General features: G+C 37.3%; 2 protein-coding genes and 1 pseudogene across 3 annotated transcripts; 2 read left to right on the top strand and 1 right to left on the bottom strand.

The window, feature by feature from the left end:
• The first annotated feature begins 20178 nt into the window (after nt 1-20178).
• Nucleotides 20179-20739, top strand: LOC149193998 (polyadenylate-binding protein RBP45 pseudogene; annotated as a pseudogene).
• Nucleotides 20740-21807: 1068 nt separating this feature from the next.
• Nucleotides 21808-57322, top strand: LOC149193996 (NADH dehydrogenase ubiquinone 1 alpha subcomplex subunit). 2 transcript variants are annotated; one of them, XM_089404988.1, is made up of 3 exons: nt 21808-21992; nt 22081-22182; nt 54898-57063. In XM_089404988.1, exons 1-2 carry the CDS (start codon nt 21885-21887, stop codon nt 22180-22182), a joined length of 210 nt encoding a protein of 69 aa, XP_089261114.1. In that variant the 5' UTR covers nt 21808-21884; the 3' UTR covers nt 54898-57063. The 2 variants fall into 2 exon arrangements, with proteins under 2 accessions (XP_089261114.1, XP_089261113.1); XM_089404987.1 differs by having other exon boundaries at nt 21809-21992; nt 56992-57322.
• Nucleotides 37449-37865, bottom strand: LOC149193997 (uncharacterized). The gene has a single exon (XM_089407501.1). The coding sequence runs from the start codon at nt 37863-37865 to the stop codon at nt 37449-37451; it is 417 nt and encodes a 138-aa protein (XP_089263627.1).
• Nucleotides 57323-72089: the final 14767 nt, after the last annotated feature.

The raw sequence follows: 72089 nt of genomic DNA, 5'->3' as shown, positions 1-72089 counted from the left end.
CTGGCCTCATCCCCTTGAAACTAATGCGTAATGGAAATGGGCGTCTATCCCTCTATCTCAGTCTCCTCCTTTGGGATCAAAGTTTTGGGAGGCTTGCTAACGTCTTTAGATATTCATCAGTTCCAAGAACTTGTTAAGTTTGTTTTGAAACCAATGGATACTTGTATTTGAAGGTAGATGACGAACGACAGAAGAATGACTCAACTCTATATCTCCACAATCTATCTTTCAAAAAAATTGTATATAGGAAAAGATATCCTCACCCCTTGGATAAGCTATGTAATATCATAGTTGCTTGGTGGGATTACTGTAGAAGCACATCTTGAAGCACTTATGTCCACAAATGTTGGGTTGTCAACAGAAAGGTAAACTTTGATAGAACTTGTCTCTGACATGCTCATCAATGATCAGAATTTATTCTCATTCTTAGATAGAGTGGGATTGTGATTGTTTCAGGGAAATCATGTGTGGAGGTTCTCATTTCAATTTTTAAATCTGTGAAGCAAAGAATATGCCTTTGGATTCTATCAGTGTTTTCCTCATTTCAATTTTTAAATCCGTGAAGCAAAAAATATGCCTTTGGATTCTAGCAGTGTTTTCAACCAATCTAGCTTCGCTTTGTAAAATCCAGTTATCCAAATGAGCAAAGGTCGAGTATGTGTGTGTCTTTACCTTGCAAAATTGTTTTTCCCCACATGTTTTATGCTCTACATTAAGTTCTTGCTATTCTCAATCACTTTTATAATGAAACCTTGTCTACACAATCTTTTGGGGCACAATTTAGAACCTAGGTAGTTGGGTGCATGAGTTCAAACCTGTATGTGCTCTTCAAAGAGTGTTGGAACTAGGAATTTATGTTCCCAATTTGCTTTGGGTTAGCTTTATTCTCACCCCTTGGATAAGCTATGTAATATCGTAGTTGCTTGGTGGGTTTATTGTAGAAGCACATCTTGAAGCACTTATGTCCACAAATGTTCGGTTGTTGGACATTTTGGAAATGATGACAAAGGTTTGCATATTCCGTGGTAGCATCAGAATAAAGCCAATTTTGTTTGACCTTTCAGTTTCTCACCTACAAACCAGAAAAATACTTCCAGGCTCTGTCTATATTGTTTTGTTGCATGCAACTTTTTATTGTGGACTATTGATGAAGGAGAATTGCCATTTAATAGAAATAGAATTCAATACTCCAATCACCTAGTAAGTTCCAAAAACGAACCACTAAGATTGAGCGAGTGCAAGTTCTAAACACAAATCACTTGTCATTTTTCTTATGACGATAAATCTGCGCAAGCTACTCATTGAGTATTGCATAATAAATTTGCATAAGATATTCAATATGTTTTGAGAAATTTTAAACCAAATGAGTAAATTTTGTTACTGGAAAGAAGCTTAAATATATCAAATAAGTAGGATAAAAAAAATTAAGTGCAGTGTGTTTTCTTGGTTGGCTTTCCTCTGTTTTATGTTAGGCTTATTGGTAAGTTGTAACTTGGGTTTTCTTAAAGCTCAACTTATTAGTGACTTGGAGAGTATTTTTTCTTTCTTTGCCTACCTTTGTTTTTTCTTTAAGTTAATTTGTGTGAGTATTTCTGTGTTAAATAATAGTAGGATACCCAGTTCCTATGACATATTTTACTTTTTACAATTTTAAACCAGGTACAGAAAGATTTGTTTTCCAGTGAAAGCAGTACAAAGAAATAAGAATTGGTCTTCCCTATTATCATAATGTTTGGTGTAATGATTATTCTTGCTTACTGAAAGTTGCACGGACAGATGCAGGTGCACATATAAACACAATAAATCTGATTAAGATTGCAAATCCATTCTATTTCTACTAAATGGCAATTCTCCTTCATCAATAATCCACAATAAAAAGTTGCATGCAACAAAACAATATAGACAAAGCCTGGAAGTATTTTTCTAGTTTGTAGGTGAGAAACTGAAAGGTCAAACTCTAGCAGTGTTTTTAACCAATGTAGCTTCACTTTGCAAAATCCAATTATCCAAATGAGCAAAGGCCGGAGTATGTGTGTGTCTTTACCTTACAAAATTGTTTTCCCCACATGTTTTATTCTCTACATTAAGTGCTAGCTATTCTCAATCACTTTTATAATGAAACCTTGTCTACACAATTTTTGGGGGCACAATTTAGAACCTAGATAGTTGGGCGTGTGAGTTCAAACCTGTATGTGCTCTTTAAAGAGTGTTGGAACTGGAAATTTATGTTCCCAATTTGCTTTGGGTTAGCTTATTCTCACCCCTTGCATAAGCTATGTAATATCGTAGTTGCTTGGTGGGTTTATCGTAGAAGCACATCATGAAGCACTTATGTCCACAAATGTTCGGTTGTTGGACATTTTGGAAATGATGACAAAGGTTTGCATGTTCCATGGTATCATCAGAATAAAGCCAATTTTGTTTGATCTTTCAGTTTCTCACCTAAAAACCAGAACAATTCTTCCAAGCTCTATCTATATTGTTTTGTTGCATGCAACTTTTTATTACAGACTATTGATGAAGGAAAATTTCCATTTAGTAGAAATAGAATGGCTTTGCAATCTTAATCGGATTTATTGTGTTTATATGTGCACCTGCATCTGTCCGTGAAACTTTCAGTAAGCAAGAATAATCATTACACCAAACATTATGATAATAGGGAAGGCCAATTCTTATTTCTTTGTACTGCTTTCACTGGAAAACAAATCTTTTTGTACCTGGTTTAAAATTGTAAAAAGTAAAATATGTCATAGGAACTGGGTATCCTGCTATTATTTTACACAGAAATACTCACACAAATTAACTTAAAGAAAAAACAGAGGTAGGCAAAGAAAGAAAAAATACTCTCCAAGTCACTAATAAGTTGAGCTTTAAGAAAACCCAAGTTACAACTTACCAGTAAGCCTAACATAAAACAGAGGAAAGCCAACCAAGAAAACACACTACACTTAATTTTTTTTATCCTACTTATTTGATATATTTAAGCTTCTTTCCAGTAATAGAATTTACTCATTTGTTTAAACTTTCTCAAAACGTATTGAATATCTTATGCAAATTTATTATGCAATACTCAATGAGTAGCTTGTGCAGATTTATCGTCATAAGAAAAATGACAATTCATTTTTGTTTAGAACTTGCACTTGCTCAATCTTAGTGGTTTGTTTTTAGAACTTACTAGGTGATTAGAACATTGAATTCACGATGTAGCGAAGCTCGCAGTGAGGGAAGTCACCAGAAAAATAGAGGTAGCAGGAAGTGATTGTGAAAGAACATTCATAGCATCTGTGCAACTGATCGAAGGTATGGCTTCCTGCAATATTTGTACTTCTGTCTTCTCTCTGGTTTCCTTCTGTGCAGTTTCCTCATTGTAACTTTTTTCTTTGTGTGTTGTTGTGTGCGTTTTACATTTTAGGATGGCTATGTCTCATGCTATCAATGTTTATACATTTATTTAGGTTAATTCACTAGATTTTAATTTGCTTTTGGTTAGCAATGGATATTATCGTTCAATGGCAAGAAGAGATGGTAGGAAGATTGTAGTTCCAGTTTCCGTCTCCCTACTTTCAATCTAGATGATTATGGTGGCAAAGACTGCTTCTCTATTGTAAATGGTCTATGTTTCACTGTTGTCTAACCAGTATCGCCTTAATTTATCTTCCCACTCTTCGAGATGGTCCAAAATTGGTACATAGGCCTCCCTGTAAAAGATTTCTCTTCTATCGCCTATGGTGCGCAACAACAAAAGGGATTGTTGATCCAAGTCTTACAATCGGATATAATATGATGATGATCTGTTCTAGTCAAGCTGAAAATAAATATAACCAATAGAACAAAACGTGAACTCACCAAGAACAGATCTATATTCATGGCCTACACATTATGTGTAATGACGTTGTTACAAAGTCTTGCTTTAGGCGAATTAGAACCATCTCACTTAACTTGTATTTCTTGTCAACAACATTGTTTCTCTTCTTCATAGTTTGCTAAAGTACATGGCTTTTGTGATTTCCTCATCATCTTCCTTTCTTTAGGTTCCTTCATGCTTTCATTGTATGTCATAAGCTATTGGTTCGACATATATAAACTTATATGGCAACTTCATTGTTTTCTTTTGCAGAGTCTACTTGCAAATACGTGGGAGTAAGAATGTCAAGTTAGTTGCACGTTCTATTCCACTTTTCTCCTGCTTTTGTTTCATTGCAAATACAACTTCCCTGTCTTGTTCCAAATTCCCCAATCTAGCAACAACAAGACACTTGCATCTAGCTAGCCAATTTCAACAAAAAATTCACGAAATAACAATATAAACATGTCTGAAATAATTGATGTTGATAATTACAAACCAAAAAAACAATGTGACAATGATGCAACTATTGATGATGTCTTGAACACCAACAACCTTTTTAGACTCGAAGCATTTTCATTCAGTCCAGGCGAATGTCTTTTCAATGCAATTGAAGTCCTTTTGCGTTTTTGATATACGTCCATTGAATTGCGAAATGGCACAATAGACCACTTCCTGATGTGCCTTGAACAAGGTGACATAGAAGCACTAGAATCATTCAACTATGATCTTGCACATGATATCCTGTATCAGCTTCATGGATTTTGTGACGTCGAAACATATTTGCGAAGAATGCATCTTCCTGCTTCAAATGTTCCTATTAAGAATGCATAAGGACTATGGGAAGACACATTTTGCATACGCTGGCTAGCAAAATGGTTGAACTTATCAATAGGAATTTGGTCATTAACAAAAAAAAAAAGGTATTTTCTATTCAATTCAAACAAAACGACAAATCCATTGCATATATTGTTCCATGATGAGAACCCCTATAATGGGCACTATGAACCATTGTTGTACAAAAAAATAGCTCAATCAATTGTAATATGCAATCAATACCTTTCTCCTCCCTGCAAAGATCTACAAACCTATTGGGAAATAATGAATGATAAAATGCAAGACCATAGATTGTATGAAGCAACAAACACTAAATCCATTTGTGGAGATAGCATGTTCTTTGCACTTTGTCATTTGATTGCACCTGACTTTGATGTAGAATCCTTAAGACTTTATATTGTGCAGTCATTCTGCAATTCGATCATGTGTAATGCAAACACTGCATTGCATTGTCTACAAAAATATCTATCAAAAGATGTCATAAAATCTATAAAAAAAAGTTGCAAATTGGCAAACATACCTTATCAATATGGCAATGCCATTTGAAAAAGGTGGAATAGAAGGTGGGGCATTTTGTTTGCAATGGGCAACAATACTATTCAAAGTAAACATACATGAATGGTCGTCTGTAACTAGGAGCATTGTCAATTACTACCAATGCAACAACTTCCCAAGTCAAACATACAATATAGTGTCATTTGAAATAGATGCATTTCACAACCATTACGCACCTTTGTCAATAGACGGACATAACAACAGAAGCAATGTACATTGTCAAATTCTTCCAATAGAAACAACGTCATTGCACACGCAATATGGACCTATGTCAAAAAATGCAAATGTGCATGAAGAGACATTGCAATATGATATTACGCCAATGACAAAAGATAGAAATAATAGGGTCAATGTACGTATACTAAAACAACTATCACGGTTACAGACAAAAATAATAAAAATTTGTGCAAACAAAAATCACAGAATAAAAATAATTGCTTATCCAAGAAAAACCCTATAACAATTTACCTAGCCAACATAGAGGACACACCTAAGCAAAAATGTCCAATATGTAAACAATTGCAGTTTCACAAGAATATGGAGAGGATTGGAAAAGACTTCGAACAAATATATCTAAATTTATCTAAAAAACATAGAAATATGGCCAACAAAGTAATTTGCAAGGTTTGCAAAACAGCACTTCGAAATGGAAAATTGCCACAATTCGTTGTACTCGTAGATCTAATTCTTTTACCCCCTGCTCTAGTCATAGCAATTGAATATAGGAAAAGATATAGAAATGGGTTTGGTTACAGGAAAAGAAGGTATAGTGGAAATGTTGTAAGAAATTAAAATTCCTATGTCCCATTTTTAAGTGAGGTTGAATGTTATAATTGTAGCAAATTTGGGCACAAGGTAGTAGATTGCAGTTATAGCAAGACAAAGCCCACTTTGCAGAATATCCATACAAAAAAGGCAAGTTGATCGTCGTTTATGAGAAGACACAAAATGACAGAGGAAAGCGAGTTTAGCTAACATTATGTTCCACCCACTCTCGGTGGCTGTTGCAGTTTAACTAACATGACTATGAACCTTAACAGAGAGGAAACATTCCCTCCGAATTTTGTGCCCTCCCCAACATCAAGTAATAATTCAATTTATAGAATATCAAATAATTTTTAGTTTAGTATTCATTTAAAAAAAATAAAAAGAAAATAATTATAAAATTATTTTAACAAAATTGTAAAATAATAGAATATATATAAAATTTAAATAAAAAAATTTGAGAAAGTTTTAAGTGATAAGTTTATATATTTTTCATAAAAGTTTACATTGGTGGATTTTAAACAAAAAACCCGACCAATCACCAAACAATGTTTCTACACATAATCCGCCAACGAACTTTGGTCCCACCTGGATGCACAAAACCGAACTCCAAATAAAATAAACTCGCGTCCATACACTTCTCGGGTCTGCTCCTTTCTAATCCGTCAATTGAACAACAACTGACAACAACTGAACAACAATTGAACGTCAACCGAACAGCAATTGAACAACAATTGAACAGCAACTGAACAACAATCAAATAACAATTGAACAGCAACTAAACAACAACTGAACAACAATTGAACAAAAACCGATCCACGATTTCCTCTCACAAATTGCCTAAATCTCTCAACACACATACATGGCAGATAATTACATTAAATTAAGTCTTCTCGAGACTTATCAATTCCATCAAATTAGCTCGTTTTTAACAGAAATTTGCTCTCGGTTTACATGATTATCCACGTCTCCTCCTCCATAGCTTTGACTTTGACTTTTGATTAAGGGTGGTCGGATGCTCCTGCATCAGACTCCCGAGACACAAAATTTTATGACCTCCTGGTCATATGCTTCTCCTTCATCCCATAGCAATTCTACCCACTTCGTCAGTGGAACTGCTTTCATGATATTTCTGTGAGCTGCAACAAAACCTCTGCAGTAACAGTCTTCTCTACTACATGATACCTCACCAAGCTTCCCTCCTAGCTTAGTCTTTCAACATCTCTCTGGTTCTCTCTTCTGTGGAACCATATGAGCACTCCATGCTCTAGGCTGCTGCAAGTTTTCTCACCTTCTTATGTTGCTACCTGCATAACAACATAAAGATCACAAACTCACCAATCTTCACATAATTGTACCTCCTTTCGCACACAAAATCTTCTTTCTACTCGCAAGAAACCTTTCCCTGCTCTGGTACCACTTTGACGTAGGAAAAACCGCCTAAAGGCAATTTCCCTGGTTTTCATAATCACCTTACCGTGAATGTGTGGGTTATGGCCCACCTATACAAATCAGAAGCGTTTACATTGGTGAATTTTAAACAAAAAAACCTGACCAATCACCAAACAACGTTTCTACACATAATCTGCCAACGAACACCGGTCCCACCTAGATGCACAAAATCAGACTCCAAATAAAATAAATTCACGTCCATACACTTCTGGGGTCTGCTCCTTTCGAATCCGTCAATTGAACAGCAATTGAACAACAACTGAATAAAAATTGAACAACAACTGAAGAACAATTGAACAACAACCGAACAACAACTGAACAACAACTGAACAATAATTGAACAGTAACCGAACAACAATTGAATAGCAATTGAACAACAATTGAACAACAACTGAACAACAATCCTCCACTATTTGATCAGGGCACACTTGATTCGATGGTCAACAGCGATATCGCACGGACTACTTGCGCGATGTTTAACTTCCCTCACGAAGTCGATAAGGTTCATAAACCTTAGTCTATAAAATTTCGGGTCCGCCTTTGAAGTTAAAGTCTGACCTCTTTATGGCCCAATATCTGTTGGATAATGGAGGCCATCAAATCCTAGGATCTGCGGCCCTTCAACTAGCACGCGGGATACTAAACAGCTCAACCCCCGTAGTTGACTGTAACCCAAAAGTTTGAATTTGCGATCGATGGCTAAGATCGATTGCGGGCCTTCAACCATGATCAAGACATCCGTACACTCCTATCCCCTGTGGTCTATTCCTCCGCCATTCTTCTTCCGCCACTTATATCCGTCGATCTAAACGATCCGACGACTCCCTCTGCACTTGTTTGCTTATGATGGACTTCGCATTTCCACCCAGATTAACTCTGCCACACTCTGTTTAAACACTCACGACACTCATACAACAGTTAACGAGTTTTATCGTTGGATCGCCATCGATCCTTACAGTGATCGATGGTCAATGAATGAACCAATAACACGGGAATTAACTCAATAGCACATAAACACACAGACATACGAATTCCACATAACACACAATTTATATTATACACAATACAATTACAGTCTAAGGCATTTCAGCCTTAGTCACAAATTCTCCTCTCGACTACATTGAATCCACACTCTATTTACACAAAGGTTTCCTACCCCTCTCTCTCTCTCTCTTCTCACACACATAGACTCTTTATAGAGAAACCACAAAGTCGTGGATCATCTCAGATCCACGATTTCCTCTCACAAATCACCTAAATCTCTCAACACACATAGATGGCAGATAATTACATTAAATTAAGTCTTCTCGAGACTTATCAATTCCATCAAATTAGCTCATTTTTAACAGAAATTTGCTCCCGGTTTACATGATTGTTCACGTCTCCTCCTCCATAGCTTTGACTTTGACTTTTGATTAAGGGTAGTAGGATGCTCCTGCATCAGACTCTCGAGACACAAAATTTTATGACCTCCTCGTCATATGCTTCTCCTTCATCCCATAACAGTTCTACCCACATCGTCAGTGGAACTGCTTTCATGATATTTCTGTGAGCTGCAACAAAACCTCTGTAGTAACAGTCTTCTCTGCTACACGATACCTCACCAAGCTTCCCTCCTGGCTTAGTCTTTCAGCATCTCTCTGGTTCTCTCTTCTGTGGAACCATATGAGCACTCCATGCTCTAGGCTGCTGCAAGTTTTCTCACCTTCTTATGCTGCTACCTGCATAACAACATAAAGATCACAAACTCACCAATCTTCACATAACTATACCTCCTTCTTTTGCACACAAAATCTTCTTTCTACTCGCAGGAAACCTTTCCCTACTCTGATACCACTTTGACGCAGGAAAAACCGCCTAAAGGCAATTTCCCTGGTTTTCATAATCACCTTACCGTGAACCTGTGGGTTATGGCCCACCTATACAAATCAGAAGCATTTACATTGGTGGATTTAAAACAAAAAACCCCGACCAATCACCAAACATCGTTTCTACACATAATCCGCCAATGAACGCCGGTCCCACCTGGATGCACAAAACTGGACTCCAAATAAAATAACTCGCATCCATACACTTCTTGGGTCCGCTCCTTTCCAATCCATCAATTGAACAGCAACTGAACAACAATTGAACAACAACTGAACAACAATTGAACATCACCTGGACAATAATTGAACAACAACTAAACATCAATTGAACAACAACCAAACAACAACTGAACAACAATTGAATAGCAACTGAACAACAATTGAACAACAACCGAACAACAATCCTCCACCGTTTGATTAGGGCACACTTGATCCAACGGTCAACGACGATATCGCACAGACCACTTGCGCAATGTTTAACCGCCCTCACAAAGCCGATAAGGTTCATAAACCTTAGTCTATAAAAGTTCGGGTCCACCTTTGAAGTTAAAGTCTGACCTCTTTATGGCCTCATATCTGTTGGATAATGGAGGCCATCAAATCCTACGATATGCAGCCCTTCAACTAGCACGCAGCATACTAAACAACTCAACCCCCGTAGTTGACTGTAACCCAAAAGTTTGAATTTGTGATTGACGGCTAAGATCGATTGTGGGCCTTCGACCATGATCAAGACATTTGTACACTCCTATCCCCCGTGGTCTATTCCTCCGCCACTTATATCCGTTGATCTAAACGATCCGACGACTCCCTCTGCACTTTTTCGCTTATGATGGACTTCGCATTTCTACCCAGATTAACTTTGCCACACTCTGTTTAAACACTCACGACACTCATACAACAGTTAACGAGTTTTATCGTTGGATCACCATTGATTCTTACAGTGGACGATGGCTTAGTTTAATGCATTCCAAATATTCATAACCCTTGGTTCAAAATCTATCTGTCGTTGTGCTGCCGTAACTTCCTTATCAAACATAGTTCTCTGATTGGTAATATGCTTGAATAATTATTTCATTACATACTCTGCTTTGATTGCAGGAACAAGCATCAGGATTGCGAGTGTAGACTTAGAGACTGCCTTTGTTATTTCAGGGTCATATGAATTTTTAAGGTTAGTCTTATTGTTCTCTGCCATTGTTAGCGTAAAATAAAATTTCGTGGAGATCTAAAGTACATGTATTGCTATTTCAATTTTTTAGAATTGAAATTTTTTACTGTTTTAGCAAAATCTCTAATGTTTTCTTCAAAACATTATTTAATCTCTGCCTTTCTTGGATCCCACTTCATATGTTCTACATGTTAAAGTTTTCATGCTCTGCAAGGGAACACCTATTGGTTATACTTTTTTACATGGGTTTCATACAATGCCAATAATAGTTAGCCTAGATAATAGTTATCCAATAATAGTTAGTCTACATAAATTATCTCCTTGCTAAGTAAGAAGGGATGTTCAATTTGTTTGATAAAATTACCATACGGCCCACGTTTCTGTTTAATCAAATATCTTGATTAATTCCATGCATGAGTTACTTTTCTTGCTTCATCAGATAAATGAAATTTAGTTTCTCCCCACAATCTGTTTCATTATTTGTTTTTTTTATTATTATGTTTTTTTATTAAAAAAAATATCACAAAATATAATAACCTGTGTAACTGAAACAATATTAATAATCTACAATTAAAATAAATTATATTAATTAAAAATTAATATAAATTAACAATACATCGTTTAACTAACAAAAGAATTATGTTTAACTAAAAAAAATAGTTTTATATTTTACTTTCATGTGGTGTGTATGTCTAATAAAAATTAAGTGTTTCGCATTTTGTTTCTAAATCAAAAAATCTATATATTTTTAACTTTTATAAGTGTTTAAGAAATATGAAATTGTAATGTATTTAAGTTTTCTATAAATAATAATATTTCAATTTTTATAATTTCATTTTCCATGTTTTTTATAATTTTAAATAAAATATTAAATTAAAGATAAGAAAATCAACATTAATATTGGAATGAAACATTATTTTTCATTTTCTTTAATATTTTACATATATAAGGTTCAACAACAATTCTAATGATTTAAAGTTAGCTTAAAATTTAAGAACTTTAGCAAATTATATTAGTCTTTAATATGCAAATTGTAAAATGCTTAGTCATATTTTTTGTAAAAATTTTAAATTTAAGTTAAATACATTTTATGCTCTAATCATAAGAGTCATTGGCTCACTTCTTTAAGTGTTTTTGACTCCAATTTAACCATGCTTAAACAAATCAATGAATTTAACTCTTGTTGAAATCTGTTGATTAGTACAATAATTAAACTAAGCGGCAGGGAACGCTAGCTATTTAACTTTGTTTAAAGGCAGATTAGTGATTAGTATTAAATTTTTAATAAATTAGATAATTGCTTTGCGTTTATAATTTTCTAATAAATTAAATAATTGCTTGGAATTAGATATTCCATCTCGGATTCAATATATGACAATGTGCCCATCTGGCCACTTAAAAATTCTAAGCGCTTTAATAGTAGGGGAGAGATTCCTAATGTTGTGTAGGGACCAGTAATTGATATAGTACTGGTCCCACCAAACTACCATAAATTGAGACTTTTGAAACCAATATTTAAACAAAAATAAATAACATTAAGTATAAATAAGTATTAATTTATGTCCAAAATTTCCCCATACATTGATTGGGCCCACAACTGTCCATAAATAGTATTTTACTACTTAAGACTGCAAACCATATTGACCCAACTAGAAAACAGCTAAAACCATAAAGGCTTCCAAAATGGTCTATTCCAGAAGTACAAAGCAGCAGTCACTTCAACCCCCACTCATCAGAACTGTAGCTTTGCATCCCAAATAAATATCCCTACTTGCACATAACAAAAGGGAATGTATGTCAGCCATAACTGTTGTGTTGTTCAACAACTAAACACCCTATGTTCAATAAATGACACCCAACCCAATAACATTTAAACCCACTTTGTTCAATAAATGACACCTAGACCCAATAACTGCAATAAATGACACCCAACTCACTCTATTTCTCATTAAAACAGATCAAAGCACATGGATCAACAAATAACCAATTCCCAACCATTAGATCACATCAAATTAAATCCAGACCACACATTCAAAATGAAGCCATTGCAATCCATGTGCATCCATGTCCACCAATTAAATTCAAGTGCCCAAAACTATAAAAGAAGTCCACCCACTATTGAAGTTGCATCTTATGCTTTCAAACTATTTAGCAAACTTGAAGACAACATCACAAAACAGTTGCCAATATATCCAGGTTAGTTATATGAATTACAACTCATTCTTCTTATAGTTTTGTTTTCATTGTTTTCATTTATCAGATTTCTTACATGATCTGTCTGGCCATAACTGCTAGAAGGATACCTAGATGGTTTCACAAATAACGATTGAAAGTCATTGTTCTTACAGTTCTGTTTTCATTGTTTTCATTTATTAGAGTTCTTACATGATCTGTCTGGCCATAACTGCTAAAAGGATACCTGGATGGTTTCACAAACAGCAATTGAAAGTCATTGTTCTTACAGTTCTGTTTTCATTGTTTTCATTTATCAGAGTTCTTACATGATCTATCTGGCCATAACTGCTAAAAAGATACCTGGATGGTTTCACAAACAACGATTGAATAAAAAGTAGGTTCTAAATACAGCTATTTAGAAAAGTTAAAACCATTCCTTAAAAAAAAAAAATGAATGCTTTCAACATACTTAATTTTTTCAGTTCAATTTTCTAAAACTTTTTATGACTGATAAGTCCATTCCAAAGCTGATCACAGCTGCAAGTTGTTCTCAACATAGAATTTATGTCTGGAATGGTGGCCATGGACTGCAATGGAGAAGTTGCAGTACTAAGACATTTTTGGCAATGCCAAAAAAAAAAAAAATGGAAAATGATATTTGAAACAACTATCATAGAATCCTACTTGAATCCATATAAAAGTTGCTAAATTGATGAACTATGGATTTACTTGGAATGAAATTTGCAAAATTTTGACACTGCCCTATGAAAGTGAAACATTTACTCTCATTATGAAAACAGATGAATACATGGAAAAATCCAGTGTGAACGAAAAAAATACTAAATATTCAGAGTAACTCGAGAATATTGAAATGCTCGATAAGTTCCCTGCGGAAAGAGGATTTGCATTAAATCGAAGGCTAGAAAATGTGAATTCATATTGATGTGCAATATTAATATGATTTATCACTTCTGGTGCTCCCATATCCAAACTTCAACAGCTTGAGAAAGAGAATCTTTTGAAATTGGATGTACAATTTCATAGTTGTGTCATTGGTCATATAAAAGTTGCTAAATTGATGAACAAGCAGGCAATTGAGAGACCACAAGGCTGATCACAGCTGCAAGTTGTTCCCAACATAGAATTTATGCCTGGAATGGTGGCCATGGACTGCAATGGAGAAGTTGCAGTACTGAGACATTTTTGGCAATGCCAAAAAGCAAAAAAAATGGAAAATGATATTTGAAACAACTATCATAGAATCCTACTTGAATCCATATAAAAGTTGCTAAACTGATGAACAGGCAGGCAATTGAGAGACCACAAGGCTGATCACAGCTGCAAGTTGTTCCCAACATAGAATTTATGCCTGGAATGGTGGCCATGGACTGTAATGGAGAAGTTGCAGTACTGAGACATTTTTGGCAATGCCAAACAGCAAAAAAAATGGAAAATGATATTTGAAACAACTATTATAGAATCCTACTTGAATCCATATAAAAGTTGCTAATTTCCTGTAATAAAGGAAAAGTATTTTTGCAGAAGTAATAAAGCATAATTTACAAATATTCTAATGTCTAAATGCATGCAATAATTTTACAGGTTGTTGCATCTATGGAAAAAGGAAGTTACTCTGCTCGTACAAGGAGAAGTGGCAGGAGAGTGACAAGGGGTGCGCAGCTGTGATGCACATCGTCTGATGATGACAAGCCACCTGATGTTAATGCCAACAATGCACCAGGGAACATTGTTGAGGATGACCATGTGACAGCAGCTGATGTTAACACACCATCAGCCATAGAACCACCATCAACAACAGTCCAAGGGGTAAGCTCAACTAAAAAGATCAGTGCTATAAGAGGATGGACAAAAGAACAAATGTTAGTTGCAATTGACAACATAGAGTTTAATGGATACTCAGTTCGGGCATATGCAAAAACACATGGTATTCCTCCCTCATCAATACATTATTGGATAAATGGACTGACTCATACAAAACGTAGAGGGCCTCTTATAGTTATGACTGAGGAGGAGGAGGCCGAGGTGGTTGAGTGGTGTAAAGAGATGGCCCAACTGGGACATGGGCTAGAGTTGATACAACTCAAATCAACAGTTGCTCAAATCTGTCAAGGGAGGCCAAACCCATTCAAAGATGGGTTTCCTGGTAAATCACAGTGGTTTGGGTTAAAAAAAAGGCATCCACAACTTGTATTGCGTACTACTGAGGGCCTTGACAGAGACAGAGCATTAAATTTGCGCCCTGCAGTTGTGCAAAAGTTCTATGACACATTTTATGTGTTTATGATAAACATTCTTATGGAGCAGACCATATATGGAACTGTGATGAAATAGGTTTACAGGCAGGGAGGAATTCTGGCATGTGGGTAATTGCCAAGAGAGGGAGTCGAAATGTGCCAAAGATTTTGCCCAAGAGCAGGGAGTGGATAACTATTTTATGTTGTGTCAATGCAATTGGTACTTCAGTCCCAGGATTTTATCTATTCAAAGGTAAAAATCAACTGAAAAACTATATACAGAACTGTGAACGAGGTGCATGCATGGCTGCACATCCCCATGCATGGATGACTAAAGAACTGTTTCTAAGTTGGCTTTTTCACTTTGCTACATCAGTACCAGGTGGTGTCTCGCCTAATAATAGACACCTTTTGATATTAGATCGCCATGGGAGCCACATGGTTGTACAAACAATTGAGGAAGCAAACAATTTAGGCATCGACCTATTGACATTGCCAGCTCATACCACTCATAGACTGCAACCCCTTGATGTTAGTGTATTTGGCCCTTTCAAGAACTATTTCAAGTCGGAGCGCGCTGCATGGATGGCAAAGAATGCAGGGGTTGAGGTGAAAAGGTTTGAGTTAGCAGAGCTTGCAAGTAAAGCTTTTAAAAGGGCTTTGACACCATCAAATATCAAGGTTGGCTTTAGGAGGACATGAATCTGGCCACTGAATTATGATGCTATTATGCATGATACTGGTTGTAGCCAAGCGTTTCATGTGGATGGTCAGGAAGAAGGGAATGCCCAAACAGGTGTTGAAGTGCAAGAAGTAGATGACCAAGATGATGTTGTTGCAGCTGGTAATATGATTTCCCTGTCTCAAGGACACTTATATGCTGAAGATGATGAAACTATATGTGAAACACAATATAACAATGAACAAATTCGCAGTAACATGGAGATCGTTCCACCAACTCAAGAACATGAAATTCCTGTTGCTGATATTGTTAATGATATTGTTGAACATGCAGTTGACAATGACCAATTGACATTGCCAAGCCAAGTAACCCCACCTTCATGGCTAGCAGAAGCAATGATCAATATGAATGCACATAGTGTCTCAGCAACCAATGAAGAAAGCATGAACATGCTCTCACAACCAGCAGAATTAAACAGTGAAATTGTTCATTTTTTTTTGGACAATAGATCAATGGAAGAAGATGAAGGACATAATGAGGCATCAAATGAAGATAATGATATAGTTCAATCAGTTCCAACAGATACTAAAAGGGAAGTACCAAGCAATGACATGCAGGTGGGAGGGGTGGAGAAGACACTTGGATGGTTCCTAAAGCTACTAGTAGAGAGAGTATCAATGAAAAAAAGCAAGGTGCACCGGGTAGTCTTCGTCTGGGCCGAAGCTCACAGTTACTCACCTTAGAGGACTATATAAACCTGTTAGTTGAGTCTGAAAAAAAGAAATTTGAAATGCAAGAATTAAAACAGAAAAAGAGGGATCTAGTCAAGGAGAAGAAGGCAACAAGGATTGTTGCAGCACAACGTCGAGTAGATGAAAGGATTGAAAGAGATAAAGCAAGGCAAGTTAAGGACCAACAAAAGCAAATGGCAAGACAGGAAAAGGAAAAACGAAAGGCACAACAAATGCTTGAAAAGGAACAAGGGATGATCAACGATATAAGAATAACTGATGAAACCAGGATTATTTCAAACTCATTGGACTCCATTGTAGATAATACACCATTATTCCAAGATCTCATAAACATTCAAGTGCCCCACTATTAAACTGAGGGTTTACCCACTTGCCTTGTTCCTACTAGAGTTGGTGTCAATTCTCTGTATGCTCATTACACACCTCCACTTAATGCAGGGGTCAGTAGTGCACATGTGAGGTATGGGTATTCAGTACCTCCATGGTTGGAAGCTGTTAATTGGAATCAATCATATGGCAGCAATCAACCATTTCCTAATCAGCCCTTGACTGGTAGGCCAACCTACCTGGCTCAAGAAGGTAACTCAGGGAGTTTTGGCACTCAAGATTCTCAGGGCCATAAAGAATAGGGTTGTCATATGTTTTTGGTTCTAACCACATTATGATGTGGACTTTGGATGGATTGTATCTTTTTCTTGGCACAGAAACATTTTGGCTTACAACATTAGATTGTATCTTTTTCTTGTCACAAAAACATTTTGGCTTACAACACTAGATTGTATCTTTTTCTTGTCACAGAAACATTTTGGCTTACAACCTAGTAGTGATTTCTTGTGGCAACCTAACTGTGTGTTGAAAAGAAATTTTCAATGGAATATGTCTTTATGTAAAATATTAATTATGATAAAACTATTTCTATAAGTTATTATGTGTGTCAAAGCGCATGGATCCGGTACAACACCTGTCCACTGTGGAGGTCCACGTGTTGGGCATTGTGTCATCACATAAAATTTTGTGTCTGTGCCATTTCCTCCGTTTGTTTGTAGGCATTGCTGCGATGTTTGGGAATTCAATAATAACATTCCATTCCAACTCTGGACAAGAGATAATGGCCAAAGGCTTAGGAAAATGGCTAAATACAAAAATCAAATGACCAAACAGTCTCAAATGAGGAGGCAATCTACCTCATAATAAGTTTTATTAAATGTCAAAAAGCCACTGATAATTTTATTCATTGAGGGGACACTTGAGAAATTGAGAGCACTCATTATCAAGTTGCATATGAAAAAGGCTAAATACAGAAATCACATGACCAGACAGTCTTATCTCATAATAAGTTTTTGAGAGCACTCATTATTAAGTAGAGTAGGAAAAAACCTTCAAATTTAAATTCAGATATTCAAAATCCTAGTTCCATGTCCAAACATAGAACACTAAAATAACAACACCCCATCTCAATATAATTGTTGTAAATATGAGAATAACCTAAATCCTTAAGCAAATGAAGTTTAATCATCCTCCTATGCATTTCTGACCAACAACCATACCTAAACCTGAATCTCTTCTCAACCCCACAAAAAACAGGACACAAAAATTTCAATTGAGGTGGCTACAAATTGCAACAGTTGAGTAAAACTGGCATCATTTAATCATCTTCTCATCCCCAAAAATAAACAGGACACAAAAATTTCAATTGTGGTGGCTACCATTGAAAAAATATTTCAAGGAGAGCAACAAAATACATATTACCAATATGGAGGAAAATTAAAGAGGTTCCCATATCTGGAAGTTTCTAAGAGATGGTACACATGTAACTCACTCCAAGGGCATGGATTCCAAGGAACAACAAAGATATCTAGATTTGGAATGATAATGTCATGGGGAACAAACCATTAATTACTAATATTGAATTGATTCGTCTTAAGTTATAAATGGGTGATAACAATATAAATTATTTTTTTGTTATTTACTCATGGTCAAATTAGTTAGGTTGATGGAAAGGATGGTTTTTAAGGGATCCCCCCTAGCCACTGTGGCCTAGAGTTTCTAAATTATTCTTAATCCTAGGTGGATGCACTCCTTAGGATATTCAATCTAAGGCTTAAAGTGTTGAGACAGGGAATTTCCATGTTAATAATCGAGGTTTGAATCAGAGTAGGAATAGAGCACTGGGAAATAAGTTGTTGGTCAATTTTGACAGCGTTGCATATGCAATATTCACTCCAAAAAAGAAAATTGCTTTGATGTTGATCTGAATCAAAGTTGATTCATGATTCACTCACAATTCCTGTTAGATGGAGTCATGGACACAACCTTATGAAATGCAACACATAACAGGCCATAACAATAAAATAACAGATTCAATACACCATTTCCATATACTTCTAAAGATATACAGCACTAGAAAAGAACAAACTTTACTCAAAATAACGAATAATGTACCAATAACATTTATGACCGTTTTCCAAGTAAAATCTTATAAAGGTGGTCAATGAGGCCTTGGCAATGACCAACTATATCTGCAGCATTCCTTCAAAAAAAGAAAATTGCTTTGATGTTGATTTGAGTTAGAGTTGATTCATGACTCAGCAAGCATAACTCGCAACTGCTGTTACATGGACACAACCTTATTAAATGTAACACATAACAAGCCATTAGAAAGATAGTTCCAACATCTCATTCTTACAATAAAATAACAGATTCGACACTCCATTCCCATATACTTCTGAAGATACATAGCACTAGAATAGAGAAAACTTAACTAAAAATAACAAATAATGTACTACTAATAATTGAGTGTTTTCTAAGTAAAATTTTATAAAGTTGGTCAATGAGGCCTTGACAATGAGTAACCACACCTGTGGAAGCTCGTACTCAATTACCAAAGTACTCTAATGCAAGTCAAACGTCTGCAGAAAAGGACTATGGATATCCTTCATTCGCAAGCAAACACAACCGCAACCATCCATGGGTGGGGCAAATGAAATCTCACCCATTTGTGAAAGAACTGAATGGTGCCGAGACAAAATAATTTATCATCGTCCTGAAGATCCCTCTCCACGAACATCTGTGCTTACGGTACAAGAATGAGTATTGAAAACATAAAATAAATATTGGTATTTCTGCTTTAATTTTCCCATCTCGTCCCATTTAAGACAACTATGAGACAATATCCATCATAAGCTTCTTTCTCACAGAACTAAGCAGTAATTTCCAGCTTCTAATGAATCATAAATTTTGAAAAAATAATCATGTCTATCAGCATAACATACATGCAAGGCTTAACTTGTAGTTTCAACAGGCCAGACAAGCATCAACAAATAAGAACAAAAAACTATGCTTTCCAGTCTAAATAATGTCCAAGTCAGTCAACTGCCTCCCCTTTCAAAATTATTCTTAATCCTAGGTGGATGCACTCCTTAGGATATTCAATCTAAGGCTTAAAGGGGATGGGGAAATTCAATCTTCAAAGTCAAATATGGATACATGTAACAATTATTATCCCTTCCTCTTCCATAATGAATTCAAATTTTCAACCAAATTTGGCATTACGATGGACTACCAAATATTAATATCTTATATTGGATGATAATACACATCAAGAGGGTTTCCTCCATTTGTTTGGGGTCATTGCTGCGATGTTCCATTTTCCCTTTGTCTTTCTGCTCGGGGCAGGTTGTGGTTCAAAATTTCCCCAGCCTTAATACAATTTTATCATACCCATCGCGTTGCCATTGATTTACTGGAGCGTGCGTTACTGTATTTGGGTTTTGGCCCCAGCCACCCCAGCCCCAACCCCAACCCCAACCTCAACCTCAGGTTATGGTGCGGCAATCCTCGCAACAAGAGAGCTCCGCCGGGGATATTAGGACCCTCTGGTTCGGCGGTTTGCAGCATTGGATGGATGAGAATTATCTGCACTGATTTTTAGCTTCTGCCTAGGACCTTCATTCCATTAAGATTATTCGCAATAAGCAGACTGGGCAATCAGAGGGTTATGGCTTCTTGGAGTTTGCGAGCCAGGCAGCGGCCCAGATGGCTCTCCAAAATTACAATGGCATACAGATGCCCAGGGCTGAACAATTTTACAGGTTAAATTGGGCAACGAATAGCGGTACAGAAAAGCGTTCGGAAGATTTTACTATATTCGTGGGAGATTTGGCATCTGGTGACACAGACGAGTTGCTACAAGAGACCTTCAGAGCTGTATACCAATCTGTAAAAGGGGCAAAGGTTATTACTGATAACATTACAGGCCGTTCAAAAGGATATGGGTTTGTAACATTTGGGGATGGGAATGAGCAGGTTCGGGCTATAACAGAGATGAATGGAATGCTTTGTTCCTCTAGGCCTATGCGAATAGGTCCTGCCATAACAAAATAGACTACGAAAACAACGAAAATAACAGCGAAAACAACGAAAATTCACAAATTCACAAATACCATCATTGAAAGCCACAAACAACATCAAAATATCCCCAAAAACCCTAAATCCTTATCCACATCTTGAAGGCTGAAGACACCACATTGGTAGAGGGTAAGGAAAGGACACATGACAGAAGAAGGAAAAACCCTAAACCTTGCGATAGAAAGTTTACAAAATATGCAAACAGAGTTGTTTGTGTTGAAAAACACAGAGAAATTGTTGGTATGATTAAAATCCTACCGGTGACAGTCGTCGACCTTCCCCCGGAGCTCGCTAGACCACCTCCACACTTGCAACGACCTTTTCCACACTTGCAACGAGAAGAAAAAGCCATTAGACAAAAGAAAACCAGCGAAAAACCCTGCACAAAACAACAATCTAAACAATTACCTCGAGCTCGGTAAAACTGCAACAGGGTCCTCCCCAAACAACAAAAACTGCGAATAAGACCACCACTAGAGAAACCCTAAACAACCGGCAGTCCAGAACGACCAAGAAATCCAAACAGAAAACCACAAGAAAAGCAAAAGCGATGTTCCAACAACAAACATTAAACCACGAACAAACATTCGCACCAACGCCTGCATACCAGACGAAGCGTGCAGGGCCACAAACCCTAAACCTCGAACAAACGCTTGCAACAACACATTCATAACAGACGACGCACGTAGGTTCTGGGGCTGTCCCGCGCCATCTTCGGCGGGAGGCTTCGCCCAACAACCGACCCCGAGCAAAAAGACAAAGGGAAAATGGAACATCGCAACAATGACCCCAAACAAACGGAGGAAATGGCACAGACATAGTTTTATGTGATGACATGATGCCCAACACGTGGAGCTCCACGGTGGACAGGTGTCGTACCGGCTCCATGCGCTTTGTCACGTGGTTTTTCGACATGGTGTCACGTGGTTTTTCGACGTGGTGGGGAGGGCGCACAGTTAATGGTGACCCTCCCCTAGTCATCCATCTCATCGATAAAGTTGAACCCTCAATCCTCACTGGCACTCAGAAATATATAAGGGACTCCACTCCGTCGTAAGAAACATCGAGGGATCCAGTGAAAAGAAGAGGACCGGGGATTTGTGAACAGGAAAGCAGCGAAAATGAATTTCATATTCTTGGAGGCAATGCTGCCGCTGGGCATCATTGCAGGCGCTCTATGCGTGATGGGGGCGAGCCAGTACTATATACACAAGGCTGCGTATGGCAGGGTATTTATATTCTCACATCGTTTTTCTTCTCGAAACTCTGCAACCACTTGTAAGGCTTTTTCAAATTATTTTCCATTCTGGTTTACAGCCAAAGCACGTGAGAAGCGATAAATGGGATGTGGCCATGGATAGGAGAGATAAGAGTTTGCTGGACGCGGCCGCAGCAATGAACAAATCCATGGCGAATTAGGTCAATATTCCTCAAACCCTTATAAGTAATGTAGGGTTTAAATGTTTTAGTTTAGAAGTTAATGAATACGGGGACAATGGCCATTAAATGATTTATACAAAAATAACGAACTGGTTGAAAATGCCCTTATCTGGGTTTAAATCTGTTTAAAGCATTGGATAAATTTGGCTGGGGTTTTGGGAGTTTTCGAAAGGAGCATTTGGGTGTTGATTTTTATAATTGGTGCAGGCTCGATCTGTACAATTGGTACTCGAAGTGAAAGTATGGCAATTTTAATGAGCAAGGCAGTACCTCTTTGGTTTGTTATTTTGTTAATTTTCCTTTCAGGAGATGATGCCCTAGTTACTTTTGCATTCACTTATTTTGGTTGTTTGTTTGCGTGCATCTGTCTATCTACATATGCATATACATTGTCTGTAAGAATTTGTATGCACCGGTGGTGTAATTCTACATGAATCGAACTTGTTTTACTGGGGCAAGGCTTAATAAGACCTTTCAAGACCAACTCAACCAGGTCTTTCAAGCAACATCGGTTCAAATGTTTTAATTCTAACTACTTGATCAATCCTGATTTATCCATGGCCAGGAGCATGAACAACTAGGCATTGGTTTAAAAGGATAGACTGTCAGCCACTAGATTAACTGTGCAGAATACGACACTGGCCTGTTCTGCATGTGCTCATTATCAATATTTGAACTATTTGACAATGGTTTTACTCTTCTGAGAATGAAAAGGGCCTGGCCGCAAAGTTTCTCAGTTTATGGTTTTAGGTGCTTATGCAATCTTGAATTGCCAAGTGCAGAGTTCTCATATAAGTTGGCCGAGGCAAACCAATCTACAAAGACAGCAATCTGCTTGGGACAGCAGTACAAGCCCTTGCAGGCTGGGAATGTCAGTCTGGCATCGACAAGCCGAGACATACAATGTTTACTGCTTTCAGCCAAAATTATCACAACAAAAATAAAAAAAATAGTAATGTCTGCACATTCGTCATATTGCTGGAAACACCAAGATCAATTTGCTGGAAACACCAAGATCAATCGACATCTTTAGAGTGAGAACTTATGCAACTTCACGTCTATATGAACTTTGAACTTTCTGTTGCCATACATTGGAACATCCTCCTTCTCCAAAATGACATTGGAGGTGACCTTAATCATGTGGGTCATGGTAGGATCCTTCTAATGTTTCTTTATTTACAAGGCTTTGGTAAAGATTTTGTACATTATGCATAGATGCATGTCTTTGATGAAATAAACTAGTGGAATTTTGATATTTAGGTATTCCAATTCTTGTATAAAATTAAATTTGGAATCCTTGTTCACCATGTTTCTCTTTTAGTTGTCCGAATCTTTCAAGAAAACTAACCTCTTAAAGTCTTGTTTTGTTCCAAACACCGAGTTGCTACATATCCATTGACCATTATATCCCACTACATACGAGAATTATCCCATATCCCAACAAGAAAATTCTTTATGGTATTCATAGCATACCCATGATTAGGGCACATTCAAAGTACGCACTCTGAATTTTCCAAGTAATCTTCTATGGTCTTTCCCTCCTTTTATATTAGATGCAATATTTTCTCTTGAGAGCAATTTTTTGATGGTACTTAGAATATTTCTCAAGGAAGGTTAGCTTCATTTGGTTCCATGTTTTAACTGAGTCACCCTATAAACTCATGAATTGTCTCATTGTCAAATCTTTCACGATATAGTAGATTTCAAATTTTGTCTATCCTATATACAATCATAACCCCATAGGAGAACTTTGAATGCATTAGGGTATTTGTGCATATTTTCAATGTATTGTAACAATGAAGTGTATGGAAGTGTCTTCCCCTTTCTCATTATTCATCTGTGGTAGGCAAAGAGATTAGAAAGACAATGGAACACTTCGCTATGAAAAATTGACAGGACCATTTGGTGTTATGCTAACACTCTAATACTAACATTGCCAGGAACATTTGGTGTTATGCTTTGTTGACCCTATGTGGGGTTGCAATTATTATTAATGGGATGTATTGTGATTATTATAATTGCATATACCTACCATGAATTTGAATTTTGTTTGTTAAAGTAAAATATTGTATTTATATATAATGACTCCCATCTTTTGGAGTCTAGTGCATGGAAAAGACTTTACATCACATTTCAAATTAACCAAAAACGGGTCATATGCCATTCATATCAACACCTAACTATTATATATTTGAAACAAAAACTGAGCATGTAAAATTTAAAGAGTCAAGAGCTGTCCCCAAACTAGAACGCAATTTAGATGTATTTGAAGACCAAGAAAAAATAAAAATTGATGCTACTCGGAGTGGAAGTGTGGATAAAAGTCTATACCCTTGACATGGTCTTTTCTTCTCATATGCAAAACATAGTTGTTTTTCTGAAATGATTGGTTCCTCATGCTTTGCCACATAACTATTAAATTTTCTATACACTTGCGAATGCTTTGCTTGAGAGCCTTGTCCTCCTACTTGTCCTTACTTTCACCTATTTGCAATGCACTAATTTTTTCAAACAAATCGATAATCTTCCCTTTGAATTTCACCTGGCTAGCAATGTTCCTCTCAACTTTGTTTCTCATCCCCTTACCAAATTCGCATAAGGCTTTGTATAACATCTCCACCACAGCTCGAGATTTCTTTGGGTTATGAGAATATGTATCACATGAACTTGTGTGGTAACCTCGTTGACTCATAAATTCCCAAAACCATCCCTTTGACTCAATTGAATCTCCATGTTGAGCTTTTGGTTGGAGTTATACTATATACTATGATTATTTGTGGATTTTGGAAGCCACCATTTAGAGCCTCATTTTTTATGTATTTTCATTCAGAACTTCAATTGCATGTATTTGGAGATTTATATCTCTATGGAACTTTGCTATATTCACTCTTGTTGATGTTTGTAGCATTGGTTAGGAACTTCTGCACAGGTTTAGGTTTCAAGACGTGTGGAAGTCATCTAAAGCCTTCAACCTTAGTAATTCACTTTAATTAAAGGAATTATTAAAGAGAATTGTTTTTTATAAAAAGTTAGTTTAATATAATGAAATGTAAAGGCTTTTACATTAGTGAATTAGATGAACCTTAATTGTTGATCTCAAGTGAGGTGAGATCTAATCTCAACCATCAATCACTTTGGAGATTAGGGTTAATGGATTTGATCATAACTCAAGATTATAAAAGCAAGGTTAAGTGAAGGAGAGAGACACACAGGAGAGACATCAAGTGTTTGAGTCACAAAGAATAGTGATTCAAGGAGAACACGACAAGGGTGATAATGGATCTTCATCACGTGTTCGGGCTAAGGGAGGAGAATGCAAGTAGAAATTACAACAAGAGAGATCAACAACTAGCTTGACTAGGGAGTAGGGCTGCAAAGTTCAGGTTGCACAATAGGTACAACAAATCTTGCAGGTCGGACAACATATCTCGCGCAACCATACAATAGGTCGAGGGGGTGATCCATCACGCAACCATACAACAGGTCGAGCGGGTGATCCAACGATTTTCTAAGGGCCGTATAGGTCATACATGTGCCTAGTAATTTAGGGATATGTCGTTGTAGTTTGTATTTTTTCTCAAAGGGCCATTTTCTTAGTAAGGGAGCCCTTCTATGTTGAGATATTATTTTAATGAACAATAGATTTGAAGGGAAAAAATATTTTGTGTGCAGATGCTGGCATTGGCTAATTTGCTTATGATGTAAATTTTATTTTTACCAGTTAAAAATCCTAGTATTGCTTTTTATGAAGTAAGCTAAAATTTTAGTTAATCAACAACAAGGAAATTACTAGAAGTAATTTGCTAGTTTATTGGGGTTAGGAAATTTAACTTGGTATTTGAATTACATGTAAATCTAAAAATTATTATTCATACATGACACATTGAAGCAAAGAGAGATAAACAACAAGATCTCGAAAAGAATACCACCATTCTATTACGAGGGAGAGGTCTCCTTTTATAAGCAAGACTCCTTACTAACTTGATTACAAGTAGTTTTCCATGGAAACAACAAAACATTATTTAGATATTGCCTTCCTTTTTTAAGTTTCCCAACTAGTTTGCATGAGAAAAAACAAATACATATTTTAGAAACATCAAATACATTAATAGATATTGCCTTCCTCATTATGTGAGTTCACCGGAAGGGTTGAACCTTTCTTCGTTGGCTAATTACTCCTTGTCTAGAGTTGAAAGTGTCCTTGCTTTTGCCACCAAATGAAGAAAATTGCGTTGCAATGTTTATGCAATCATCCATTTTGCCGGCATTGGTGTGTGTCCCTTTGAAGCTAACAAGGTATGATATGCATGTCTGTCGGTGATATTTCCTTATCTTGGAATCAAGAATTGTATCTTTTAGCAAAGGAGGTTGAAAATAAGGAATTTTATTCATGGGATGCTGAGGTGGTCCAAAGAGCTTCAGATTGTTAATATTAAGCATGTCATGGATGCCTAGCTGGGAAGGCAAGTCCAAGTGATATGCATGTTGTCCAATGCATTCTAGAACAATATAGGGACCATATCTTAGATGATGCAACTTATGGTTTTGGCCCTTGAAGCGTTGCTTGTCCAACAAGAGCCATACACAATCTCTTGGTTGAAATGACAAGGGTGTGCAAAATTTGTCATGCCTTTGTTTGACATGATCTTGAGTAGCTTGCAAAGCAATAATTACCTAAGTATGGTGTTGAGATATGGAGTGTATAAAATGTTGAGTTGATTTTTGTTCTTTTTGTTGATGTGTAAAACCACAAGGGGTGATAGTTAATGGCATCTTAGAGGGCGAGGTGATAGTCAATGGCATCTCAGAGGGCGGGGTGATAGTCAATGGCATCTTAGAGAGCTCACTTGGCTGAAACCCAAAACAAACTTCGAAAAGGGAGAACCTAGTAGAGGAGTGTGTCGCCCTATTGTAACTATGCTGAATAATGTGCAAATAGGAATCCCAATGTTTGTTCTTGGCAAAATAATTATGAAGGGAGTGAACTAGAGCAATGTTGCACGAAACGCCCCCCTTGGGATCAAAAGTTGGATCTGTGGGTGATCTGGTCCAAGAACCGCGGTTTGGAAATTCAGAATCACAGATCGGGTCGGAAAAAAACGATTCTTGGTTTGTGGGAATCGTTCGGCCTGATTTGCGGTTCCGTACGTCTAAGCTGCGACTACGGGGTTGGATCACTCATGGATTCGCCGCGGATCGAGGCCGACTTTCAGTGGATCTCGAGCGGTTCCGAGGGCCGCCAACCAGTTCCGCGGGGCGGACCTAATAAATTCATTTTTTTAGCTTAATTGTGGTTGGGGATGGGTTTAGCTTGGGTTAGGGAAAAGAATGAGGGGAATAAAACTCCTTTTCTCCTCTCATTTCCTCACTCTTGTATTTTTGGAGAGCTTGGAGAAGAGAGGAGAAAGAGAGGAGAAGAGCGCTTGGAGAAGAGAGGAGAAAGAGAGGAGAAGAGCGCTTGGAGAAGAGAGGAGAAGAGAGCTTGGAGAAGAGAGACTTGAGGAGAGGTTGGAGGAGTGAAGGAGGAGCTAGGAGTAGTGAAGGAGGACGAGCTAGGAGTAGTGAAGGAGGAGGAGCTTGGAGGAATAAAGAAAGGCTTCCATCTATAAGAGCTAAAGAGGTAAGTGCAAGCCCCAAACTCCCTCATTTTTCTGTCATTGTTTTTTATATTCTTTCTCCTCCTCCTCTTCTACCCTTTCCCATTCTTTCTTTTTGTTCATTTAATTGCAGGTTGTCCACCACCTATATTCATATTCCAAGATGGTGTTCTTTTGGCTTCTATGTATCATTCCACTTTTGGTTTTCATGATGGCAAGGGGGAGTCGGAATAGAAGGGAAGAAGAACAAGAGGATAGTGGTCCCCATATGAGTGACCCAATATATGATGAGGAAGAAGGGTTTGAAGAGGAAGGGGATGAACCTAAAGAGAACATTGAAACACTAGAGGGGAAAGTTGAATTGTTACCCTTGTGGAACTATGTGACCAAATCTTGAAGGGGGAAAATGTGGTGGAAGCTACAAGTTTTTGTTCCCCCATGGTTGTCATGGAGAAAAACCATATAGTGGTTCATATACCTGTGTGAGGAGGCATCTTTGTGGGGTGTTGGATAGTGATGACAAAAAGGGTGTTGTGGGGATACAAATTTGCCCAAACGTTTCAACTGAACAAAGAAGAAAATACATCCAAATAGAGGAGGTTGCACAACAAAAAAACAAGAAACAAAAAACTCAGTCTGAATCAAGTGCAACCTCTAGATTTGGTAGCTCATCTCCTCATGGTACTTCTGCAACCTCTAGAAGTAGAAGAACAATAGGGGATTTCCTGAATGTTGCTGGGAGGGATGATGTGGATGGAAAGATAGTCTGATTTTTTTGTGCTTGCGGTGTACTTTTCAATGTGCTTTGCTCCCCTATTGGCATGATATGGTTAAGGCCATCAATGAAGCCCCAAAAGGATACAAGAGCCCCGATAATGAGAAAGCTAGAACAATGTTATTAGAAAGAGAAAATGCAAAGGTTCAAAGAGCTTTGACACGTTTTACAAATGAGTGGGTGGATTGTGGGGTATCCATTGTATCAGATGGGTGGACAAATATTAGAAACCAACATTTGATAAATCTAGATCCAAAGGTTCTATCTAGTTATATGAGAGCATTGGATAAATTCGTCCTTGAGGAGGAGGCTGCCATGGTACGGAAACAGTTGAGCAACTATACGCTTAACACTAGTCCATTTGGGAGCATGCATGCAATTAGAGATCGAGATAATTTTTCTTCTCTTGAGTGGTGGAACATGCATGGAGGTGCTACTCCATTTCTACAAACTTTGGCATTGCAGGTGATATCACAGGTGGTAAGCACTTTTTCTGCAGAGAGGTGTTGGAGCTCTTATTCTTTCATCCACAATGTTAAAAGGAACATGTTAGCTTGGTTCATGTTCACTACAACTTGCGATTGTTGTCCCATTACTTTGATGATGCAAAGACTAATAAAGACCTTAAGGGTTTGGGACATAAATCCAGAGGAGCCCAATGTGGAGGATGGAGTGTTGTGATTAGAGCAATTAGAGGATGTTCTTATCCGTGATGATAATGATCGAATTGAGATGCCATCCCCATCCGGTCCCTTGGTTCCCAAGTTCCATGCTTCAACACCAACAATAGGGGCTTCATCTTCATCAGTTCCACAGTCACTGCCACAACTTCCAGAGCCACCATCTTCTTCATTGCCACCACGTGGAGGTTCACGTCCCATTCGTGGTGGAAGGAGGAGAGATTAATAGATATATTCATAGTTTACTACTTTTGTCATAGATTAGATTTGTAGACTCCTATTGTGAATCTGAACTTTTTTGTCTTACTCTTCCTAGTTCAGTGTGTCCTTGAGTCTTGGTGGTGGCCAAGTGGCCTATTTTGTAAACATTATTATTTGAATTTTGGACATGACTCATGTTGACAATTGCTCACTTGCTAGATAAGTTACTTGAATGTTTGATGATTTTATCTTCTAAATGTTTTGTGTTTTATGATATGCTTAAAAATTTGATGTATGTTTGTAATTGCTAGAATCTTGATGGTTGATGCTTGAATAATTAATCGTTGATGTATAATGGAATCATGGATGCCATATCTAACTTGATTTATGTAAAAATATGCATGTTTCCATGTCTTCTACAACTAATTTGGTATTTGGGATATTTTTTTGAATATAAATGAAAAAATTATTATATATATATATATATATATATATATAGATGCTTTTGAGATGCTTCACTTCCTAGATTTTTGGGAAATGACAGTTTTGCGTCCTCGCTTCCAAAAAACGTCCCCGCTTTGTGCAATGTTGAACTAGAGTACAATTGACAACCTTGGTTTGGCTAACTATTTGTGGGGTGGTGGAGAAATGAAGTTGACAACCCAACATAGACCAGAGAGTGCGCCAAAAGATATTGAGAAAACAAGAATCTCGATCAGAAATCATGCTACTTGGCAATCCAAAGTGTGGCCAAATATGAGGGAAGAAGAGATTCAAAGACTAAGCAGCAAAGGTAGTCTTATGATAGGGAAGAAAGATAGCCATTTTAGAAAAATGACAGACCACTACCTAAAGAACATCATGTTTGCAAAAAGTAGTAGGAAGACCACTCAAAAAGTCCATAGAAATGGATTCCCAAGTGTTTGAAATATTGAGAAGGGGGTGAATCAGTGTTTCAAATAATTTTAATTAATTTTGCACTTTCAGAGCTTTAAATATTGTTAGCACAAATTAGATCAAGATAAATAGTACCACATCACATCACATGAACATGACAAGAAATTTTATGTGGAAACCTAACGCGGGAGAAAACCATGGAATGATTTCTAATATATTTAATAATTTATTAGCTCCAACTGAAGGGAAGCTCCAACTCCCTAGTACTTAGTTGGAAAAGCATTTGGTTTTATCAGGAAGCCTTGCCCCAACTCCTTAAAAGGATGCTCCAACACCTTGTTTTTACTAGCTCTATCTGGAAGGATGCTCCAACACCTTGCCAACATTAGTCTGCTGCCCTATTACCACCTTGCCACCCTTAAGTGTTCTTAGGCTCCAACCTAGAAGGATGCTCCAACACACTGTTGGCATTAGTCTGCTTTCGTAGCACCACCCTGCCACCATGAAGTGTTCTTAGCCTCCAACATGAAGGAGACTTCAATCTCCGCCTTGCACCACCCAACCACCCTTAAGATAAAAGATAGAAGAAGAATTTGTGGGCTTTCGTACTACGGATAATGACTCACTTACAATAGCATCCAAACACTGATAACTTCACTACTGCCTTTGTTGATACATGCTCAGATCAAAGATTATATGCAATGGTGTTTCGTCAACAAACTTTGTCGCATTATCAATGTCTTATCATTGCGAAAACTTGAACCATCAAACTTCATGTCTGCTACTTGCTACTGTAGATCTGTCCCTTTTAAAACATTTACTCTCTAATCATTCTCATCCGGATGTTAGACTAGATCTCAACAAAACTGTTGATCTTACTGTTAGTGAAGTGTAATCATAAACAAATATGTACAAACAAGAGAAAGGCTCTGACACATACTAGAATTTGAAAAGTCATACCTCATATCATATCACCTTGAAGGAGGTTTGGTCATGATGCAAGAAAAGGCACACCTTGATTTCGCTGCCAATGTGAGTGTTTAACCTTGCTCACTATTTTACGCTGAGATTGGTTCATTGATTTTGCTCTTTGAAATGTGGTCAAATTGGGCCCATAAACTGCCTTTTTTTTTGCCCAACTAGGGCTAAGCCTGATCTACCAACTGTGGCCTAAACAAGCCTTACTGCTGCTAACCTCAATCCTTATCTTTTCCTTAAAACTCCTCTTTCCTTTTGGCTTGAGTAGGCTTGGAATGCGGCCTTAAACTCCCTTTCTTTGCGGCCAAATCAGACTTAAGTCAACTCTCATTTGTGGCTACAATAGGCTTGATTCAGCCATCTCTTACTATGGCTACCTCAGGCCTAATTCGACCTTCGCTTTGTGGCTACCTTAGGCCTAATTTGTTGTCTTCTCTGCGGCTAACACAACTCCAAACTCGACCTTATGCTTGCGACCTAAGTGTTGATTTTAATGTGCAATTAAGTCAAGCACAAATTTTCAGCCAAATAATTACTTCCAATGATACAATTACTTCTTTAGCACATTCCAGATCATAAAGCAATTACACTTTCGAAAATTTCAACGATTAATACAGTTGGGCAATAGAGATCACAATAAAACAATGATGCACAATGTTAAATTTCTATGAAATTCTGCAACTACTTAGATGTTGTTGACCACTATGTGTCAACAACGCATAGCAGTACACCCTCTTTTTTTGCAAAAGGGATAGCGCTTGATCGATGTGTCCGTGTCATTCAACTATCATCATTAGTCTGATCATCATGTTATAATATAAACCCATTTTGCATGTATATGATGTAAATAATCTCAGCAGATTCGTGTTATGTATGTAATTGCCTAGGTAAACCTACTTTTCTGGTGACGATCTACATTCTGGGAGGTTTTTTGTCTGACTAACCCATTCTTGGAGGGTCGGCAGAGTTTTCCTTCAGTCTTACCACAAAGTCGGAATGTATTTTGTTACTGGGATCTTAGGCGGGTCTTAGTGTTATAGATCGAGTCTATGTAAAAGTGATTTGGGAATAATCCTAACTATTTGGTTAGGTTATTTTATTACAAATTGCTTAGTCTGCTGGATTATATTTGTGTCACAGAAATGGGTAGTCTGTGAGGGTCTAATACAGATGGGTTTCCCCCTTATGATGTAAAAGATATGAAAATTAGGATGTAAATTGTCTTGAGGATTGGAAAAATAATTTATCCCCTCATAGGTTAATTAATTAAATTTTCTGGTAAAAAATTAATTAAAATTCTAAGCCAGAAATTTAATTAATTCTAGGTCTTAGGTAAATTTAAATTCTCCAAAGGCAAAATTCGTCGGTCTTTAAAATTCAAATTTTAAAAGGTCTTGGGACTAAGGTAAATTAATTATTTTGCTAAATTTTAAGCCTTTGGTCCCTAGGGGTTAAGTCAAAGTCAAATTTATGAGGAAATTAACTCAAAATTTTTATTATTGAGTTAATTAAAATGCATTTAATTGAAAAATTCGAATTTCTTCAAGAATTTAATATTTTGACATATAAGATTAAAAGAAATTTTAATCCTCATCAACGGTCGAGATTGCTTTGACGAGGATCACTCGAACTAGCCGTTGGAAGATTTATCTTTAAATAGGAGGTCATTTGTCAGTTGATCGATTCGATCTTTGAGTCGTGTGCTAAGCGAAAAGCTCTCGTGTAGTTTTTTATGAGTAATAAAGAAGGACTTTGGGGTTAATTTTCGCCTGTGTTACTCTTCATGGAAATACTGTAAGATGTGTCATTTTCATGCGTAATTTTTTTCTTTTAGCCATTGATGATAACTTCTGAAGAGTGATTTGAGTACAGGTATCTTGCTCAGTCACTGGGGTTTAAGTGGTAATTTAAATGTTGAATGTAATAGTAGGTATCTCTATCTATCTGAATTTTATTATCATTTTCTTGCTCTATTTTGATGGCTGGATTGCGTTTTGCAGGAAAATCTTGATTTTTAGATCATCGGGCGCTGGGGAAGTTTTCAGTTGGACCAACCAACTCCCGATCCGTGTTTTCTGAAGTGTCCAACTTAATTTGATCTTGGGCTTATCATAAGATTTTTATTGGTGATGCGTGAGAGGTTTTGAGTTAAGCACCTTTTTTAAAATTTAAAAAACTTAAAATTTTTATGTGCGAAATTGATGAATCTGGCTATTGAGAGCTTTAGATTATTAGATCTGGGAGCGGAGTTGGACCCACACTTCCCAGATCTGATAGATCTGCCTTTTCTGTGCATAGATTTATAATATTTTTTGGGTTTTCTGACTTGGGTTTTTTGGTTTTTTTTTTGTAGATCTGGGTGTTTTTGTTTTCAAGTACAGGTTGCAGATCTGAAGGTGAAGTTTGATTCAAAGCTAGATCTAGGCCCTGGAGGGTAAGATCTGAAGTAGGTGGGAATGGTAACAAAGAAGTAATAATAAAGCGGATGTTCCAAGTCAATACTCAAGGTATTATCCAGCGTTTTGCGGCCCAAGGGTTTTAAATTTTTTAAATATGGAAATAATTTTACAGGGATTTCACTAACAAATATGAAGCATAAAAGTACATTGGTGTGAAATTCGTTTTTTTTTTGAGTTTATCGTAAGTTTTGGGTTTCAGTTTCTTTGCTGCCTGGGGTTTTCTAAACAAATAATTTCGAATTTGTTTTACTGTCTTCATCTTAAGGTTTTCTGGAAATTTCAAGTTTCTTTATCTCCTGCCCAAACCCTCCTCTCTGCTGCCATTTCCGCCATTGCAAAGCCCTTTGAAATTCCTCTGTTTTGCTGCTCCGTCCATGGCCCTTCCATTCCAGCTCTTCTCCAAACCCCGCATCCTCCACGCATTCTACTCTGCTAACCTGCGTTTCCCTCACTTGCACTGCAGTTTCTCCTAGCCGCCATTTGCTAGCCGCAGCCATCCCATACCATTCTGCTTGCTTGCCAACCCTCTGACCTTTCTCGCAGTCTTCTCTCCCTTCATCGTGCTCCATCCTCCCTCGCGTCCTTCATAACTCCGCCTAGATTTCCGCTGCTTCATCGCTCCTCATCGCCCATCTACTGTCGTAGCTCCCTTCCCCATCGCTCCCTCGACTTGCACACATTCTCCATTCCCGCTCGGTCTTGCCACCTCCCCTCTCTGTAGCCTTTCCTCGCGTTCTGTCCATCTCCATTCCTCTGCCGTCGTCGACTCTTTCAACCTGCATACACAGTAAAACAACAAAACAATTTGATTTTCCCTTTTTTTTTTGGTTCCATTTGTTTATATATTTTTTAGTGTATGCGTTAGGGTTTAGGTTGGTCCCCCCCCTTTTTTTTATAATCCGATTTCTTTTTTGTTTTTAAGCTTAGGTTAGATTCATTTCCTTTTAAAAAATTTGATCTTAGTTTTTTGACTTTTATATATATCTTTTTTTTAGTTTTTGATTTTGATTTTTTTATTTTTTATAATCCGATTTCTTTTTTGTTTTTAAGCTTAGGTAGGTTAGATTCATTTCCTTTTAAAAAATTCAATCTTAGTTTTTTGACTTTTATATATATATATATATATATATATATATATATATATATATTTTTTTTTTTTAATTTTTGATTTTTAATTTTTATTTTTTATAATCCGATTTTTTTTTTGTTTTTAAGCTTAGGTTAGATTCATTTCCTTTTAAAAAATTCGATCTTGGTTTTTTGACTTTTATGTATATATATATTTTTAATTTTTGATTTTGATTTTTTTTCTTTTTTTACCTTTTTTTTTTTAACTTGTGATTTTTTAATTTTTTTTTATTTTCATTGAAAAAACTTCAAAAACTCTAAAAAATCTAAAATTTGAAAATGAAATAAATTAAAGGTGTATTTGCGCTTTAAACATTAATTTTTAAATTCGATTCATTAACCCTTTGATTTATTTTATTTCTTCATTTTTCACATTAAAGTTATTGCCCAAGGAATACTTAAAATGCTAACTTAAAATTCATTGGTGTTTCTGGTGTTAAGTGCAAAATCTAAAATTTTCATGATTTTTCTATGGTCAAGGTGCGATAAATGTTTTAAAAATCATATTGACTGTTAGATAAAGATTAATTTTGCTAGATCATCCTGCATGTTAAAGTTTCGAGTATTTTACATTTAATTGTCCATGATCGTCGCTTTGCCACATCTATAAGGTTTCTTTGGATAACCTGTTTTATTTAGTCTATGGTTAATTCAAATATAAAAGGCATTGGTCTGTAGTCATTTATATTTTGTGATTGTGTCTTATTTTAATCTACCTATCTTAATTGATTGAGGCTTGCTTTAAATTCATCAAATTGTTCATCCTTAAAATCTCCTAGAGCCTGTGTTCCATAGGCTATCCTCATCCATTCACCTTAGGGACTACCCCACTTGACTTGCCTAGGAGAGAGTCTAAACGGAGTGAGTAAGGATTAGAGTGACAACCCTTACTCTGAGTGTTGTCACGGTGCCTAGACACTTTGTGCGACAACAGATGTATAACTGAATAACTGAAAACTAGTATACTTTCACCAAGATAAAATGTTTCTTAACAATTCATAAGTAGCGGAATAAAAGCACTAGAGATATAAAAACACATCACACAAATTGACACACTTGTTTCTTAGGAAACCTAACATGGAAAACTTGCTTCCTTGATGTGGAATTTTGTTGATTGTTCTTGAGCAATTGGATCTAAAACAAAGCAATTTGTCTCCGAGAAAGTGTTTTGCTTCTTCTCACTAATCTTAACTGATACAATTGATCGCGACTTGTCTTGATCACTGTTTGATCTCGGCCCTTTAGCTCACAATTGTCCCTCTACTGCCTCCTTGACTTGTTCTGCAAAACTCGCTCTCTTCTGCGCACTAGAAGCCTTCTACATCTTTGCGCACTAGGTCCCTATTTCCTAGCACACAAGAGACATTTAAATGCTAGCGCAATTCCTCCTATTTCCTTGTGCACTTTCTGCTTCCTATTTCTTAGGACCCCAATTCCTCAAAACTTGCACACAACCAATCTCCTAAATTGTAGAGCACTTGTGATCTCTTATTTCTTAGGATACAAGCTCTACACTCTCCATAATCAAAGACTCTCACAAACTCGTCCACTATCTTGTCTCACAAACCTTGTGCACGTTATGGATTTCCTGTGCCTTCGTCCTCCTCTTTATGAAACCCAATTTGAACATGCAAGGAGGCCCAACTCTATTTTAGAACCTGAGTTTTGATTGATGAGTTAACTGAGAGTGACACTCTTTCTCTCTCCAATCAACACTAGAGTTCCTAACTCGTTCTTCCTTCAGTCAAGATTCAAGACTAACTCGCTCTAATTGAACTTGTAACTGCCACCTCGTTCTGTAGTCAAACTAATGAAAACTCCACTTAACTGAAGCTCCAACTTTGCGCATGCTAACTTTGATGATTATTCCAGTAAATTAGAAATAAACACATCTTAACTGAAGTCTAACTCATGAGCTCACACTCCTATTGGGAGAAGGATAATTCGAGGTCTTCACTGACTAAGGCACAAGCCAAAAGGCCTTGCTCGTTACATTTTCAACACTCCCTCTTAGCGAGGAAGGTAATTCTGAAAGAACCTTGTCTACATGGATCTATTTTAGTATTTTCAACGCCACCACGTTATCCGTTGCTGCAACTGCTCCCTCTGATCTAGAAGACTTCCCTGATTCTTACTGTGGAATTTGATCTGAAGACCTGTTCCTTCCAACCATGCTCTTATGATCTGAGTCTATCACCTCAGTCATAAGTGCCATGTAACCTGTGTATCTCCGTGGCTGCTTACTCTACTTGAATGTGGTATTGGGAGGTCCAACTCTCTCCTGATCCCCCTTAAACAACTTGTCTGCCCACTTGGCTCGAACTCTCCCTGTACTGGGAGTCTCTGATTGAGTGGCTGCCTCCACTCCCCTTGGTCTCTTCTCCTCGTTATCCCACTCGTCGACCCACTGGCCAACTAGTTGAGACTCAAACTGTGATATTGCTTGAGGCTCCTCTTTGGGAGCTCTATCTTGCTCTTGCTCTAATGACTCCCTTAGAGCTTTGCTCTCCTCAACCCTCATGTCTTTATTCTATGCACTTCCTACCTTGCCGCGCAAGGCTGTGCTTGTCTCAACTTGTAGCAGGTATAGGTTCTTCTTCCTCACACCTATTTGCTTCTTACATCTAGAAGCTAAGTGCTTGAGGTAAGCCTTACCTTTGTTGAAGGTGACATCATAACCCTCTTCCTCAAGGGTAGCTACTGAAATAAGATTTCGCTTTAGGCCTGGAACATAGAGGACATCTCTGAGATGGATAGAGCTACTTGATTCCCTCTCAAAATTGACAGTACCAACTCCCCTAATTACGTACTTGCCATCATCTCCTAGCTCAATCTGAAACTGCATGTCCTTCTCTTTTAAGTGAATAAAATACTCCTTGTTCCCTGTCATGCAGAAGGATGCTCTTGAATTAGTATACCATACACTGCTGTCTGCTGAGCTTGCCATGCAAGCTATCAATGAGAAATATTTCTCGAATTGAGCAGAAAACACATCTACCTCAGCTGATGCAGCTACATGATCCTTACTGGACTCCTTCTGATTAGGACACTTCGTTGCATATTTTTCGAACTCATGGCAATGGAAGCACTTGATCTTGCTCAAATCCTTCTTCTTTTTCTCGCCTTTTTGACTGGACTCGACCTCTCCTTGGCGCCTCTTGCCCTTGGCTTTGCTACCTTTGCTTGCCAAGGCAGAGTTCTCCTCGTTCTCTTTTGGAGTTGATCTCCCAGCTCTCGTCCCTCTTCGGATCTCTTCTTAAACGCAGTCACTTCATAGTCTTTTTCAATTGTGATCTCTGCCACTTACTACATCCTGGAAATTCTCCCAAGACTTATGAAGTCTCGAAAACGTAGGATTCACAGGTTCACTATCTACTATAGTGATGACCACTCCACCTAGCTCATCCCGAACTTGAGTGAACTTAAAAAGATACGTGATTATGGAATCTCCTTTACTCATCTGGATACTTCTTAACTTCTCCTTGAGAGCAAGCTTCCTAGCATAACTGGAACATCTCATATGCTGTCTTCTACTCATGGAGATGAGGAATACTATGATCACTGATCCCCTCAAGAATGATCCTCTTCGCCTTGGTGTCATTCTTGTTATGCTGGATCAACTGTTGGGCATCTTAAGGTGGAGCTATTCGCTGTTTTACAAATTCAAGCACTCTATTATCTTCCAACATCACTGAGATCTAGCCCTTCCATGAGCAGAAATTTGAGGCTGCCTCTAAACGGTAATCTGACCTTAGTCCTAGGAACGACATACTGCTATCCATAGAATTGCTCAAGCCTTCTGCTTGATCTATGTTGTCCGCTAACAGGTCAATCTGGTGCTAGTCTTTATACTGATCTCTGCTCTGATACCATGTTAAATTTCCATGAAATTATGCAACTACTTAGATGAATAACTGAAAACTCGTTTACTTTCACCAAGATATAAAGTTTTTTAACAATTCATAAGCAACGGAATAAAAACACAAGAGATATAAAACACATGACACAAATTGACACACTTGTTTTCTCAGGAAACCCAACAGGGAAAACCTGCTTCCTTGATGTGGAATTTTATTGATTGTTCTTGAGCAATTGGATCTATTACAAAGCAATTTGTCTCTGAGAAAGCGTTATGCTTCTTCTCACAAATCTCAGCTGATACAATTGATCTCGACTTGCCTTGATCATTGCTTGATCTCGGCCCTCTAGCACACAATTGTTCCTTTGTTGCCTCCTTGACTTGCTCTCTTTTGCGCACTAGAATCCTCCTAAATCCTTGCGCACTAGGTTACCAACTCAACAAGTCGCCACTTGGAGACATGTTAGGAACCTCACCTGACCCAAGGTTAACTTGGGGCCCATTTACAATTCCCACATGATGTCACATTCCATGAATGTTAAATACTTGCCCGATGCAATGAGGCACAAGCTCAACCCACTAGCCAAACCCCATGGCAATATGGTCAAGTATCCATGACTGACCGGGGGAGCAATCTAGGCCTTGATGCTTACTGAGCCAATCTCAACAAGTCACCAACTCAACAAGTCACCACTTGGAGAGATGTTAGGAACTCCACCTGACCCAAGATGAACCTGGGGCCCGTTTACAATTCCCACATGATGTCACATGTCATGAATGTTAAATACTTGCCCGATGCTATGAGGCACAAGCTCAACCCACTAGCCAAATCGCATGGCAATATGGTCAAGTATCCATGACTGACCGGGGGAGCAATCTATGTCTTGATGCTTATTGAGCCAATCTCCCCAGCCAAACTCCATGGCATCTAGGTCAAATGCCATGACCGAGGGAGCAATCCAGCTATGATGCTTATAGAGCCAATCTCCCTAGCTAAACTCCATGGCTTCTAGGTCAAACCCCATGACCAAGGGAGCAATCTAGGCTTTGATGCTTATAGGGCCAATCTCCCCAACCATAAACCATGGTTTCCTAGTCAAACCCCATGACCTAAGGGAGCAATCCAAGCCCATAGATGTTACAACATCAACTCTCCCTTTCACCAAGGGAGAGATTCTCAACCACTCCAAGCCTATCCATAAAGTAAATGAACTTCATTCGAGGCAAAGGCTTTGTAAGAATATCAACAACTTGCTCATCAATAGAGATGTGTTGGAGCCTCACCGCTCCTTTTTGAATAATGCTCCGGATGTAGTGGTACTTGATGTCGATGTGCTTCGACATGTCATGGAAAACTGGGTTCTCAACAAGCTTCTTACAACTTTGATTGTCACAATATATCATATCCTGAGTGTATAGATGTGAGGAGGGAGCAATTGTGGGTGCATGGGTTGCCAACTTGGCCTTTGTTTTTGTTGAGAAATCGGGCAGCTAGATTAGGTGATTTCTCTTACTTTGATAACTGCTTGTGATGTTCTTTTACTTAACTTGATGTACTTGTTATTAACTTTTTCTTTTACTTGATTGTTACTATGTTCTTTTATCATCAAACAACTACCAAACTATGAAGATCAATGAGACAAGAGGACACAAAATATATGCTGCTAGCCAAGGCCAAAACCTCTCCTCTCTAGAGGAAAACTTACAAGAATGCTGCTCTTCTTATAGAATCTTCAAATGGTGAATTCCAAGACCTAAGACCCTTAACCAAGACCCCTCCAAGACCAAGTCAACCTCTTCTTTGATGAGCTTTTCTTCCACAAAGTCAACACCAATCTACCTGCTTCCAAATGTCAGATTTCGGCTTCTCCTTCAGAAATTTGGCTGTTGCTCCATGACTGCAATTTTTGGCCTCTATTGTAGAAACCCTAGTTCACACGTGTGGTTGGAATATGGCTGAGTTTGTCTCCTTTCTCCTTCGCTTGGTTAGCCTTCTCTCCCTTGACAATTTGACTTGCAAACTTGATGTATTTGGCACTTGATTTCGACTCCTTAGATGTTTAAAATTTTCGTTCTTGTTGCAGTAGAAAGATACCCTACTTTACTTCGCACGTGTGGAAGGAATGGCCCAAAACAATCTTCTTAAAATTTGGTCTTATCTTGTCTTTCTTCTCTTCTTCTTCGCTCTTCTTATTAAACTCCTTCTTGTTCTTCAACGAGTTGCTTGGATGCACTTCAAATGAGGTCGATGGATCTTTATATATAGTCTTCTTATGAGGCTCGAACAACCCTAAGGAGGCTGACTTCACTGCTTGAAGGCCAACTTGTTTCTTGTAGGTCGACTTGGTCTTAGAGGGAGTCTTTTGACTCTTTTTGACATACAAAATTTATATTTACATGATACAAAGTGCCCAATGGGGTTTTTCATGTATGACAATGACTCAATTGACTTCTTGACGCTATGACAAACCCTAGAAGCATTCAATGGGTGCTTGACCTACAAATAAATTGACCTAGAGCATGAAACCCATGCTACAAATATATATATAAATATACATATTTTACAATATACAAGAATCAAGAGTACATTTCATATTTATGAAGACCGAACCTAGTTACATACTTCAACACTCCCTCTTAACTAGGGAGGTATTCATAAAACATACAAGGTATTTGTACATTCTCATATTGAAGAATTCTCATAAGAAGAGTCGGATTGGTAAGCCATCTCATAGGCTATCTATTTAGCTTATATTAGTGCATCTCATCATATCAACCAACGCTATCATATAGCAAGGCCTTGACTAACAACTCTATCTCTCCACAAGATTAGAGCACAATGCTGGGGAGACAAATGATTTATAGACACCTTCTTTATTGTCTCTCAATGCACATACCCCATCTGAATGCTCACAAGGTGTATGTCCTTCTAAGATCGTTCCTGTCTTGGATTAACACATTCTCAAGGAATTTTATTTTCGACTACTCTTACCTATTGGATGCCCTACCTCATCCTCAAAGAGTATCGAAATTCAGATGCTTACTCAATCCTCCATTCTTTCTTCATAAAGAAGACAAGAATGATGTCTATCTCTCCTTCTTAGCTAGGGAGGATCTACTCATTCTTATAAAAGGAATATGCCCAAGTTCCCTCTTAATTGGTAACTTGCCCAAGCTCCCTCTTAACTAGGGACTTGATACCAACAATAATTATCTTCTCTTCGGTGGAGATCATGGTACTATGCTGCTTGTAGAGCTCCTTCTTTTGACATCACGTCATGGATGAACCTCAATTTCTTCATCATGGAGCCTTCTTATTCTAGAACTTCTTTGTAGGGCATCGACACTCTTCTCCATCACTTCATTTCAACGAAACATAGTGTTGAACCAATAGTCTTGTCATCCTTCTTTTCATTGGAAAGTGATCTTCAGTCCACATCTAGCTATCCTTCATACAACTACCTCTTCAAAGTCATGTTTCTTTCATGATCTTCAATCCATTTAGTCGTAGATGAACTTCTACAACCCTCTTTTCGGTAGCCCTGTTTCAACCCAACTAGATGTTTCCTCAAAATAAAAAATGAATATTAAATCAAAGTTACCTTTTTATGATGGTCTTTCATCATGACATCAACTTCTTGCAACATCAACATCCTACACATGTATGAATCCATCTCCAAGACATACTTTACCAAGGTTCTTCTTTTTCAACAAACATATCAGGGTCTTCGTACCTTCTTCAGGGAGATGCCATAGCTAATCCTTCTTGATATTAGATGTTGATTACTTATCTTACATGACTATAGATACATCTTTCATGAACTCTTCTTTCACCTTCTTTACATATTGCTTTTTCAGGTACTTCTATACATAGTCTCTTCAACATAAGAACTATACTTGTTAACCACCTCATTTTCTCTATGAGGTCATCTTATGTTGATTTCATCTTTCATGAACTCTTCTTTCACCTTCTTTACATATTGCTTTTTCAGGTACTTCTATGCATAGTCTCTTCAACATAAGAACTATACTTGTTAACCACCTCATTTTCTCTATGAGGTCATCTTATGTTGATTTCATCTTGTCGATATGTAGAAGATTTCAAGGCACATTGTCTACATGCCTTCATGTATCATTCTTATGGAAGAGTTTTCTTCTTCTTTCATCATGCTCATGAGATAGAGCATTTTAACCATTCTATCTGCAACCATATGATGACATGACTTTATCTATCAAATATATACATGCCTCTTCCTTCTTTTGGTCATCTAGACTTTCTTTGGCAACTTCCTTTCCTTGCTTGAAGATGAACAATGCTTCAACCGACTTGACATGCTGCACATCTTTGTCATCATACTGTCATCCTTCTAAACTATGGATCCCACACACGGTGGAATGTAGACTATCACTTGCTTCTTCTTAAGTAGAGGTGAATCTTCTAACCAAGAATCTAATCGAGGATCTTGATGATCCTCATTTTGCAAATGCTTCTCTATAAAGATGATGATGTATAGTGATCTTTTTCTCTATCTTGCTAGAGGTCTTTCTCCAATCATATAAACTGCTTACTTGGTTGTTTTTCTATGCTTCCAATGAAGATGCCATGAGCTACTTCCTTTCAATCATGTACTATGATTGCTTCAACCATATAGACTTCTACTTTGGCTATCCTTCTATGCCTCTATTATGATATCTCTGCTATAATGCATCCTATCATACCTGTGATTTCTCTTACTTCGATAACTACTTGTGATGTTCTTTTACTTAACTTGATGTACTTGTTATTAGCTTTTCCTTTCACTTGATTATTATTGTGTTCTTTTATCATCAAACAACTACCAAACTATGAAAATCAATGAGACAAGAGGATACAAAATATAGGTTGCTAGCCAAGGCTAAAGCCTCTCCTCTTGAGAGGAAAACCCACAAGAATTCTTCTCTTTTTATAGAATCTTCAAACGACGAATTCCAAGACCTAAGACCCTTGACCAAGACCCCTCCAAGACCAAGTCAACCTCTTCTTTGATGAGCTTTTCTTCCACAGAGTCAACACTAGTCTATCTGCATCGAAACTTCAAATTTCGACCTCTCCTTTGCTTTAGGACTGCAATTTTCAACCTCTACTGCAGAAACCCTAGTTCACACGTGTGGTTGGAATATGGCTGAATTTGTCTCCTTTCGCCTTCGCTTGGTTAGCCTTCTCTCCCTTGGCAATTCGACCTGCAAACTTGATCTATTTGGCACTTGATTTTGGCTCCCTTAGATGTCTGAAATTTTCGTCCTTGCTGCAATAGAAAGATACCCTACTTTACTTCGCACGTGTGGAAGGAATGGCCCAAAACAATCTTCTTAAAATTTGGTCTTACCTTGTCTTTCTTCTCTTCTTCTTCGCTTTTCTTGTTAGACTACTTGTTCTTCAACAAGCTGCTTGGATGCACTTCAAATGAGGTCAATGGATCTTTATATATAGTTTTCTTATGAGGCTTGAATAACCCTAAGGAGGCCGACTTGACTGCTTGAAGGCCGACTTGGTCATGGAGGGAGCCTTTTGACTCTTTTTGACTAAAAAAATTCTCTTTACATGATACAAAGTGTCCAATGGGGTCTTTCATATATGACAATTACTCAATTGACTTCTTAACTCTATGACAAACCCTAGAAGCACTTAATGGGTGCTTGACCTACAAATAAATTGACTTAGAGCATGAAACCCATGCTACAAAATAGTAATAATAATAATAATAATAATATTATTATTATTATTATTTTACAATATACAAGAATCAAGAGCACATTTCATATTTATGAACACTGAACCTAGTTACATCAACATATTTTTCCACTCCTCTTATTCGCTGTTTCACTTTTGCTTGATTCTCTCTTTGTATTCTTGCTCATAGTTCAAAGGTTTTGGAGCTTGCTTTGAATGATGTATAATAATTACTACCCCCTTAAGATGGGGTTGTTGATCGTCCATCAAGGGTTGGGACATTCAAGGGTTCCTTGTCTTCTATAAGATAGGGCAACATTGGCCTAGGAACTAGGTGATGGCCATATATATGAGTGAGGTAGAGCACATGCTTTTGCTTTTGCCCACATGCTATATTAAATGTCTCGACCATCTTTTTCATTTTTATAATTTTATTTTCTTTTACTTTTCTTGTGGCCATCGTATGCTTTTTCTTTACTTTTAGCTGCATCAACCTCTCGGGGAAAATTTCTAGCCCTGATTGAGGTATGTGGATGGTGAAGGTGAGTGCCGAATCGCAAAGGACACATGGTCAGTTGAACCCGAAGAATGGAGGTGGAATAAGGGCCTATAATGTGAGATGGAAAGTGGTAAGCTTGGAATAGGGAGATATGGGACTACACTGTATCAATCTAAGTTTTCCAAGTAGTTCCCCCCTAAAGCCATTGGGCCATTAGGGGTAATCCCATTGGTTTATGGTTGAAAATTAACCCCCCATTTAAGATAAGGGAACAAGATTACAGTCAAAACCCTTCCTTCTTCCAAGGTACCCCATAATCCATGCCAAATGCACAAAATACTAACAAGCGTAAGCACTTGAATGCAAAAGGAATAAAGTACCGTTTGACCAAAATCCCACCTTCCAACATGTGCTCTTGACAAATGGGCAAGGAAACATATGACTGATGTAGGTGGAGATATAAATGACACATCAGATCGACTACTTGGTGGCTATTAGGGGCTGTTGGTTGTCAATTGGAAGAGATAAGTAGGAGAAAATTCTCCTTTGGGGTCACCCACTTTTGGTGGGTAATAGGCCCTGTCTATCGCCTCTTGGTCTTGTTGGCTCCCTAGTGGGTAATTGTCTTGGTGGCTTCCTTTGCCTCTATACGCGATTTGTGCTGGGTACCTTATGCCTGAGTTAGCCGACATTCAACTTGTTCTCAACGTGCATGGTTCAAACCCTGGAGATCCTTGTCGATGTCCTTGATCAGCTGGTGTTTGATCACGTCCACATTATTGCGATTTCTCCTTTCGAACCATGTCCACATTGTCATGATTTCTCTCATCGAATCACGTCCACCTTGTCGCGATTTCTCTCGTCGAATCATGTCCACCCTGTCGCGATTTCTCTCGTCGAATCATGTCCACCCTGTCGTGATTTCTCTCGTCGAATCACGTCCACCCTGTCGCGATTTCTCTTGTCGAATCATGTCCACCTTGTCGCGATTTCTCTCGTCGAATCACATCCATGATTGGCGGCCCCTCACTATTTGGCAATTGGGTTGGTAGCTAAGTGGCTTGATTGTCACCGCCTCTGTTTCCTCAACTTGTTGTGTTGACTGCTTCACTTGCAACCCCCGACTGCCTATGGATTTGCATTGCTTGGTGTTGTTTGGTCGACTAGCCGATCTTGGTGGTTGTTGGGTCTTTGTGGCAATTGACTGCTCTAATGGCTGGTGGGTTGTCAAATTTGCTGGCCATGATCTTGCAGTGATTTTTTTTGTTTACTTAAATAATTCCGTGGCTACAAAAAAAATATAGCCTGGATAAAAAATTTCTCGGTCGCTTTTTTTTTGTTTTTGTTTGGTTTGTATGATCCTCGGCAAACTTGGGGCCGACATTTTGGTACAAACTCGGCATATGCGATTATGAGATCGATAAAGAGTTGAAGCTCTAATACCATGTTAGAATCTACACGAACCCAACACTTGGTATTTAATTCCAAGCAATTAATTAGTGAACAAATACATGGCTAAGTTCCTAACACATAATATTCAACGGAAGCAAATTACACGATTTGAATCGCAACGAGAGACATATTTCTGCCCAACAAATCAATTAATATTTCATAAAACTTAGAAATTAGATGGGCCTCTTTCCTAGGATAATGGCCCCGTTACCCACCATTTTGTGGGTGATATCCTTAGGATAATTCTTTTCTCCAAGATGGTCCTCAGCGAACAGCCAACAACGCCTTGCAACCACCAACTAGCTCGTTGTGCCACTTCTTTGCCACCTGAGCCAACCATGTAGTCCCTCACCCATCTTTCATGATCGTATGTTTGAAGGTGGGCCTCCTGAACCTAAATGTATGCCTTGTCATTTGGTAATTGAGTATTGTAGTTTGCTTATCATGGACACTTCTGGGCATGGATTAATGGGGGGATTCGACGGAAATAATGGGCTAGGTCTATGCTCTTGTCCCCTAGACCCTTTTTGGATATTAACCTTGGATTCTAGTCCCGTGGGATCTCTTTTATTGACCATTTGGCTTTAGGGATGGTATTTCATGGGAAACCCTGATTTTGGTTGCGTGGTCTCGCTCCCTCATCCACATATATTGCCCACTTTCCACTCATTATGACCCCATTCATTATTTCTCTCACATTCCTCCACTGAGTCCACATAGGGCTAGCTCTCCCCTTCCCCTTGCCCACAGTTTGGGTCGGGCCTGGAATGATGCCCCAGAGGTTGATGTATCTTAAAAGGAAAGTAAAAGCATAATTGGCCACATTCAACAGGAAAATGTACCACAAAATGCAAAAGATGGCTGGGACAAACATATTTAGCACCACGCAAAAGCCACTACATGAGCTCTACCCCATCATCATGGCCATCACCTTGGTTCCTACAGGCTCTATGAGCTTCCTTCATCATATAGGAACCCATGATTGTCCCAACCCTTGGTGGGCAATGGACCGTCCTACCTTAAAAGGCGGTATCCACTGCTATATCTCACACATTATGCTCTTACCCCTTGAGCCTCGAGCAGTTAATTAAAGAAAAATCATAAAAGGGCAACAAACATATAAAGAAGGGTGGAAAAATCAAGGCCGGGACATCTCATGTACCATGATTGCCCCCTCCTATACATTATATACCCAAGTGTGGGCTTCCCTTTTACTAGCTACCCTTGTACCCAAGCATGTGGCCCAAGACTGCCTCTTTTCATTCCCTACTCCATCCATCTCTTTATCACATGCCACCACCTTTTAAAGGATGTACCTTGGACACATTATCCCCTTTGAAGTAGAAACCATCTAATGGGATACTTGGTTAACCCTATTTGGAACTTGGAGACATTAGCACTTACCAAAGCCCATTATGGAAGGGCAGGCCATTATGAAGTCCCCGCTTGTGTTCCATGGCTTGTAAGCTCTTTTAGTCGATTTCCTTTATGATTTGTTGTACTGAAAGGCTAGGGGACACATTGGATCTTATGCAGGATTGCAGGTGGTCTCCATGTTGGGTTTGGTCTCCCTATACGGGGCCCTAACCCTCCATAGGGATACATTGGCACATGTAGGGTGTGTGTTGAGAGCCATGGGCCTCCACAACGATAGACAAAACCTCATGGATCCCCATAGATGTTCAGAGATTGCTCGAGATTCACCTATTGGACGAGGAAGATGCACCTCGTTTACCTTTGAAAAGCTTGCCCCACAGTTGTACCATGCACTTGGCAGATGACCTAGGACTTGTATGTTGATGTGGCATCCCTTACACTATCATATGAGCCCTTACAAATGGCCTACAGGCATCTTCGACTTGGAGACCCATGAGGTCACTTGTGTGCCCTCACAACCACTGAGAGCACCATAGGTTTATTATGTGGAGGACAAAGGCCCAACCCCTTGTCCATTACTTTTGGAAGTCCAACTCATCATTTTGGCACTTATGGACTTCATTAGGCTCTCATAGAGAGCCCAACGACATGCATTATTTATCATTTGACCTCTTGGGAGGCTTATTATTTTATTTATGAGCTAGTTTGGTGGGCTTGTCTCCAATAGATAGTTATTTGCACATGATTTTGGTTGATGGGCTAATGTAGGCTCAAATTATGTAATTCGAACTCCTAATGAGTGTGTAAATAAGAAAGACATGTATTCATTTGGCATCATCATTTTGGATTGGATCATTCTTCTCTTTTGAGAATTTTGCATTTCTTTCTTGAGGATGAATTTTGATGTTTGGATTGGATTTTCTTATCTTGAAGCTTCTTTATTGTCAAATTGTTGATGGTTGGATATGTTCTCTTACATGTAAGTACACGTATTTACTGCTATTTTTGTTTTACTTTATCATATGCATTGGAATGGGATTTTCGCTATACTAGGGCTAATTGTTGCATTGCATAATTGCGAAATTGCGGAATTATTGTTTCCATATAGCATCTCTAAATGTATGGGCCATGTATGTTGAATGAAATCTCCTAGGCATAATTCTACCATTGAATTTATCTCTATAAGCCATCTCTTTTTGCAAAGCGAAGTATAAAGCTTTGAGGTCACTTCTTCTTGCCCTAAAGGCCAAGCGAAGTATCCCTTGAGGCCTCATTGACCGAGAAATGAAGTCCTTTCTCATCATTCTCCTACTATCTCCCCAAGGGATTAGACACTGATCTACTAATAGGTGGTCACTCAAAGAGCCATTTTTCATCACCTTTCCCATTCTTTTCTAGGTCTAGCCAAGTTGGGTCACCTAGGGAATCACTTTCCCGACAACGTAGCCATAGAAAAAGTTCGATCTCCTAGCTTCTACTGTGCTGGTGTGTCCTCAAGGTCTCCTCCAAAATTGAAGAAATTTGATGGTGGTATTGTGAGGTATCACAAGCCCTAGCTTTGAGATCAAACTTTGCCCTGGTGTTTCCTAGGCCATTACCTCATACGATCTATTTCACACCTTTAAGTGGAAATTCTTGTTTTGATCCTTTTCCCTTGTTTGAGTTAAGATCATCATTGGTTGCTAGACTCCCTCCCCTTACCCTAGGCTGGGTCCACTTGCTCCCGTGTGGTCCCCTTAACCTTTGAAAAGTTAATTCTTCAAGAACCACTTGGGAAATCAAGTGTAGGAAATAATACTGAGAGGGGGGGGGGGTGAATCAGTGTTATCAAGTCAATTATTCATTTTTCAAAATCAAATGATATACGCTACTTCAGTTAATTGAACCTGCGTATATACGCAACTATACAGAAGGAAACCCGCGTATACAATGCAAACCCTTTAATTTACTTTATCTTTCTGATGTTGATTGTTAATCTGTATTTAAGCATCAACTAACCAGTAACCAGAAACAGTAAAACAGAGAAGAAAGACAATCCCACACAAGAACACAAGATATAAGGTGGAAACCCAATGTGGGTGAAAACCACCTGCTGCAATTCGTCTCTATCTTTTCTTTAATTAGAAACTTCTTTTTACAATTGTACTGGTGCAGTCCTTTACCAGTACGCAGGCTGCAACCTGCAGAGAGCTACAACTCTCTCTCGTTTTCCAGCTTCTCCTGGATGGGAGCTACAACCCCCTTAGCTCTTGCACTAGCCAAGATACTAGTACATAGGTGCTGGCCTACAGAAGGCTACAACCTTCTCTTTCTTTCAGGGACCACGTTTCATAAATTTTCAGACTGGATCCACAAATAGCATCAATCAAACATCAAGAATTTCTGCATCACCCAATCACCTTTTCACCAATCAAAACTGAATCAAAATAAACACTTCTCTGACGACTGTACCCAGATCACAGTAACAGTAACCACACACCAAATCTGAACCCAGAACACTGCAGCAATAAACAGAAGCAGCAAGATCACAACTCAAAATATATACGCTACTTTAATAACCTGAAACCTGCGTGCATACGCTTCTGCGTATGGAACAACCTGCGTATACGCTGTTTTCCTTCACTGAACCAGCGTATATACGCACCTTCGCTTCACTGAACCTGCGTACAGATCTATAAAAAATAATTCGCTCTTTCAGATATTCAAACACCAATTAACCCAGATTATCAGTTTTATAGATCAAGCAAGCGCCACATGTAACAGATCAAAATCATACAGAGATACTATCATTCAAGCTTAAAGATTATGATCCATCAAGAGAACTTATCCTTCTCTTTGTGCTAAGGTTCCTCCTTCATTCAGATCCAGATCTGCACCATAACCCAATTACCAGTATTCCAGATCTAGCACTTTATCAGATATTCAACAATAATTCAGATGATCTTTTGCCACATGATCTCCTTCCTCTTTTATAGTTTTAGGCCTTCCACAATACCACGGTCCAAAACCATAATAAACCAATACCATGGACCCAATACCTGGGATCAACACTTCTGACGAGGTACCATGGTCCAAAACCATAGGTTCAAATACCAAGGACTAACTACCACGGACCAAAGATAAGTTCTCCAACATATACGCGCTTTTCCTTGCATGAAAGTGTGTGTATACGCATACGCGCCTTTGAAACGTATAACCCGCGTGTATACGCGTCTTAGTCTAGATGAACCTGCGTATATGTCTTTTCCTTCATTCTGAAAGCCTGAACTGAGATCTGTTACCAAAGAGAGTTGCCATCAAGGACAACACCTGTGCCATAGCTCCAATCCTATGCCATAATGCCAACATCAAGTTCAATAAGGATTTTAGGGATTGCGAAAATCATTTACAAGGCATATTCCTCTAACCTAGCCCTTCAATCCTCATCTCCTTATCCTAGAAAGCTTTGTACCTTGCTTGTAGAGCAAGCAAGCTCCATTCTTAAGCTCCTTCTAGGAAAAGGATCATTAAGGTCACTTCACATCTATTTGTTGACTCATCCTTCACAAGTGACTTTCCATATACTGGGTCTCCTCCCGTCGATGAAAGTCTGTAAAGAGTAGGGAGTTTTAGCTGAGGTGATAGTGGGCGAAGTCTCCATTGTTGCCCTTGACCTAGCAGTTGCCCCTTTAAGAGTCCCTTTTAGGCCCCCTGCTAATTTGAGCGGTAACATGCCCAACTGAGAAATTACAGATTACAATATGCCGAACCAGGAAAATGGCCCAACTGAGAAATTACAGATTACAATATGCCGGACTTGACCTAGAAGATCTGCTTTCTCTTGCAGATATTGATCTCCAAACCCTCTGCACTCTCTCAGACCCTTCACACTCTCACTGAGATGCCTGTTTCAATCCCGTGCAGTTGTTATGTGTCTTCTCCTCACCTTAGCCTTGCTTTTATAACTTTACATTGAGCCAAAACCCTAATTCTAACCCTAACCTTAACCTCAAAGTGATTGAAAGCTAAGATTAGATCTCACCTCACTTGTAATCAACGACTCAAATAAAAATTTATTAACTAAAATACATAATTTACTTTCCTAAGTTTTATTTTAGTTATATAAGCCAACATATTAATATGTGCTTTTTCTTAAGTTAGACTTAGGCTAAGTTACATTAGCAACTTGCGCAACCTAAAGCAAGTGTTCTAAGGCGATGTGGGTGACTTCTGCATGCTTAAACACAAAGCCTGCGCAGAAGTACCTCCCTGAGCTACAAACTTCAAGGAATTGCAATTGGTTGGTCTGCTAATTCAGAGATTTCTGAGATTCTCAATGCTCCACAAGGTGTTACTTTCAAGTTTCCCCACATGGAACCATTGTTAACACCCAAAATTACGCTTATGCAATTCTCATGTTAACTTCTAGATCTGCTCATCAGGTTAGTTCATTGGGGGAAAATCCTTAAGAGGATTGTTGGTATAAATAATAATAATGACAGATCATTTGTTTTAGAGATCTGTTCACACATGGGAACTGTTTCTATTTTTGTAGATTGAGTTTCGGTGTTGATTCATAGCACATTCATGGTTTTACTGATGTATGCTGAGTTTCTTCCAGTTTATACATGTTATTTTGAAACATTGCTATTTTTAAGGGGTGGTGTTGTAGGGCTTGCATGGAAAATGAAAGGAGATATTCTTGGTATTCGGAAGCACACGAGTTGAATTTGCCAATTTTAGTCTATGCTCATATATGTTGCTATCGAGGTTACCTGACACGTCCAAAACGCTCACATGTCAAAAATCTGGCATGTCGGTCACATATTCGTGAAGACACATGCTGGACACCCATTTGGCACCTGTCTTGTTCACATGACATGTGTTATGACACATGCTGCGAAATGTGTGTTCGTCATGTACCCTCAGCATGTCCCGCGATTCAGACATGTGTCCCTCCAAGAGGTCGGAGAATAGAAGCATAAAGGTGGTGCTTGCTTCAAAACCATAATTTTCAGAGTATGATTCTATTGAAATATATTGTTGCTTATATGACACATTAAAACTGGATAGGTGTTAAGCCTTTCCGATCATAATTGATAATCAATGATGGTTTCTTCAAACAAGCTCACTAATTAGGATCACGTGTTGTTTTTGTTGAAATTTTTGATGCTGAAAGAGATAAAAACCTCTTTTGGACAAGGAGGAAAAGGAATACTTTTGGTTGCTTCTACTCCAAGCCAGAAAGTTGTTTGCGCACTTCCTATCTATGTTGGAAACGAAAACAAAAATCTTTGGTGTTGTTCAAAATCCATTGATACCTAACTACTTACTAACAAGATCAGAGGCAAGACAAATTTGTCTGCTTATAACTGTGGTTAAGCTTGGCTAGAACTTTTTACTATGGTAATTTATCTCAGAAAGATGCATGTTAGAATGAGTTATGGTACTCAGGGGACTCGAGTCTCAACTTTGTATTGGCTAGTCAATCATGGTAAATTATAACGACCAGGACTTGATCAAAACCCTTGGGGCCATATATATATATATATATATATGGCTCCAAGGGTTTTGGTCGAGTCATTGTTAAAGCATCTTTGCTATTGAGAGGTCACAGGTTCAATTCTCTCGACACTCTCAGGGTTAGGCTCTGTGGTTGAGCTGGCAGGAAGTGATCCCTTTGGGTGGATCTGCCTGGTACAAATATTCTGTGGATGTAGCGGTCACCAATCTCTGGGGTCTGTGAACTATATATATATATAGAGAGAGAGAGAGAGAGAGAGTCATATGTGTCATGTTTCCGGAGAGAGAGAGAGAGAGAGAGAGAGAGAGAGTCATCTGTGTCATGTTTCCGGGTTGCCGTATCTCGTGTCAGACACTTGTATTTACATGTCTTCCTTGTCATTTTGAGGTGCCTATTTTTCAGGAGGTTCCTATTTTCTAGAAAGATCAATTTGCTGTTTTAAGGTTCCTATTTTTTATGAGTCATTGGTATTTTTAACCCTTACTTTTAGGCATTACCATGATGCTTACAAAGCGATGATTGGTTGCAGAGATGGTGCCGTGTGTCGGAGTGTGAAAAAATCGTTTCCATAATTATAATTTGATGAGTGAGGATGTTGACATGTAGGTGCAAATAAAGATGCAAATAAGTAATAAATTTAATAATATCCCTCACCCGATATATTTTTGGAAAAGATTTTGTCTTATCCATAGAAGTAGTTTGGGTCAAGATTATTAATGGCAAAGGAATTTACTCTTGTCCATCACGAGGGCACACTAGTTGGTGTGGATACACGTAGTCTATTTTTAATTGAACCTTATCCATCCAATTACAGTTATGTGCACCTTGCATGCATCCTTAACTGCTTACATCTAGAGATTAATGCGCTTTCCATGATAGGCTACATCAGTTCCAATGAAGTTCAAAGTTCAATTAGAGTGCGCATGCTTGACTATTCTTGGCCAGTAAAGTTGCACAAGTTAGAAGAAATGATATTTATATCTGTTTAACTAGTTTTCAGATATGGAGAAAGGGATTGGATTTTGGGGTTTCATTTTCCCTTGTACTTGTAATTTGTTTTTAGGCTTTGATCTCAATAATATGAGTAGTTTGGTCCTCATCTTGTCTTTTGTTCTGGCATGTTAATTTTATCTTCTTGCTACTGTAATTCTCCTGCTGGATTAAGTTTATCTGTTTCATATGCTATGTGGATTTGTTCTTCCATTAGTTGTATGAGAATTTATGATCGAATGTTATTCAGACCCCTGTAGGTTCATAGTGTTAGGGTTAGGCTCAGTCTTTTTTTAGTCAGACTTTGTTACTTGCAGCTTTGACATGACAGAGTGCTCGGGTTGCCCTTATGCTACACTTGGTCTTGAAGTGGCCATGATAGAATTGTATGATTCACCAGCCCAGCAGTTACAAGAAACTTGAATTACCTTGATCTGGTAGTATTTATAGACTTGGATACCCCATTGGATTTCTCCACTTGCAGATGGACCTATGTGTTGCTTTTTACTCCGTACCTCAGGGAGCAGGGACTGTTCTTGCCAGATTCAACCTTTCCTCATTGATATATCCTTTCCTCGTTGATTTGCAGATCAGAAGCAGCAGCTAGGGACACCCTTCTAAGGCTGGAAAAGCACCAACCTGGGATGAGATGGTGACACCAAGATGATAATGGACGTTGTGTCTAAAGATGCACCAAGTGGTCTCCACTAACTAATGTAGTCAAGGTTTTTGTGTTAACAGTGCCCTAACATATACTATATTTGAGACACAAGACACTGCACGATAAATCAACTGTAGGGCTTGTGATCAGGTAAAAGGGTTTGCTAGAAGATGATGCTATAATGTTTGGTATTTTGAAACAGTGGATAATCTGTAGCATGTCTTTGGAGGTCAAAATCTTCAACTACATATTCCTTTCATCAATCAACTTTTTGTTTAAGCTTAACTTCTTCTGTTTTTGGTGAATACTGTTAATCACTGCTGTTAGTAAATAAATATGCATGCAATTCAAATAAACTTCGTAGTTAATGAGATGTCTGTATGAGGCCAGCTTTTGTATTGGTTTCCTATGCTTCTAATTTTCATCCCACTTCATTCTCTGATTTCATTGTTTTCAGAGCTATGGTTAGAGTCAATGTTACAAATTGTCTTTTTTCCCCCTTCTTCTGAGGGATCGAGTTAGACCAATGTGTAAAGCTGACTTATGCTCAACATCCAATGCACCTCAACCACTCTAGCTGCAAGTAGTGTAGGGAATGATTCAGTTTAAGGGAGGTAATGAGTCATTTTATCCCGCAGGGCATTGGTCTTATTTTGAACTCATGTGAAAGCTCATTTTATGCTTTCCTGTGATATTTAGCAAAATTTGGCATGTAACATCTGCAAATTGTATTCTTAAATAAGTTAATTACCTTGAGGAAATTGTAATCTCTTTTTTACTGCAATTTAACAAGGTTTAGTTCAAGCATTTCTGTACTTAAAAAATTTCTAACCTAATTTTAATATGCATTTCTAGTTTGAAATTGCACTTAGCGTATCAGTCAGATTGTAAACGTTAACTATTAGACTGACCACTACTGCTTGGAGAATATTAAATATCAGCACTTCACAAATTTTCTTAAACTCTGTTGTAAAATCTATTGCATCGAAATCCATGGTGTTTTGTCTGACAGTATGAAAACAATTTATTGCACTGAGAATTGAGGTGCTGTTTGGTCTTTGTACGTATATATGTTATAAACCAGGGTGGGAGAGATCTCTCTGGTTTTTCTTGATCCCTCTCATAGCTGAAAATTTCAGGGGTTAAATGGAGTTATGTTAGTTCACATACGCTCTTCTAAAAATGGTCTTCTGGGTTTGAAAAAGACATTAAATGGTTCAAAACTTTACTTACCAGGTAAGTGGTGGTATTAGAAACATTAGATACCAGGTAAGTGGTGGCATTACATGTTAAACATTTTTCAGGAATCAAAGTAAACATTTTCACCTTAGTTGGGTACCAGGCAGCGATGTTTGGTTGTGGAAATAATCTTTAGTGCCTCTTAATTGTGTTTATTTATATGACACTTTGTGTTGTCTAGGGGAGCATCAGGGCACATAAAATGAACATTTGGTGAAAATTTTCCATATTTTTTTTCTTAAATAAATTGCTCAAATTCTATAAAACAAAAATATATTTCTCTAAAAATCGTCAAAATTTTCAAAAAATTATATAAAATACTCAAAATTTGATTTTTACAAAAATATCACCAAACATTTTATATTTGGCATTTAAAAAATTAGTAAGATCTGCAAAGATTCTGCATTTCAAGATAAGTATTGAATCCTTCAAATTTTCCCTTGCGTCATCTGTTTTCTAAGTGTTTTTGATGGGGCGATTTGCTTGAGAAAATAGTATTCCACATCTTTATGCTTTAAGTATGAATTGTGGGAACAAAGATGAATTCTAAGTCCCTTGTGTGTGATTCAAGTGGAGGATGTCAATAATTGCATATGGTGTTATCTCTTTATGCTTTGAGTATGAATTGTAGTAGGGGATGACAAACTCTAGACTTGTGCATCTCAACTTTTTCTCCACCAGCAATATAATTCCTGCTTTTCAATGTAGATGTTCAGTATTCTCGTTTCTAATGCTTTACTATCATAATGGAGAGCTGTAAAATAGTTGTGTTTGTTATTGCAGGAGCAGTAGTTGGAGTACTTCAAAAGTGAATTATGGAGAACCTAATAAAATGACTGTGGGACTGAGATTCAATTGCATATATTGTGGGAAGTAAAGCTATTTATGATCATTAGGAGCTCTAATATTTAGTGAATCCTTCGTATCATTAGCATCATATGCTAGGAATGCCTTGAAAAGTATTGGAAATATCTAGGAAGCTCTTTGTTCCTAAGAGTGAGGCACTAAATTTACCAATAGCTTTAAAATCCTACACTTTCAAAGATTTCGGATTTAATTCCTTGACATGCATTGAATTTTCATTTTCTTAGTGGTTCATTATCTTATTGTTATATGTCACTATTTGGGGAATCTTTTTATTTGTTTTATGTTTTTTTTAACATTTTCGATGCATGCTCGTCTCCTTTGAGGTTGCTTTGGGAAATAATTAAAATTGCAGTAGCATTGCCATTGATTAATGATGGGATCTTTAATTGAGAGACTAGTAATGGAAGTTTTGGATTCTAGTACATTTAAAAAACGTGGAGAAAAAAAGCTGAACAAACATATTAGGCCAACGCTTTAATTATTCTTTTGATAGTTCGCCAAGATCTATATTTTGAAAGCATAGAAGATTTGCCTTAACTTGGAATTTCAAGGTAAAGTCGTGGAATTTAGTTTCAGCTTTGACATGCTACAGTTTTTACTATTTATATAATATACTCGTATTTTGGATATGATGCATGCCTGCGAAATTGCTTTTTTAAGTTCGTGTCTTTAATGCCCTCTTGGACTCATAATTCTACACGAGAAACATGTTTTCTAGACATTTGGTAATGATTTTTCCATGTATAACTTTTGTTATTCATTTGACTAGCTTTCTTCCTCTATTAGTTGACAATATTGACTGGATATGTTATCTTTCTATCAAGGGGTTCCACACCATCCGCGGTATTTTAGCCCATATTCTTCCAACAATTGTAGATATAAAGTTAACCTTCAGTTGACCGCCGATATCTTTTGTCCTTGGGCTACTGCTATGCATTCTGAGGTGCACCGACTTCCAACATTTGTAAAGGATTTAAAAAGCAGTGGCATGACTGCCGATATTTTTGGTCATAAATTCTGGTTCCAAACCTTTGCCCCAGTCTTATCTCTGTTGCCAAAAACTCTTTTTATGGTGCATTTGTACTATAAGGCATCGTGATTTGAGTATAATCTTGAAGACTGAGTTGTGTAAACATTTTTTTTTGGGGGTCTTGTCTGCCCGCTTTCAAGCCTACAGAAATGGTGGAAGATTTTTCTTTATGGTGTTTTCGATTCTCTAAGATCTCAACCACCGTGTATCGTTGGGACTCCATTAATTAATTTTTGGGACCTTCGTTGTCCATGCTCGCTGAGTGCTCCATTCAGGTTTGCTAGCGTCTTTTTCAGTGAATGATGCCCCAACCATGAAGCCTTTGGAGTAACCTTCCCACAAGTGCTTTTATTTCCATGCATAACTTTATTGCTAAATTACCATATTTGTTCCTTACCCCTCCTTTGCATGTGTACAAATATTAATCATGAGATTGTGTCTAGTGTTATTGGGACCGGACTGGACCGAACAATAGGTGCCTAATATTCAACCCTATGGCCCTACTATTGCTATGCAAGTCATAGTAATGTTAAAAGTGACATTTTCCTTCATCTTTCATTTTTATCCTTTTACTTAAATTTTTAACATTACCATGAAATGACTCAGGATGTTTGAGAGAGGTTTTGGCCTCGTTGGATTTCATACGGAGAAGGTAGAATTTTAGATCTCCCATAATCTAGCAGACTTAATAGTTTTTCAGGATTTCATGAGGGGATTGCAATGCTTCCATTGGATTTTGTCATGTATAGGGATATCGAAGTAGCATTTAATGAAGAGCACCAATCCCTCTATATATCTTGATGTTAGTGACATTGATTATTGAACTCTTCTATCATGATCCTACTAAAAATGTACCTATAACTCAAACAAAATCGTGAATTGACATGCCAAACATTTTTAATCTTATTTTAATGCTTAGAGGGTGATATTGATGACAACGATCCCAATATAGGCAAAGATTTTGATGATATGTAGGTATTTGTTGTAGTGTGACTTTTTGGATGCTAGAGGCCATCTAGGTCTTGTTTTTTGATGTGTTTTCAGTTCAAAGATGGTTTTCACTCACTGCTATTTTGATTATGTGCACCTTTAAATGCTCTATAAATGAGAACTTTTGCTTATCTGTGTATACATGGTTTGGATTCATATGGATGCACATGAATATATGTGGTTTTCTTTAAAATTTGAATATTTTGTGTGTTTTTGGTTGATTGGCTTTTTTGTTTGGTTTTTTTAATTGGTCTTGGTTCGATTTTACCAATTCTTGGTCCAAGGGGTCTACTGGTTTGATGACGGTATAGTTATGATAATATTGATTGTGTTCATATTTGATGATGCATTAGTCCCATTTGGGTCTATGATTTCCCTTAATGTTTTATAGAGGTGGTCGTCCTTGTGTCAAAAGGACACAAATCTACAAAGATGTTGCCATGTGAGTATGGAGGTAATGCTTACAACATCATACGTTGTGTTCATTAAAAAAATACTCTTTATATAAAATAATATTAGTAATATTATAAGATAACCAAAATATATATACAACTTAAAAAACACACATATATCATACTTAAAGAAATAGAAATATTACAAATATAATATTTATATAAAATTCATATTATGATGCAAATATACACTGCCCCTTGACAATAGGCTACGATATGCTGTAGTACATTGTTTTTTTGGAAACTGATTACTCCCTGTTTAAAGAATGGTTTACTTGGAAACTTACTTGTCTAGTTGTTCCAAGAGTCTCTATTCCCTTTTGCTTAATTCTTCTCGTTTTAAGAATGGTTTACTTGGAAACTTACTTGTCTAATTGTTCCGAGAGTCTCTATTCCCTTCTGCTTAATGCAATATGTAGCTAAAATAGCCATATAAAGAAACCATGTCACTTAATAATCCCTTATGCTTAATGCAATATGTAGCTAAAAAAGCCATATAAAGAAACCATGCCACTTGGTAAATGAAGGGAAAGCTCACCGATTAAATAATAAGAAGCATTACAACCTAATCTATCTACCCTTGTCCTAACAAATTAAGAACCTTGGACATGACAACCATCTTTCTACCAAATTAAAAACCTTGGACATGACCACCATCTTTCTCCCTTAATGCAAAAATTTACTTTGAAACAAAAAATTTAATCACCAAAATCGTTTTTGCATTTGGGGAATTTTGGTTTTGTAGTGATTAAATATGAAAAATCAATAAAATTCATCTTCGTTAAAAATAGTGCAATTATAAGTTTAAGTAATGCGGTTGGTACAATTATGGCATTTGAATGGATTATATGGGTTATAAATGATAGCATTGCATCCGAAGAGGATGATTAAGGGGATTTTAAGCACTTAATATACGAGACTAAGACATGAATGATAGCATTGCATCCAAAGAGAATCTTTTGGGACTTTAAGTACTTAATACATGAGACTTTTAACAATGAAGTTTAACTAAAAGATTAATACATAAGACTTTCAACAATGAAGCTTAACTACAATTATGACATTTGAATGGATTATTGCATCCAAAGAGAATCTTTGGGGTTTTAAGTACTTAATACATGAGACTTTCAACAATGAAGCTTAATTAAAAGATTAATACATAAGACTTTCAACAATGAAGCTTAGTTACAATTATGACATTTGAATGGATTATATAGGTTATAAATGATAGCATTGCATCCGAAAAGGATCATTTAGGCGACCTTAAGCACTTAATATATGAAACTAAGACATGAAAGATAGCATTGCATCCAAAGAGAATCCTTTTGGGACTTTAAGAACTTAATACATGAGACTTTCAACAATGAAGTTTAATTAAAACATTAATACATAAAACTTCAACAATGAAGCTTAACCAAAAGGAATAATATATGTGATTTTCAACAATAAAGTTTAACTAAAGGATTAAAACAAAATAAAACATTCCATTTTAAGAGAATCTTTTAGGGGACTAAAAACACGAAATACATGAGACTTGACTTTCAACAATGAGGCTTAATTCAAGGATTAAAGCAAAGATATTGTGGGAATGGATTTGTGTATATTGATTAAAATAAATTATTTTAAAATTTAATTTAGTGACTAAATACTGATTGTATATAGAATGTTTGATATAATGAATGATATAAGGTTATTTGGTGAATTTATAATTAAGCAAATATTTGGATTGAGCAAATAAAAAAAACACAATGCTAGCTTGAATAACATTATTATGAAAAGAAAGTGTGTACAAGTTGAGGTGCATCAATGCTTCATTGATACACAAAACTCATGCATTGGGAATGAGATGCTCTAAAATGGTAGAGTAGGAATTACTTAATTTGTGTTAAGGGGCTCTTCTAACTTTACCAATATGGAAAAACACAATGCTAGCTTGAATACATTATTATGAAAAGAACGTGTGCACAAGTTGAGGTGCACGAATGCTTCATTAATATACAAAATTCATGCATTGGGAATGAGACACTCTAAAATGTTGTAGGAATTACTTCAGTTGTGCTAAGGGGCTCTTTTAACTTTACCAATATGGATTGAGTAATTAAAACAATTGTTTAGCAAAATCTAGGAAGTTTGATACAAACCAACATATATCTATCTTAACTCTGGATCTACTAAGTGCTGAGAGGGATCAAATCTCTTTTCACTCTAAGAGGTTTTCACTTTGAACTTCACCTACCAAGTTATTTTATCTAGTGGCATCTCACCTATAAATGAATACTTGAAGTTATTTTATTTTTATTTTTTATTTTTAAATTTATTTAATTTGAGTTAGTAAAAATGTTTTAATTTTTTTTTGTATGTAATTTGACCGAGTCAATATTTACATAATAGGACATGACATTACAATATCTCTTCTGTATTGCGCTGGAAAGCGTCTCTCAATGCAATAAGAAACTAGAATTAAATTTATTTGTTTGCAAAGTGTTGACACAAATTTTGAGTGTTTGATAAGTTAACTTTTCTTGTAAGATACGAAAGTCTAATTTTGTATGCAAATTGTCTATCCTTTGTGTGATGCAAAAGCCTATTTTGTTTGCAAATTGTCACCAAAGATCATAGTTGCATTTTGGTTCGGTAGAATTTAAATAAGAATCAACAAAATATAGTTTCACTATAGTTCCATAGATACAAGGTGAGGTCTCAAGATATGGTGAGTTTAAGCTAATATGAATGGTAGAACTATGGATTTTGAAGAGGGTACCTTTCAATGTCACATTAGAATTCTTTGTATTTTAGATGGGAGTGGTTTTTTTTGCAATGGTTGAATTGTTTAGATACATTTTCAAATATGGTTTGGTGTCTAAGCACTTAATCCATGAGGCTTTTGAGAGGTAAGGAACCTAGCACAAAGACCTAAATGAGGTGGATGTTTGAAGCAAATGCAAGTGCTTAAATTGATCAATCTCTAGGGTTAGAAAATTATAGTATTCAACGAAACAAGGACCTTATCTAGAATATTGTGCTAATGAATGTTGTTTCATCTCAAGTATTTTACACGAGTGCTTCGATGAATCTACCATTATGCAAAGGTTTATATCAATAAGATAAAAGGAGATAATGCACATTATATCACATCATTATTAGATATTTGTATAAGTGGATGTCTGTGAATGCCTCATTGATACAAATCCTTTCTATATAATGAGGGATGCTTTGAAATGTTAAGCAAGAAGAATTTGAGATATGAAATGCCAAAGAAAATTTGGATAACTTGTATTGATTGTGTTTTTAAAGTTTCAATCTAAGATGAAGAATTGTGTAATGTTGCTTGTACATGAACATTGTAAAGAGCTGATTTTGTATTGATAATAAACAATAATGAGTATTCAATAGACTTATGTCACATAATTCATGATATAATGTTTGTCATTGCAATTCAAGAAAATAAGCATTTGAAGCATACGATAGATGATATAACATCTCTAGTGGTTGTTCTTTTGTTCAAATTTCCATGAAAATCATTGTGTGCAATTTCATTATCTCTCTCTAATTCACATGCATGTCCATGTATGGGGCTAAAGCCATGCCTAACATGTTTGAGGTGATGGTTAACATGATCTTGAATGACATTACGAACATTTTTGGTCAGAAATTATAGCTAGTGTTAGCTTGATGGTTGTAACTTATACCATTTTTACTTTTCCAAATTGTTTTGCTATATTTTGTGGCTCATGACTGGACGCCCTTAGGTTATAAGGTTTACATATGTAATATAGTCACTATAATGATTTAAGTTAAAAGGTAGTTTTTTTGGTTACTATTAACATTTAGGGATTTTGACAAATATAACCTCTTGAACTCTCCATAAGAGATGCAAATCTCATTATTACTCAGTAATTTCCTTAATATAATATTGTGTTATTGTTTGAATCTCCATATCAATCAACCCTATCCAAGGTTTTGGCATTTACATTGTGTGATAAACGAAACAAAGGCTCGTTAGTAGAGGAGTGGTAAGATTCTTTTGATGTATGATTTGTGATTTAAAGTTCACTATGAACTCTTAGACTTGAGAATTTCACCAAACAAGTGCATATTTTTTTTAAAGATATAGATAGAGATTTGTGTTAATAAAAATGGGATCCGGCCCAAAGCAATACATCTCTTCTGAGAACTCGGATTATCGAAACTCCTTGAAGGTTTGGGTTAGAGAACGCAAGAACAACCCCAAACCTTGCACGGAAACACCCCTCTATGTGGGAATTGATTCCTTTCCAACTGAAGACTTTCCAATAAACCCCTAATATCCAAATACATTTGTAGCATATTCCTTAAATTTTTTTCTTTGAATGGATTTTCATCTTTCCTAGAGAAATACTTTCTGTCCATTTTTTTCTTGGATCCAATCTAAATTTTCTGCTGATTTTGGAGGATCACCATTTTATGCGATAGTTATACTATCATTTTCTAGCTTTTGGTACAAAAGAAGGGGGATCACTATAATTTGATTTGCCCACAAAAGAGCCTTCATGTTGGAGTCTAATGAAGACATGTTCCCAGAGATCACTGTTGCACATTTTCCCTTATCCAAAGATAAGGGGGCCATCTGTGATAGTCTTGTCCCTTGGTGGGGCCTTCTTACTTGCCATTCTCTAATGCGTTCAAAACTGGCACTTTACTGGCCTTGGTGGGAGTCTCAAAAGAGACTGTTGCTTCTCGAGGAACATCGGTCTTGGGCTCAGAGATTTTGATGCCTTTGTGCACACGTCTCATTACTATTAACTATAGGGGAGTCCTCCATTGAAATTGAATAATGACCAAAATTTGCACCTGCCCACCATCTAGGTTTTTGAGAGAACTTTGATTTAGACTTCCCAGCTTTGGGACAAGTCTTAAGAGAATGATCGGTCTCATAGCAGACTCTACATCGAAAGGAGACATTTTCATAATCCAGAGATTGAAGCCATGCGTAACTGGGGCAAGAGACTTTATTTCAACAAGGAATCTCATACTGAAGTCCATTTCCACACAAATGCGAGCATAAGTGGGCTTCAAATAGTAATTAGTATCTTCACTATGGCAATAAAATTTGCCTAAAGCATTACCAATTGAAGTTAGAATAGCGAGATTCCACATGTGTAGAAGGAGATTAGGGAGCCTTAACCAGACCAGGGAAGTTGAGATGGAAGCCGAAAGCGGATTGAAAGAGGGGAACCAAAGCTGCATGGAGAGCCCCATGCTTCCCCAAACCATGGACTAGAGTTAGATATCAATGCATGATTGGCAACTTTGTTGAAAACAATAATGAAGAAACCTCTTGCCAGAGGATAAATGTTCAAATCTATAGAGATGAGAGGCTTCTAATGTTCGTTGATCCAAGAATGAAGGTCAACAAGCTTTGACCCCAAACCATTAAACATGCAAATCAGGGCAGCCTCAGAAAAAAACAAAAAATAACTTGGATTTGCTTAAAGCCTCAACCCGCAGAGAGACTTTGATTGATGGAGCCTCACTGGCAGACAACATTTTGAGCCCAGAGGAGGAATGACGACTAACAAGAAGCTTTGTAATATCACAAAAAGACTAAGCATAAACATGGCGAGAGGCCACCTTGATTGGGGGAGAGGCAGTGGCCATAACACCTGAAGCGATCGCTGAGGGCGATAATGGACCATTCACCATGGTTGTAGAGGAAGCAACTCCAATGTTGGCGGTGGGGATTGCGGACAGGAATGATTGAGGATTAGTCACAGAGGGAGAAGAGAGATAAATCCCTTAGAACACAGATCTTGAATCCAACTGAAGATTGAATGATGGATCTCTGCCGCATCTCTGAAATAAAAAAATTGACAGACGGGGAGTCGAGCAGAGGAAAGGAACAAAGAAAGAGCCAAACTCCATAAAATTTGCCTGAAATGTGGAAGAAGTGAGAGGAGTGGTCGACTAGGACCATACCCTAGTCGTCGACATGCAGGAGATCCACAACACCATTTTTTTCCAATTCTGCATATTACTCTTTATTACCAAGGCTTGCCTCATCCATTAATACATTATGATATATGCGACAAAGACTTAGTGGTAGAGGAGTGATTTGATTTTAGTGAGATGAAAGGTGAAATAATAATAACAAAGTTAACAACTTAACGAGGACCATGATCTTAAAATGAGAACTCTAGCTTTGAAAACCCAATCGTCGACACGCAGGAGATCCACAACACCATTTTTTTCCAATTCTGCATATTACTCTTTATTACCAAGGCTTGCCTGATCCATTAATACATTGTGATATATGCGACAAAGACTTAGTGGTAGAGGAGTGATTTGATTTTAGTGAGATGAAAGGTGAAATAATAATAACAAAGTTAACAACTTAACGAGGACCATGATCTTAAAATGAGAACTCTAGCTTTGAAAACCCAACTTATTTTATTTTAATTTTAATTTTTTATTTTTTATTTTAATTTTTTATTTTTTATTTTTTATTTTTTATTTTTATTATTATTATTATTATTTTTATTTATTTATTATTATTATTATTATTATTATTTTTTTTTTTTGTGTAAAAAACATGAAAAAGGAACTATAAATCAAAAAGTACTTGCGAATCAACTATTAAATCACAACATTTTTTTGAAGTATAGTTTATAAAATCATCTCTAATGTGGAAAAAAATCATTAAAAACACCATTTTATTTAAAAAATAATTATATTATTTTTTTTCTAACAAAAAAATGATTTTTTATTTATTTTTGTTTTGTTTTTTAAATTAAACATTTAAAAAACACATATTTTACAAAATTTTATTGGGTAAACATACATATATATATATATATATATATATATATATATATATATATATATATGGAAAAATCCGTAACTTTCATTAAGAAGATAAAAACTATATTTTGAAAGTGCCTTAAGCACACAGAGAAAAAGTCCTATCATGCCTAAGACCTCTTGTCAAAAAGATAGAGCTATGCAATAATCAGTTCACCGGTTGTATCAAAACCACCCAATAAGGTTCTTGACCAAAAGCCATCACCACCATATAGTTTAACGAAAAAACAAAATTAAGGCTTCATATCAACCCATAAAATATACATATAAACATGAGACCATGATGTGCACAAAGCAACACAGATAGATTTCACATCAATGAAGTTTAAACAAAAAATTATTCCGCATGAGGAAACTCTGTGAAATGCTGGTGGAAGTAGCTAAATTCTTGGTCATCCTTGTGCTCCTTTATATGCCATGTTCCCATTGTTTGAGGGCTCCTTTGTACAAAGTATCAGTTATCCTGTTTGTCTCTCTACTTTAGCAAGAAATATAATATTAAAGGAATACTTTAGCAAGAAAATCTCCTCCAGAATGGGGCAAAGGGTGTACATGTGACATCTAGAGATGCCATTAAACCAGTTCACAACTAGCAGAGAGTCCCCGAAGATCTGAATGCATCAAATTTCTTTGCCAATGACAAACAACAAGAGTAGCTTCAAGCTCATAAGTTTAGCATAATTATTAGTTCCCTGACCCAGTGCAAATTTCATCATAAATGAGTGGCTGTTTAAAGAATGCAGAGAGACCCCACCCTCGTAGTTTCCATCACTTAAGGCCGCACCATTAAGAAAGGTCCACGGATAGGAGGGATCAATTGAGATTCTTCAACAATAACACGACTATGAGGGGGAACCTCAAAATCAACAATAAGAGAAAAGGTGGCCACGATCTTTGCAGCCACAAGATCCGAAACTAAAACCTGGTCCAAGAAAACAACCACATTATGTGCGATCCAAATTCCCCACTATATTTGATCTTTTTTGGCTGAGCAGAACTCCACCAAGAATCCATGCTTCCATATAAAAGTTCCCTTGTGAAAGGGAAGCAATGATAAAAAATGCAAGAGCAGAAAACTAAACAGCTGAAGCAAAAGGACATGCTAAAAAAGGTGATTTACCAACTCAAATTCTTTTTTTGTTGTAGAGTGGACACCAACTTGGCGCAATGATACCACACTTAGATAGATTGTCACCTATGGGCACATGGTTTTCTAATATGTACCACTAGAAAAGACAAGCTTTTGATGGGCATGTAATCTAGAGCTTCTTCCAACACCATACCAAATTGCGAAGCATCTTGCCTTCAATCATATTTTTATTTTTTTATTTTTTTTGTGGATTTCGAGGAGTAAATGCTTGATTGTGCATGCGCCCATACCATCAAATCCTCCCTATCCCTTGTACAAAAATGACCTGCATTCAAGCTTGAAGTATAATGATGCCACATATTTGACCATTCTCTCGGCATATTGAGCTGCCTAGCTGTCTCATCTGTCACATGAGTTAAATAATGACGACCCTGAGCCTGTAGGAGATCAATAAGCTCAGGAGGCAGTTGAAAACTTGGTCCACACCCAACATAGGGGTCTAAACCTACTCTAACCTGTTCACCATTACTGACCTTCTAAGTGCGACCCTTTTCAACCACCTAGAATGAGTGCAGGACAACCTTCCAGATTACAAATATATTTGGTTACTCCAGTCAGGAGCTCAGATCCATTCCATTAAGGTCCAAGGTCTAATATATTTATTTGTAACGACCTCATTCCATAGACTACAAGTGGAGATCAATCTCTATCCCACCTTGGCCATGAAAGACTTGGAAAAACAATGGATATTCTTCAGCCCCCAACCACCCCATTCTTTAGGAAGAGATATTTTGTCCCATTTTACCCATGCAAATAGATGACCTTCTTTTTTGCGTTGCAACATATTTTTTGAATTTGAGAGAGTACTTTTTGGGATACAAGATAGGGAGGACCAAAACCCCAGAGTAGCTTCCAGGACCAATTTTGCAAGGATCAACCTACCTGCACGAGATAGCCAAAGAAAACTTCCTGATTTAAGTTTGCTTTCGAGCTTTGCCAATTAACATTGCAATCCGCCTTTCAATAGTCATTAGGTTTGAGGACTGAACTGGACCTGGAGTAATTGTTTCGCATACCTCAACTCCTCCCTGGAAAAACCATTAAATAAAATAGCAGATGTTGAATAATTTAAAAGCATCCTTGTAGTTGCCTCAAATAAAGTAAGGGCATCATTGATGGACTCCAAATCCTGTCTTAGTCCATCACAGAACAACAAAACATCATTGATAAATAATAAATGAGTGATGTAGCACATATCAATGAAAATACCTTTAAGAGCACCTCTCCTTTTGGCATCAACAAGTAATCTATTGAGCCCTTCAACCACTAACAAAAAAATTAACGGTGACAGGGGGCAACGTTGTCTTAACTCTCTTTGGGTATGAAAGAAAGGGGTTGCCGCATCATTAATAAGAACAACAAAAGAAGTAGAAGATATGCAACTCATTATCCAGTTGATGAAAGGAACTTCAAAGCCAATATGAGTCAAAATTATGTGTATATAAATCTATCTTACCCTATTGTAAGCTTTACAAAGATCAATCTTTATGGCCATCCCTTTAAGCTTGCGAACTTTTAGACTATGGAGACCCTCCTGCGCAACTCCAATCACTTCATGAATTTGATGGCCCTCTAAAAATGCAAATTGTTCCTTAGACAAATTCCTTGAGAGCACATATTTGATCCTGTTGGTGATGGTCTTTGTAATTATTTTATAAATGATATTACAAAGGGATATTGGCTAGAAATTGTCAAAGAAACAGGAGAATCCAATTTTTGGATTAACGCAATAAAAGTTTCATTAAGAGGATCATGGATTCTTCCACTCACTCGAGATTCCTCCACAAAGAAGTATTGCCCGACAATCTCATACAAGTCAGTGAAATTTTTTATTGTACACCCATCAGACCCTAGGATTTTGTCCTTGTGGAACCTGTGTAGGGCTTTGAGAAGTTCAGGTTCTGTTATCTGAGCCATCAAATCCTATCTTCTTCTCCTACGGGAAAACGCTAGCCATATCCACAATTTCCACGATAGATACCCTAGGGGGAGCTTCAAAAAGCCTACAATGTAGTTTTAATAGGTGAATGAGTTACTGATCAAGAAAGAAAGAAGGCATTTATAGTTATAGATTAACCAAGAAAGGCATATAACTGACAGGAAAATTGAATGCAAACACACAAGTAATAACTCAGGAGTTACGTGGTAAAACCTTGACAGGGTGTCAAGGAAACATCCACAGGGAAAGGGATTGGAATCTCCATTCAATCAATAATGATTCTCCATACAATAGTTCGGGTAGTCATCAGTTTTATGTGAGCCTCCTCAGTTACATAACCGATGTTTCGGTATAAAACTAACTTGTTACTAATTAATACATTTTACCCAAATTTACATAATCAGTTGTCAAACTTCCAACAAACTCCACCTTGACAACAATTCTCCTAATCCCTTGCCCATGCCCATTCATCATCTTTTCTGCAAGCCAAGAGAAGCTAAAAACCATTGCAACTTCTCTATGGTGAGTTTAAGCTAATATGAATGGTAGAACTATGGATTTTGAATGGATCGTTTGGCTTATGAATGATATGATTGTGTGAAGAGGGTACCTTTCAATGTCACATTAGAATCTTTGTATTTTAGATGGGAGTGGTTTTGTTTTTGCAATGGTTGAATTGTTTAGATACATTGTATGCACAATTTTCTCGCATATGGACCTTTTGAAGAGCTACTTTTCCGCCATCGATCACATGTCTCAGAAAATGATACCTTACATCAATGTGCTTGGTTCTGCTGTGATAAGCAGGATTTGTAGCCAAGTGAATAGCACTTTGACTGTCACAAAGTACATTCACTTTCTCCTGTGTCCTTCCAATCTCATCAAGCAGACCCTTTAACCAGATTGCTTCTTTACTGGCATTTGAAGCAGCTATATATTCTGCTTCGGTAGTGGACAATGCAACTGTTTCTTGAAGCTTTGACATCCAACTAATTGCTCCACCTGCAAGAGTAAATACATAACCTGTAGTAGATCTTCTTTTGTCCAAATCACCTACATAATCAACATCTACATATCCGCAGACTGATCCTTCACTACCACTAAAGATGATGCAATGGTCACTTGTGCCTCTTAAATATCGAAGCACCCATTTCACTGCTCGCTAATGTTCTTCACCTGGATTTGCCATGAACCTGCTAACAACTCCAACTGCATGTGAAATGTCAGGTCTTGTAGATACCATCGCATGCATTAAGGTTCCTATAGCATTTGCATATGGTACATGAGACATATACTGCTTTTCTTCATCAGTTATAGGACTCAAAACCGAAGAAATCTTAAAATGGGAAGCTAATGGAACATTAACATGTTTCACATTGTTCATACAGAACTTTTCAAGTACTTTCTCCACATACTTCTACTGTGATAACCAAAGCTTACCATTTTTCCTGTCTTTGTGTATCTCCATGCCCAAGATATGTTTTGCTGCTCCAAGATCCTTCATATCAAACGTCCTAGAGAGCTGAGCCTTTAACCTGTTGATTTCTTCCATGCTTTTGCTTGAAATAAGCATATCGTCAACATACAAAGCTAAGATAATGAATATGACATTGAAACTTTTGAAGTATACACAATGATCATACTCACTTCTAATAAAGTTCTGGCTCACCATGAAGGAGTCAAACTTCTTGTACCATTGTCTGGGAGACTGCCTCAGACCATACAATGATTTCCTGAGCTTGCAAACTAATCTTCTGTTGCGACCTTGTACAAAACCTTTTGGTTGTTCCATATATATCTCTTCATTCAAATCACCATGTAGAAAAGCTGTTTTAACATCTAACTGTTCTAACTCAAGGTTAAGAAATGCAGTTAGTGCAACACAGTACAAATAGAAACAAGTTTTACAATTGGTGAAAAGATCTCATGAAAGTCGATACCTTCAACCTGAGAATACTCTTTTTCTACCAGTCTTTCCTTATACCTTTCGATACTTCCATCAACTTTCTGCTTCAGTTTGAAGACCCACTTGCATCCAACAACACTTCTTCCTTCATGAAGTTCTACAAGATCCCAGGTATTGTTCTTGGCTAAGGAATCCATTTCTTCTTTCATAGCCGTTTTCCATTTTTTGCTATCTGTATCATCTACTGCTTCCTGATAACAAGAAGGTTCCCCATCTTCAGTAATCAAAGCAAAAAATGAGGCAGAATCTTCAAACCTTTTGGGAGTTTTTCTTTCCCTTGTAGACCTTCTTAGTGTGACTGGTTGTTGAACTGGTTCAGAAACTTCAACAACTTCCTTTGTATTTTCAACACCTTTTTCTCCAAAAGTCTCTTCTTCCTTTTGACTGTCACCGAAAGGTCTAACCTCCAACTGAACTTGTTGATTTGGCGATACCTATTCCTGTTCAATTCTTTCAACATTTGATTTTAAAAGAAAAGATTCATCAAATGTTACATCTCTACTAATGACTATCTTCCGTGATGTAGGATCTCACATCCTGTATCCTTTCACTGCATAGTCATACCCAACAAAGACATAACATTTCGATTTTAGATCTAACTTTGACCGCTGATTTTTAGGAATAAGAGAATAGGCATCATAACCAAATAT

This window comes from Pinus tabuliformis, chromosome 2_2 (assembly GCF_031772625.1).
Source record: "Pinus tabuliformis cultivar Carrire ecotype Pingquan chromosome 2_2, CPIR1, whole genome shotgun sequence".
Lineage (NCBI taxonomy): Eukaryota > Viridiplantae > Streptophyta > Pinopsida > Pinales > Pinaceae > Pinus > Pinus tabuliformis.
Note: the sequence above shows the minus strand (reverse complement) of the source record. Positions and strands in the feature narration are given on the sequence as shown.

Bases quoted from the DNA above. Each gene is read 5' to 3' on its own strand.
- LOC149193996 (XM_089404987.1), top strand. From the start codon at position 21,885: ATGAATTTCATATTCTTGGAGGCAATGCTGCCGCTGGGCATCATTGCA. The intron at 21,993-22,080 runs GTATTTATATTC...TCTGGTTTACAG, and splicing joins ACAAGGCTGCGTATGGCAGG to CCAAAGCACGTGAGAAGCGA.
- LOC149193997 (XM_089407501.1), bottom strand. From the start codon at position 37,865: ATGGCAAGCTCAGCAGACAGCAGTGTATGGTATACTAATTCAAGAGCA.